The sequence below is a fragment of the Magnolia sinica genome, chromosome 13 (assembly GCF_029962835.1).
Source record: "Magnolia sinica isolate HGM2019 chromosome 13, MsV1, whole genome shotgun sequence".
NCBI lineage: Eukaryota > Viridiplantae > Streptophyta > Magnoliopsida > Magnoliales > Magnoliaceae > Magnolia > Magnolia sinica.
In genome coordinates, this window is record NC_080585.1 from 59,640,156 (window position 1) to 59,712,244 (window position 72,089).

At 40.5% G+C, this 72,089-nt stretch overlaps 2 protein-coding genes across 5 annotated transcripts; one reads left to right on the forward strand and one right to left on the reverse strand.

The window, feature by feature from the left end:
* Positions 1 to 14,110: 14,110 nt before the first annotated feature.
* LOC131223795 (KH domain-containing protein At3g08620-like) lies at positions 14,111 to 40,981 on the forward strand. Of its 4 annotated transcripts, none has more exons than XM_058219306.1 (8): positions 14,111 to 14,372; positions 14,880 to 14,968; positions 30,799 to 30,950; positions 32,670 to 32,789; positions 33,016 to 33,132; positions 37,452 to 37,595; positions 40,503 to 40,645; positions 40,750 to 40,981. In XM_058219306.1, exons 1-8 carry the CDS (start codon positions 14,293 to 14,295, stop codon positions 40,868 to 40,870), a joined length of 966 nt encoding a protein of 321 aa, XP_058075289.1. In that variant the 5' UTR covers positions 14,111 to 14,292; the 3' UTR covers positions 40,871 to 40,981. The 4 variants fall into 4 exon arrangements, with proteins under 4 accessions (XP_058075289.1, XP_058075290.1, XP_058075292.1 ...); XM_058219307.1 differs by having other exon boundaries at positions 32,673 to 32,789; XM_058219309.1 differs by having other exon boundaries at positions 14,884 to 14,968.
* A 3,889-nt stretch (positions 40,982 to 44,870) lies between these two features.
* On the reverse strand, positions 44,871 to 58,541 carry LOC131223797 (hydroxyacylglutathione hydrolase cytoplasmic). Its single transcript, XM_058219310.1, has 7 exons — positions 58,389 to 58,541; positions 58,123 to 58,245; positions 56,562 to 56,723; positions 52,574 to 52,652; positions 52,290 to 52,403; positions 48,764 to 48,940; positions 44,871 to 45,213 (listed from the first exon to the last, which is right to left on the reverse strand). The coding sequence occupies exons 1-7, from the start codon at positions 58,514 to 58,516 to the stop codon at positions 45,139 to 45,141; spliced, it is 858 nt and encodes a 285-aa protein (XP_058075293.1). The 5' UTR covers positions 58,517 to 58,541; the 3' UTR covers positions 44,871 to 45,138.
* Positions 58,542 to 72,089: the final 13,548 nt, after the last annotated feature.

The following is a 72,089-nucleotide window of genomic DNA, read 5'->3' on the forward strand; positions in this document are numbered from 1 at the left end:
AACTATCCTATTGGTGTGTATGATTTCCTACATGTAATTTACATTCTTTGTTATTTAACTTCAAGTACTACTTATGTGTAAATCCATGTTAAGTTGATATTCATCAAATGCTTCTATATTGTATGATTAGAATTGTTGTTCCATTACTGTTCTAAATTATTAATCTGAATATCTGTTATAATTGAATGTGTTTGGGACTATGAAATAGTTTAGGAAATCGGTAACAAACCTTGAGTTTGTGGCCAAGGTTATTTTCGCCACGTAGGACGTGTTTGACGAACCCGAGTCGTATTAGGGTTGTCGGCAGTAGTTTGGCCAAACGGAGTGTTTGCGCACTTTATGTTGTTCAACTCAACGTGTGCTTGTGCTAGTCAAGTTCGTCAAGTAACCCGATTGTCCCGGTGGATGTACACCATGTATGGACGCTATTGTTTGAATCTAGAGTACCAAACTTACCAATGCAATCCCGTTAACCATTGTACCTTAATCTGCTAAGACTCATGAGCCGGGCATGGTGGTATGGGACACCATGGTCGAGCTGTCGGCCTACACTGGGGTGACGAGCCTCCCCGTAGTGACCAGTGAGCACACCAGACTCGTGAGCCGATTATTGTGGTATGAGACACTATATTCGCGCTGTCGGCCTACATTGATTGGTGACGAGCCCTTTGTAGTGACCTCGAGCATACCTTGATACTGCATCAAGGCGACGAGCCTTAGGGTAGAACTAAGGTATGATAGGCATGCATTGATTGGTGACGAGCCCTTTGCAGCGACCTAGAACCATATGATCGTATGAGATTGTCTAGGACTAACGACCCTAGAATGGATCACTGTTTGGGAATTGATATGAGGAAGGTACTTTAGCTTCCCAATCCTGCTATATGAAAATAACTAATAACAACTTGGTAATCATATTCATGCACCGTATTGCATGTGCGTTGGCGTCGTTGGCACTGCGGGAGGTTATCATGCGTACCGTAAGATGAAGACGCTGAGGGAGTGCAGGCGAGGGCATGCATCATTTCTTCATACATCCTTGCATTAACAAGAGTACTTAGGACGTGTTTGATTGTGTTGCCTTATCATTACTGCTTGATTGATTTGATATCATGTTAACTTTTACTGTATAGTTCCACTGAGTTGATCACTCACTCCCACATTCTGGGACGATGTTTCAACACCAACCAGACTCTGTCTTAGATGCAGATGATGACACGACCCCTGAGGCAGAGCAGGAGTATGAGGATGATGAGGACGTGTTTTCTTTTATGCAGTTCTCAGGCGGGTTCATGTGAGCCGTGTCCTGAGCTACGGGGATACAGGGTTTATTTTGTAATGGTTTATTTCATTTGATACTTGCTTTTTCAGACACACATGAATGTAATTATAACCTGGCAGAGTATGCATATCTCAGGGACATATACTGATATCTATACTTCTTTAAGTCTTCCGCTTGCGACTTTCACTTATCACAGAATTATGTTGCAGTTTGGCTTAATCTATTCCCTGTTTTATACACTCATACAGACAACATACATCCATCATTGCATATGTTGCATAAGTGATGTTTTGGAACTCGGGAGCTGAGTTATGCTCGACCCCCGAATTTCAGGGCGTTACATCTGGGCAGTATGGTCACTTAGTGGGCCACATGTTTACATTGGATGGGAAATGTTGTGGGTCAAATTTTCTTGAGCATTCATTTTCTCATGCGTAGTGGCCCACCGGAATCATCTGGATAACCCTTTCCGCAGCTTAAAACACCCCTGTGGGACCCACCATGTTGTATATATAACATCCACTCCGTTGTTCAGATTCTACCCTCGATTCTAAGCTCTCGTGAAAAAAAATAATTCATTTGGGTCCACAGCTTATATGGGCTACACCACGGGGAAAATGGTGACTGGATACCAACCATAGGTTTGTGTGTGGGCCCACAATGTCTTAGATATTTCATCAAATCGGTTTACCAGTGTACCGGTATGAAGTGAATTAACTAAATCAGATCATTTTTAAGCACTCATGCGGGCCACACCACGTGAAATTAGAGGTTTTACATTTTTGCCGTTATTGTCGCTCGGACGTTCTATATGACTGATATTTTTTTATACGGTTCAATATATGGGCTACCACCTGATGGACTGAGTGGATTTACATATATAACATCCTGGTGGGCCCCACCAGAGCTTGGGTGTTTTCTGTGGATTGGGATTGGCTACTCCCCCTGCCACCGGCCAATGGCTGGTGGTCCGTGTTCTGTGGGCCCCACCATGATGTATGTGTTTCATCCATTGCATCCATCCATTTTTCTAGATCATTTTATGGTATAAGACCAAAAATGAGGTACATAAAAGTCTCAACTGGACCACATTACAAGAAATAGTGTTGAATGAACGTTGATCATTAAAAACTTTTTGGGGGCCATAAAAGTTTTGGATCAAGCTGATCTTTGGTTTTTCCCTTCATCTGAGTCCGTATGACCTAATAAACAGGTTGGATGTCAAATAAACAATACAGTGGTCCTTAGGAGGATTTTAATGGTGGATATCCAATCACTATGGTTTTCCTATGGTGTGGTCCACCTGAGATTTATGTCCCTCTCATTTTCTTTTGTATCAATGCATAAAACTATCTGTAAAAATGGATGAAACACATACATCATGGTGGGGCCCATAGAGCACCAACCACCAGCCACGGATTGGCTACTCCCCTGTCACCATCCTGGTGGCTGGTGGTCGGTGCTCTGTGAGCCCCACCATGATGTATGTGTTCCATCCATTCCGTTCATCCATTTTTACAGATCATTTTAGGGATTGATACAAAAAATTATAGGGATATAAATCTTAGGTTGACCACACCACAGGAAAAAAAAATAATGATTGGTATTCACAATTAAAATCCTCCTAAGGCCTAATGTACTGTTTATTTGACATCCAATCTGTTGATTAGGTCATAAAGAACTAGATGAAGGGAAAAAATAAATATCAGCTTGATACAAAACTTTTATGGCCCCTAGAACGTTTTTAATAGTCAACCTTGATTCAACACTGTTTCCTATAATGTGGTCTACTTGAGATTGAGATATATCTAATTTTTTTCTTTTATACCATAAAATGGTCTATAACAATATATGGACGGCATGGATGAATCATATACATCCTGGCGGGGCTCACAGAGCACCAACCACCAGCCAATGGCCGGTGGCAGGGGAGTAGCCAATCCGTTTCCTGTTTGATGCGGACGCGGATTTCCTGCGAAAGACTTTCGTAGGAAGTTCCTGCACTGGGAACCCAAGTGGGGCCCACTGTGATGTTTGTGAGAAATTCTCCCCGTCTAACCGTTTTGTGAGTTCATTTTAGGACATGATGCCAGAAATGAACAGTATCCAAAGCTCAAGTGGGTCAAAAACTTGATAATTGAACATCCATAGTCAAAATATTCGTAGCCCACAGAAGTTTTGAATCATGCTAATATTTGTGATTTTAGTTCATCCCAGTAGGAATGAAGTTATTGACGGTATGGATGACATGTAAATATCATCGTCGAACTCAGGTAAGTTTCAACGACAAGAATTTCCCTAACCACATTTTCCTTTAGTACGGCCCACTTAAGCTTTGGATACGGTTCATTTTTTGCCTCATATCCTGAAATGAACTCACAAAACGGATGGTACGGTTCATTTTTGGCCTCATATCCTGAAATGAACTCACAAAACGGATGGTACGGTTCATTTTTAGCCTCATATCCTGAAATGAACTCACAAAACGGATGGAAGGGAAGTATTTCTCATAAACATCACAGTGCATAGGAACTTCTCGCGAAAGGCTTTAGCAGGAAATCCACGTCTGTCTTATGCGCTACAGCGCTGACCATGGAACTTAGGAAGTAGCGTCGTAGCGCCAACAGATGAAAGCTCTGGGTCTCGGATACACTTGCCACCTTGGGCTGTTACAGGCGCGGATTAAGTGAGTCTGCAGTTACAGCTTAGTGGGTGAGTCCTACTGGGCCCACTTCGATGTACATGTTTATATCTACCCCGTACATCCATTTTTAAAGCTCATTTTATTAGATGGGGTAAAAAAATGAAGCAAATTCAAAACTCAGGTGGACCACATTACAGGAAATAGTGGTTATTGATAGTTAAAAACTTTTTATAGCCAACAAAAGTTTTGAATGAAGCTTATATTTGGGTGTGCCATTCATCTAGTTCTGTGTGACCTAATTAGGAGTTTGATTTGGAAATAAACATTAGTAAGCCCCAGAAAGCTTTTAATGGTGGGCGTTAAATCAACACGGTTCCTGTGGTGTGGTCCACCTAAGATTTGTATATGCTTTATTTTTTGGGACCATGCCATAAAATGACCCTGCGAAATGGATAAATGGCATGGGTATACAACATGTACGTCGAGGTGGGGCCATGGTTAGGGACTCACCCACCAAGTTGTTCCTGCGGACTCCCCTGATCCGCGGCTGGGCTATCACCAGCTTTCTAGGTACGCACACCCACATGTGCCAACCGGGGCACGTGCGGGGGAGATTTGAGCATTGCATAAGTTGGAAGCGAAAGTAAAGACGATCTCAGTCACAGCGGAGACCTGATAGGCGGCGGGCCATGCATCCGCTCACCAACCACGGCGGACACTGCTCGAGTGGGGTCCTGCACATGGTCTGAGTTTCGGAGACTCACCAATAGACGTTTGGATAGTAGTCTTTAGTGATGTAGAGTGCGTGAGTAGACCCTCGAGGTTTGCTAGGATGCATCTGAATGTATTTTAAAAAAAATTAATTATGTATGGTGAGAGCATAGCCTTTGAATTAGGGACATTTTCACAATGTAGATCCTTTTTACCGTGATCACACCTTTTATGGTAGATAGACTGAAAATATCTTAAATGAGTTCTTTCACCTTTTGATATTTCAGCTCTTTTGATTCTTTTCATTCACAAATAGTGACCGGTACATTCACCTCTCTTTCAATTGAAGGATTGAAATTATTCAATTTGCTATTTATTATTATTATATAAAAAAAAAATCTCCTATTTGAGAGGATACCAACATTTGTAATATTTAAAAGTATCCAAATTCAATGTTTAAAATTTGGACGCATTTTATCCTCGTGAATCAAAATGTATTCTAGCAAATCTCTATACTCCGGTAAATCTTGAACTCGTGGCAGCATGACACATGCTGTAAAATGTATGTGAGTGATTGAACGGTTGAATCAGGGCACACCTGCCCACCTCGAACACCCATACAAGATCCTGGCAGTTCATTAAGTGGGCAACCTCAAAAATGGTCTCTTAAATTAATCAAGATAGTCCCATCATCATGCAGCCATAATCCCATATTTATTTTACATGTGGTCCATGAATGATTGAAAATGCTTATATTTATTTAGAAAGATGTTATCTCCGCATTGTTGTTATAACAAATGTCTTAAATCTGTCCGAGATGCTCGACTAGTCGAGGGACTGGCTCAACTAGTCAAAGGTCCCTTCAACTGATTGAAGCCCATTTGACTTAAAGTCCAGCAACAATATATTTGGAATTTTCAGGACGCTCGACTAGTCGAAGCCCTTGCTCGACTAGTTGAAGGTTACGCGGACTACGTAAATTTGAGGCGGTTTCCAAACTGTTCCAAGGTCGGTGAAAAAGTGTAATTTCTTAAACTATAAATAGAAGTCCCTAAGGCCATTCTAAAGTATGTTAAGGCTTTCTAAATGTATTTTAAGGGTTTCTAGAAGGGGTTTTAGGGTTTCAAAGGGTGTAGCAAGGGTGAAATTCGAGATTGTTCGAATTGAGTAAGTCCTTTTCTCTTTGAAATTTATGCTTTCATAGTGGATTTTTGTCGCTTTTGTGCTATGATTTTTTCTCGAAATGGTTTTTCACGTTAAATCTTTGTGTTCTCTTGTGATAGCTTGGTGCTCTTGGATTACTATCCTAGATCCGTATCTGTGTGATTCCGCAGCACAAATCCCAACGAGTGTTATCAAAATAATCATTGGGGCGCAGATCTGAATCTGAGGGATAAACAATAATGGTAAGCACTAGGTATTATATTGAGAAGTACTCAGAGAAAAATAACTTTGAGTTGTGGAAGATCAAGATGATCGGTTCCTTAATCAAGCAACGCAATATGGTGCTCTTGAGGAGCGAAAGTCTACTATGATTGATGATGATTGGAATATTCTTGATAAAAAGGCCTTATTTTCGATCCGTTTATGTCTCACGGATGAGGTTCTCTACAATATCATGAGGGAGAAAACTGCGGTGAAGTTGTGGGCGAAGTTAGAGGATGTTTATGCGAAAAAATCCTCTGAAAATCGCATACACTTGAAGCAGCAGTGGTATGACATTAAGATGACAGAGGGTGGAGATATGGAGGTTCGCATCAACAACTTTAATAAATTGGTTTGCAAATTGCTGGATATAGAAGAAGTGATGGAAGATGAAGAACAAGCATGTATGTTGCTGAATTCTCTTCCGGCGTCATATGAGTCATTCAAGAACACAATGTACACTATAAATAAAATCCCGAGTGTTGACACCGTTATCTTAGCCCGTCAAGGAAAGGCCATGAGAAAGCTTAATGACGACATGAAGACATCTTCTGATGCACTTATTACGAGGGACAAGAATTTTGAGAAAGTATAAGATCTTTAGGATCAAGATCTAGGTTCATGGGCAAAGGCAAAGGTAAGTTAAAGTATTGGAATTATGGGATGGGAGGACATGTGAAGAAGGATTATGCAAATCCTAAATCTATGAGAGAAGATTCTGAGGCTTCATACCGGGAGGCCAACACTGCCACGTCAAATGGATCGAGTGGATGTGATGGTGATGTTTTGTATGTGTCTACGATCAGACACTTTTACGATGATCGTAAGGGCGAGTGGATTCTAGACATAGGGGCATCCTTTCACATGATTCTTCATCGGAGTTGTTTCGCCAGCTACAAGAAGTGCTATGGTGGACAGGTGTTTATGGGCAATGGCATTGCCTGTAATGTTGTGGCTATTGGTACGGTGTGTATCAAGATGTTTGATGGGGTGGAACGTACCTTGATTGATGTCAGGCACATTCCTGATTTGAAGAAGAATCTGATTTCTTTTCGGGTCTGTGAGTACCGGCAAACGTGGGATGCCGGAAGCGCTGAAATCGCTCAAATAGGCCACTGGCACTCATCTTCCCACCAGGGTACATAAGTAATGCAGGCAGAACCACACTCATATTCTGGGCAAGGGCCCCTGCTATGGTGATCCAAATCTGCTACTGTTACTACATAAAGAGCATCATCTGCTCCAACCTATCAGGAGGAGGAGCCACCTGAGGCACATGCGGCGTCGAGATAAACGCGCGGTTCTGCTTTGGAACTGGTAGTGTAAAAGGTGTCGGCCCATTTGTGGGGCCAATAGCCGGCTGAGAATCTGGCATAGTCTCCTGATTCGGGCCCAAACTGGGGTCCGTATGGCTATCACTTAGGGGAGGTATCCCGTCAATCGAGTCGCCAAGTGTAAGACATGTCGTACTTCGTGTGGCCTTAGGTGGTATTCCCTATATACAACATAGGGTGCAACTTACATTAGGTTTAACATACAACACTCAATTTCTTAAGCATTCTATATATTTCATAACAAAAGGAGCTACATGCGTTTCATTTAACCAAAATTGGCACAATACATGAGATGTAGTATTACATGGATTATGACAGAAGATGTATGTGAGTTAATCTAAACAAGCTTTTAAACACTAACACATGCCAACCACTCTACCATATTACTAAGCCTATCAAGGCTATAACATAGAAAATAGGAAAACAAGGAAAACCCAAAGATGACTACAACGTGGGACTAGTCGTCCGAATCTGGTGATGGTGGAGGTGCACCCTTGTCCTGCATACAGCACAGGATAGCCTTCAAGGTGCAAGACACCTTCTTGAATTTCTGTTTCATGAAGGCCTGACCCTCTTCAAGCTTGGCCCGGGTCTCACTGACTTCCTGTCGCAGAGCGACCTGACCCTCCTGAATCTGAGCCAAGCGGGCTTCTATAGCAGCCTGATCACGTTGGGGCTCATGTGTAGCAGGTGTAGAGCCCCCATCAGAGTCTTGGGCCTCCTCTTCTTGCTCTCCCTGCTCTTCCTCTTCCTCACTTTTTTCATTTATCTTATCTCCGCCTTCTCCATCACTCGCTTCCTCTTCACTTCCCGTCTGATCCTTACTCTCATCGAGTCAGGCTTGACGTTGTCGTGGCCCAATACTCATGTTGTTGAGAGTAGTGTCGTTGATGAAATGGATCGGTGCGAGCCTTTCTGAGCCGAGTCTGTAACCGAATTCACGAGCAAGCTTGCATATAAGTCGGCCGAATGGGAGTGAAATGTCTGTCCTAGGAGAGCGTGCGGTCTGAACTATCTGTAGTAGTATATACGTGGGTAGGCACAACTTGTCTCCTTGCTCAGCTCGATATTGGAAGTCCACCATCAAACGCATGTATTCGGAGCGATTGCTCCATCTAGGATACACATTGTGCGTGAATATGTAGTGGGGTAGGCGGAAGTCGTGAGTCATCTTGGTTACTAGGAGGTAGTTGCCTCGACTCTAGTGGACCAGTCGGCCGCAAAGAAATCGCGTACGGCGATCTCTTTCACGCACACTCTTGAGACTCTTTTCGCTAGCATGAACCTCACCAAGTGGCATCCACATGATTCGGGCTATCAAGCCCACATTGACAATGGCTTCCCACCTTCCTACGGGGATAGAGAACTGTAGAGGCTCCAGCGGTGGCTCTCATATATGGGTGTAGAAGGCTCGGACAGTGCTCTCATTCGCACGAGACTTGCCCTCAAATATGGGACCCCACCCGGTGTCCAATGGGAGATCCATCGCCGGATAAAGCCCAAATAGTTTCTCGTCCACATGTGCTTCAAAGAGGACCCTACAGCCTTGAAACCTTCTATGTGTCATATCCACCAGTAGAGCTCTTTCGAGAGGAAGCTGGGGATCGAGATCCCACTTCTTCCTTAGCTCCCAATCGGTGCCTGTGCTAGCCTCGACACCTTTCTACCTCCTTGAACGAGTAGGGCGGCTAGGCCCGGCCTCATCCGTGGGAGCCCTCTTCTTTCCCATGAGAGGAAGAAGGGTGAAAAGGGAAAATATGGCTGCCACGAACTCAAAAAGAGCCATTAGAGAGAGACAAGACGGAGGGATAAAATGGATTGTTGGGCCTTGAGATTTTTGAGACACAAAGTAGGGTTTGAGTGCTCAAATGGGAGGAAATGAGGGAGATGAGAGATGGGTTTGAGGGATATGATGGAGAATGGGTATGTAGTGAAGACGAAGAAGATAGTATGAGAATGGAAGGGGGATTTGAGAGAGAAAAATGAGATCTTTTTAAGGTTTGGAAAGCTTGGAGGGGTGTATAGGGGAGGAATGAAGTAAATGGGAGGGTTAGAGGGGCCCCCACACATTTTCATGGGCCCCACTGGTGTGTACATGTGCAGGCCCAACCGGCCCGCTGCGGCCCGGTTGGCCCGCTGTCGCTGGACTCCGAGGCCTAGCGTTGGGGCGATGCCATCGCGGTCTGCTGGACCTAGGGCGATGGCATCGCCCTAGGGGAGATGGCTCCCCCCCAGGGTGCTGGAAATGTGCGGGCCTCCCCCGGATTCCACTGTTTCATGTGGTTTGGGCCCCGATGTTCGTTCAATGTGGTTTTGGGTCTCATCTCGCTTATATTCACACGTTTCGAGTTGTTTGAGTGTGCAATAGGCCAAATTGTCGCCTAAACCCGTCGATGGAAGGTCTAGAAAAGAATTGGGATCATCTCGCATGATCACAGATGCTTACGGGTCCGATTTCAACGGTCGGTTTTCGCTTCAACGACCATATGATCACCGACGAGTGAAACTTGGGATCCTATAACTATTCCTACGTTTTATCACTCCCTCCTAACTCAAAGTACGTCAGTGTATGTCATGTGACCATAACCCGGGTCTAGTTTAATCCAAACCATTCTCTGATACCAACTTGTAACGCCTTGAAAATAGGGGGTCGAGCAGAAGCTCAACTCCCAAGTTCCAACACATCACTTATGCAATATAGATAATGATGATTAAATGTTGTCCGTATTAGTGCATTAAACATAAGTGAGATTATACCAAATCAACATATCATACTCTAGAGAAAATTAGATTATGCAAGCGGAAGACTGTGATAGATATATAAAGCATATAAGTGGTAAGTCCCCAGAGTATCAACATGTCGCCAGGTTAAATAATTACATGTATAGTTCTAAAATATACAAAATGATAAAGTGTCATGTCATCTAATCCATGTCCCTGTAGCCCCGGTGACGCAACTCCAGATCTACATAGACCCGCCAGAGAGTTGCAGATAGGAGAACTCCTCCTCGTCGTCATAGAAGGCAAGCTCCGTCTCGTAAGCCTCACCGTTATCTGAAACTACAACAGAGTCTGGTTGGTTTTTTAAAACACCGTCCTAGAGTGGGAGTAAGTGTTCAACTCAGTGGAGCTATAAGGCAAAGGTTAACATGTTATCAATTCAATCAAGAAGTAATGATAAAACAGTACAACAATCATGCCCTAAGTACTCTTGTTAATGCAAGGATGAGATGCGATAATGATGTATGCCCTCGCCTGTACTCCCTCTGCGATATCATCTCACGGTCGCACATGCAACACTCCCGTTGTGCTTAACTCCAACGTTAAAGGCACATACAATGCGATGCATGTGCGTGATTAGCCAAGTTCTTAATTAGACATATTCATCCAGCAGATTCAGAAAGTTAAGGTACCTCCCTTTATATCATTTACTCAAACAATGATCCATCTAGGGTCGTCAATCCTAGTCAATCACATATGCAGGCAAGTTCGTGAGTTTACACTATAAGTTGCTACGGGAGGCTCGTCACCTCAGCATGGGCTTAAATCATACTCGATGTCACTACGAGAGGCTTGTCACCTGATCGTAGGCCTACTTTATACTCAAGGTCATTACGGGAAAAGCTCGTTACCTTAGCGTAGACCGACAGCTTGAATACAGTGTCCCATACCACCGTATTCGGCTCACGAGTTTGGGTTGCTCACAGGTCACTACGGGGAGGCTCGTCACCCCAGCGTAGGCCGACAACTCGACCACGGTGTCCCATACCACCTTGCCTGACTCATGAGTCTTAGTAGATCGTGGTACTAAGGTTAAATGGGCTTTTCACTGGTAAGTTGGTACCTTAGATTCAAGTAGTAACATCTATACATGGTGAACATATATTAGGCCAATCGGGTTACTGGACAAGCTCGACTGGTATGAGAGCACGTTGAATTAATCGACATGGAGCACATACATACTCCTTGTAGCCTAACCACCGTCAATAATCATTGTATGACTCGAATTCATCGAACGTGTCCATGGTGGCTAAACTGATTCAGCCACTCGATCGGAAGTCATTACCGATTGCCTGGACTACATCGTAGCCCCAATCACACTCCAAAACAATAGCATTCACATGTGATAGTTAAAGACAGCATGTAACAACCAATTTAAATATAAATCTCATTCGAGCATTTCAACAAACAAATAGTGCACATGTTATTATACATAGGCATTTCATCTATAAAATCACGTAGTAGTAAGATAGGTTACATAAAGGAAACTGTAACGATATATAAGGGGATTGAGAATCCTATCTCAACTCCCTTATTAAATACATTTCAACAAACATTTTCTCATTTAGACATTTTATCAAACACTTACACTATACATATCACATACATGTAATAAATTAGTTAAAACATATATTATAGCAAATCTTTTCACAAGGGAGTTGTCACACGTACAACAATCATGTATTCCCAAACAACAATCATGACAAGCACAAATCAGCACAAATCATAATTTTATATTCATACAAACATTTAAACAAACACATGGAATGCATTATTTTCAACATAATTCATATATGTGTAATACACGGAAAACATCGCATCTAAGCAAATGTGATAGGAATCAAGTCAGTCATAAATCATTAACTGACATTAAAAGCCTTGAAAACCATAACCTAAACGTTTATAGTCCGCACCTTTCGTCGGTAAACTCGTATCGTACTCAGTTTGAACACTATGTCCTTTCTACGGCACAATGACAACCTACAGCATGAAATAGGTTAACTATTTCACCATTTACTCTATTTGGATACCCAACACAGATTAGGGTTAGGATTTCTTACCCAATAACGGAGCCGAAATTACCGGTATAGCGACACAGGTAGGGTGATTCGGCACGTGGAGCGGTGGGAACGAATCCCAACAACTATCTCTTATACACTCTCTCTTCTCCTCACTCTTTCCTTCTCTTTTTCTCTCTTATCTCTCTTAGGGTTTGAAAATTCGTATGCAATGAGAGAGAGGTGGGTTAAGGCCCTTATATAGGCCCAAAAGCGATGTCAATGGCCTAGGGCCATGATATACTTAGGATATAGCCAAAGGGTAGTTGTTTCGGGCCAACGAAGCTCATTTGGAGGCTTATTTTCTGCATACGGTCCAGAGAAAGTTCATTAACAATGGATTTATGTCAAGTTAAGATTTCGGTCCGATCAGATTAGTGGATCGACCGCGGAGGACCAGTTTCAGTTCAACGGCTATTGTCACTCGATCAGGGCCACAGGTACACTGACATGTGTTGAAAAATTTTCCTGATCCAAGGGTATGGTTGGGTCAAAATTTGATGGTTTGAAACTTTAAATTTGGCCTACAAGCGAACGGTCCAATTTACTTAAGTTTGAGTTCATTTTCTAAAGATATTCACGTTTCTCACACACTTCGTTCCAGGCTCAAATTGTGTGTTTCTTGATACTATTGAGACTTGATTTTCGAGATGGTTGTCAAGCCCAGTAAGGTGGTCATAACTGTATAGTTTCGCATTAATCGGACTTTCGACGCGCGGTCCAGGTCCGATACGGAGTTTCAAGATGCTCCCGAGAGCAACTGGGTTTTGAGATGGGTCATAGGTTTTTGGGTAATGTAGAGTCAGCAATTCTAATGGTTTTGGGTCTTACAGATCGTATAGAAAGCGATTCGAACTAATTCACCGATTATTTCAGTTTAGTACTTAATTAATTTTCGTCTAATTTCTACATGATTCGATCCTCAGCGATTTCTGCCTGAAGTGATACTTGGGTCTTTGTATGGATTCTTTCAAGACGTTACATAGTCAAAGCCCTGGCTCGATTAGTCGAAGGTTATGCAGACTGCGTAAATTTGATGCAATTTCTGGACTGTTCCAAGGTCGGTGCAAAAATATGGTTTCTTAAACTATAAATATGAGTCCCTAGGGCCATTTTAAAGTATGCTACGGCTTTCTAAAGGTATTCAAAGGGTTTCTAGAAGGGGTTCTAGGGTTTCAAAGGGTGTAGCAAGGTGAGATTCGAGATTGTTCGAATCAGGTAAGTCCTTTTCCCTTTGTAATTTATGTTTTCATAGTGGATTTCTGTCGCTTTGTGCCGTGGTTTTTTCCCGAAAGCATTTTCCACGTTAAATTTTTGTGTTTTCTTGTGATAGCTTGGTGCTCTTGGATTGCTATCCTATATCCATATTTGTGTGATTTCTCAGCACAAATCTTAACATGCATTTCATATTGCTCTCATCTATTACATGGGCCGGATATTCTATGGCACCAACCATTACGCAATTTAATGTTTCAATCTCTTAATGTGAAGAGTGGTCCACTACCATTTCTCCAACAAATAGTCATAGGAGTATTGAAATAAAATTGTAGTAAGCCAAGCCAACTAATTAGGCTAAATAAATCCTCAAATTGTGAGAATCAATTCAAAAGGTCATCGGCGCTAACCATTCATAAAATTGGATTGAACACAAGACATTGGTCATTTAATAAATTCAACATATGCAATCAATAAATCAATAATATCAAATAATATAGATGGCATGTATCATCCATGGTGTGAAATATTAATTTAACAGTCCATGGCCATGAGTAGGAATATACCAGCCAGCCGAATTGGAATTTCATTTGAGGTAATCCGCGGACTACAGAGTGGTTTTCTCAGTTAAGGCTATTTAACGCCGGAAAATGAGACCAAATGCACCACTCGTTTACACACTCCTCTTACCATTTTTGAGAGGGTGCGCATGTTAAGAAAGAAAACATACACCCTACCGTCTCTCTAACGCCTTTTCTCTCTGCACTTGAACAGACCTTTTGCACACCTTCTCTTTCCTTCTCTTTCTATCTTCTAATAAAAAAGAGGGAGAGGGAAAGAGAGATGTCAGGATTATATAATCACAACTTCTCACCAGCAAGAGCGGTTTCTCCCCAGATTAGAAACGCACCAGACATGGACAGGTATTTCATCCCTTTCCCCTAAAAAAGAAAAAAGAAAAAAAAAATCAGATTTTTGTTGATTTTTTGAACTTTTTAGTTTGTTTGTTTGTTTGCTTTTTTTTTTTTTTTTTTGTTTTTTTTTGTTTTTGTTTTTTCCCTGGTTTTAGTCAGTAGGCACTGAATCAAAAAGAAAAAAGAGAAAAAAGTAAAAAGATGAAAGCAAAAGAAAGCTGAGGTTTTATTTTGTTGGGATTTCTTTGATTTCCATTTTTTTTTTTCGTTTGGGGTTTTTGATTGATTTGGGTGTTTCGAAATCGGGGTTTTTTCTTGTTTTAGTTAGACATTGACAGAAAATGCAAAAATAAATAAATAAATAAAGAAGATGAGAGAGAGTTTATTTTGTTGGGTGTTCTTGTTTTTCTTTTTTCTTTTCATTGTTGTGATGTTCATCGGTTTCTGTACTGGAAAAAAGGGTATATTTTTCATTGGGTGTTTCTGAAATCTGGATTTGCTTATTTCTTGTTTTAGTCAGTACCTGACAGAGCTGTTGGCAGAACACCAGAAAATCGGCCCCTTCATGCAAGTTCTTCCAATATGCAGCCGTCTGTTAAATCAAGGTGAGTGTTATTTGTTGTCTTCTTCTTCTTCTTCTTTCAAGGGAGTGCTTTGATGCATTCTTGTCAGGTTGTCTGGTCTTTGTGATACAAACCTGAAGGGGAAAGCAAATAAATCAATAAGAAAAGAAAGAGATTGTGGAAAAGATCCAACAATCCTCTAGCCGGATGCTAGAGATCACAAATGCAAGACTGTGAGCAAGCTCAACAGTCCTCTAGTCTAGAACTAGAGATCACTCTCCCCCCTTCAACAGCTACCGTAGAAAATAAGAAAATTTCATAAAGAGAATATTAATCAGCTTGTCTTATTCCATAGGACATAGGTCCTATTTATAATCCACCTCACAATCTGTAATAAAAGATATGAAATCTAAAAATCTATGAAATAGGAAAGTACCTAAGTAACAAAGCATTCTATAATTAAGAAAATGCTTAAAATAAGAAGATACTTAGATAAGAAAATATTTAAATTTATTCCCTGCCTAAAAATAAAAATATGAAAGAAAGAGCAGACTTCCTAATTTAGAGATTTGAAAAAAAATAGAAAGTGATGATGGCTAAAAAGGAAAAGTGGGCATTTTCTTGTGCACACGTGCGGAGCGTACTCGCGTGAGATGCGGGCCTTTTCTTCAAATCTTGATCAATCGGCACATGTGGCCATTTGGTTGCATCACTTTGTAGAATTGTTTGATTTTCAGGTCGGTTTTGTACACGGATTTTTGTTGGATTGCATTGCCTGATTTCAAAGTGGTGCTTTTTTTTTGGTTAGAAAGCAAATGATATTTTAATGTGGTAACAAAGTATGCTTGTGCAACCAAAATAATTGGACATTGAAAAGAAGCCTGTGAATAAGCGGTGATTAAGGTTGCGTCTGTGTTGACTCAGGTCCTGTTTTTGAACTGATCAGGCCCATCATAACCTGTCGGGCCTGTTCAAAATTTTAATTTTTCTCAGCCCGGGCTCGGCTCATTGCCAGCATAGTGGTGATTCAGCTTCATCTTCCCCCACTTCATGCACTAAAATTAACTTGAAAGCTGTTTAAAATCACAAAACTGTATGAACCAACCATGAGTTTTGTGGGTAGGGATTGTATGATTCTCACCCAAGAGTATGAATAGTTTCCTCAGGCTAGCAAGTTAGCACAAGTAAGTCCATGTTTTAGTGATCTAGACTGTTGTTCTGTTTGGCTCCCATCATGATAGCCAGTGCTTGACGTATCTTTCCAATGGGACAATACTAGCCATCCAATAGATAGCTTGCAAATAGATGGTAAGTTAAAAATACAAATATGGTCACATTCAACAGAAATGGTTGATGACTGGAGGGCTAAGATCTTCTATTCTGAAATATTCTGGTTCATTAGCTGTCTGTGGTGGGGCCATCAGGTCAACAGTTTGGATCACCAATTTTCAGTTGAGCAAACTCAAGAAGGTCTGAGGATAGTATTTGAATTGGCCTAGGATGATATGATTTCTTTCATCACAGCCCATAGGATTCAAGTCGAACTGTGGATTTTTTTTTTCGATTTGAATTCAATTGCTTGTCTCGGGGTTTTAACAATGTTATTACAATTGGAAAAAAAGAACCAAGAGGAAACTTTTTCTCATTTAAACAGATTGGGACTGGACATCATATATATGTATGGTGTATAATAGAGATGAAGAATGGCCAAAAATATCCTAGTCCAATTAAAAAGAGACTAAAGTGAAATAATCTAGAGAAATAAAAGAAAGCAAAAGCAAAAGCAAAAGCAAAGAGATTATCTTTTTCCTTTAGAATAGTAGGTCGTTATATTGTTTCCAATAAAAAAGATGGTTAGATTGTCAAAGCCAGTGTGTATTTTTAGGCTATTGCTCTCCCATAATAAGGCCCATGTTTTGGACTATCAAGAATAACGTACATGTGCACCACATGTACAAATAAAATGGATGGATCAACGCCATTTGAGTAATGTGGCAAACATATTGTAGCCTACCTCTTCCATTTCAAGGAAATAGTAATATACTACGGGATTCACATCCCTTCTAAATGTGTATATGCCATTGGTACATCCAACATGATTTTAGTGAAACTTGGCATTTGGAGAGCAAGGATACAATTATACATGGATAATTTTCGTTATCTAGCGGGTAGCCATGCATAACTTCAACACTCGAAATCTCTCAAGATCTCAAAAACCTCTAAAAGCCAGGGTTTAGTTACCTCGATTCTCATCATTGTAAATATGTGAATTTTCCTTGTTCTAGTTGAAGTACCTGCATTATATTTGCATGCTTCAAGTATTCTGGTCCTCAATGGATCATTTTTTACTGGTATGAGCAAAAGTTTAATGGATCATTTTTTGCTGGTATGAGCAAAAGTTTAGTTTGCACTTGGTGCATTGAACGTTGATCTTGCTCTCCATATTGATCCACCCCTTGTGCCATCTAACGAAACCTCTGTGGAAGATAAGACACTCTATAAGTTGTGGGAGAGGTCAAATCGGCTAAGTTTAATGTTTATAAAGATGACCATTGCAAATAATATTAGAATGTCTGTGGTGGAATCCTCTAAAGTGAAGACATACCTCAAATTTATCGAGTGTTTCTGCAATGCTGATAAATCATTGGTAGGCACACTAATGGCCCTTCTTACTACTAACCTCAAACATGATGGAATATGTGGTATTCATGGACGCATCCCAGAAATGACAAACATTGCTGCCAAACTGAAATCACTGGATACGAAAGTGGAAGATTCCTTCCTTTTTTAGTTTATCCAATCCTCTCTTTTGTCCTGACCTCTCTACTTATACAATTGGTCCATCCAACATGCATTATAATACCTAGAAGGGATATATGGATTATTATCAGTGAGCTGACCAACATGTGCTTACAAGAGGAGGCAAGATTGAAACAAGAAGGACAACTGTCTGTTCATATGGTAGCTCAAGAGTCTAAAAATAGAAAGAAAAATCATGAGAAAGAAAAGGGCTTTCGCTTACAAGCGAAGAATAAGAGAAATGGAGGTGCGAAGTGTTACTTTTGTAAAAAGAAGGGACACAAAGAATGACTACCTGAAAAGCAAGAAATGGTTGGAAAAGAAATGTACCCCCTTTCTCTAAGTATGTTTTGAAACTAATCTTATTGACGTCCCTTCTAATACTTGGTGGCTTGACTTTGGCGCTACGGTTCATGTTTTTAATTCCATGTGGGGATTCCTTTAAACTCGAAGCCCAAACAAGGCTGAGTAAACTATCATCATGGGAAATGGAATAAAGGCTAGAATGGAAGTTGTAGGGACCTACTGTTTAGTTATAAGCACTAGATATCAATTATATTCTATTGATACTTTTTGGCGGAACTTAATTTCACTTCCCAAACATGATACATAAGGTTATACTTTCAGATTTGGTAACGATAAATTCAAAATGTTTAGGTATGGCCATTGTGTTGGACAATGTTCGAAATATCGGTATTGTGTTACATATTGCATCCTTGGGATACAGATACATATCGGTTATCACACGGGATATATCATTTGTATCGGATAATTTATCATACCTTTTGGGAAACATGGGAAACATTGGAAAAATGGTTGAATTTTTCAATGAAACTTCAAAGATTGTTAAAAAAAACCTTAATACACACTTTTAAATCATAACATCTTAAAAAAGAAGTGCATATGATATGTTTCTTTTGTATAGGGTCCTAAGCTAAGCGTTGTCTGACTGAACTAACACAGCTATATTCAAATTGAATGCATAACATTTAGAGTGTATGTGATGATCTTTTCATCAAATGCTCCTAAATACTTAGAAATTAGTATCAATTGACAGTTGGTTGAAGGAAAATATTGAAAAAAAATTTAATATTTTAATAATTTTTAATTAAAAATGATTTTTATTTTTCGAAAACTAACAAGGACTTAACAAATTAGTAGATCAACCCTCATACATGCTTGATTTCATGTTTAGAGTGCAACATTGCAAGCAATTTGAGAGAAACTGGGGAAATTTCGAATTTTCCTCAATGTTCCCCAAATCGAACCACCTACACACAAAATTTGAAATTAGAGTGTATGTGATGGTCATTTCATCAAATACTCCTAAATACTTCGAAATTAGACAGCCGATTGAAGGAAAATTTCGAAAAAAAATGGAGGACATAAAGAACCAATGGTTATCGAAATCAAAGCTTCGACTCCATGATTTTTTATGTAAAACATGAAGAACCAATGGATTTGTAACAACTTGACACAAATTTAACATGATTTCAAAAAAAAAAAAAGAGGATCGAAAATTGAAAATGATCATAAGATTGAACATGTGGAATATATCGGCACTACCTGTGCGTTTCGTATTGCACAAGTGGGATACAAAATATATCATGGGATATATCGGCCGATATCGTCGATATTTAAAACATTGGTGTTGGATTTGTTGATTGGTGTGATGGTTGGTATATAAGCTAAATATAAACCCCCTGTTTGCTCAGTCCCTCATCACCTTGCATGTGAATAGTGGAATGAAATGTGTCTGGGACATTTCCAAAGAAAGAATGGGGAAGTTAGCGAAGCACGAGATTTTTGAATCTCCGGACTTCACTAATTTCAATGTTTGTGGACTGCATTAAAGAAAAGCAAACCCAAACACACAAAGAAGGGTGCTATAAGGAGTTCAAGACTTCTTAGATAGTAGGAAGTCTACCTCAGGCTTGGTGCTTTTACTATAGTTGGTAGAACAATCTCTTGGAAATGCGTAAAGCAAACGATTACAACTGCTTCAATTAGTTCATGGCATGTTTCGAGGCTATGAGCTATAGTATGTGGCTGCAAAAGTTTATCTTAAGATTTGGCGTGGTCAACTCTGTTGCCAAATCGCTGAGAATTTATTGTGATAATACCACAACAATTTTCTTCTCTTAGAACGACAAGTACTATAGTGGTGCCAAGCACATGGAGGTCAAGTAATATGTCGTAAAGAGAAGGTTCAAAATCATCAAGTGTCCATTGATTACATTAACACAAAGCTCATGATTGCAGATCCCTTAACAACAAGATTGGGGCCAAAGTCCCTATAGGGAGCATGGGTTTTATGAGTTGCTTTTGATGTGTTTTCATTGTAGCCACTTCCAATATATCATTAATGAATGATTGTATTTCTTTGTTGTTTCCACATGTGCAGACACGTATGGGTATGAACAATTTATTAACAGGAAAAACCTTTGCTAAAAGCATTTTAGTGGGCATTATGTGTAAAGAGGCATTGATGTGATTATCCAATGATTTCCTTGATTAGAGAATGAGTTAGGTGAGGTTGCTAGTGTTGTAATGCATGGAAGGGAGTATATTGAGATTGATATACAACCGCCATGATTTGCATTAGTAGTTTCATTTAATGAGATATTATGATTGATTTGTCGCTTTGAATTTTGATTGGGATGTTTTCAAAAGCTTGATCACGTAAAAAGTTTCTTTTGAGATCAAGCCCATGATGAGTCGTTTTCAAAATTCAATTTGTTTTGAATTAAATGGTATTAAAACTATAGTGTTTAGCATATGGGCCAAGTGGGAGAATGTTAGAATCATATCGGTGTGGCCCACATGCTCGTACTTATTATGTTGTTTCTCCCCATTTCTAACACATGGGCATTGCATCTAACTCCCATTGGTTTCACGATCCTTTAGTGGCTAACACTAATGAAATGAGTAGGTTATAAGCTTCGTTTTTTTAAAATTTTTTTATTTTATTTTAAATGGAAAGGAAACCAAGGCCTATAAATTATAGAGGACCTTGGCCCCTCTACCAAGCTTAACATTGTGTGAGGCTTCTCATTTGTTGCACACTCATTGAGACTTGAGAGAGTTTGGGGGAGAAGGTGAACCAAGAGTGATCCACAATGTCGAATGTACAAGTTGCCAATCAAGACCATTCATCTTTAAGACCGATCATACTTAAGAGCTTGTTTGATTTTCAAATTACAAGGTAAAATACATGGTAAATTAGGCATCATCATTATTTACACTTGTAATTACAACTCTTGTCCTAAAGCTGATGTTGACAAGTGTGATGTTTTGGTGCAAAAAAGTGGTGGGAACGGTATCGGTGGGCGTAACGGTGCCCACCGTTACCGATACGGATACGCCCCGTATCGGCCAATATGGGGTGTGTAATGGTGCAAATTTTTTTTATTTTTATTTTTTTTGGTAAAAAAATTATGGAAAAATATCCATTAAATCCGGAATATTCTAAATATTCCAAATATGCATTCATTTATAATTTGGAACATGTTTATGGTGGTGTAACGGTCCACTTTTTGGTGAGAATGCTATATTGTGTTGTCTGATGGATTTATGAACCTGACAACTTAGAATTAATTGCAAACCTTTTATATTTAGTTTTCTAACTATATAATATCTATATAAATTTACTATAATGAATGTAATACCAAAACATCTTATATTTTCAAGTTTTCCTTTTGTTTATAGTGCTAGCGCATTGCATACTTCGTGACTCACATGCATTTTATTTCAATATAATAATATATAGAGTTTAGGGACTTTTGCATCCTATTATGTAATTCATATACCTAATAATTTAATATCATTTTCCCCCATAAATCTTTTAAAAATTAAAAATAAATTGAGGTAAATAGTGTTGTCGATTCGAGGCTGGTTTGGGGACCATTTGATGCCCCAAACTAGCCTCAAATTAATGCAATCTATTGGCACTTATTCCACTAATGGATTGGTGGACATTTATTAGACAATGAAAAATGAAAAATATCAAATGGTCCTATTTCAAAAAACAAGTGTATGCAAACTAATGGTGAAAATTGTAGGAGTTATTTAATTTTGGGATTGTGACTTAGCAACAATGGTCCCAAAATTTAATTGGTTAATTTTGAGTTGATATATACGTCATGTATAAATTTTTAGGGCCATGTACTGGGGTCCACTCGATTATGTATTATATATCCATGTCATCCATCCGTTTTGGCAACTCATTTAAGGGCATTGGAAAAAAATAAGGTAAATCCAGATCTCAGGTGGACCACTAGTGGGCCAGGCGGGCCACCTCGATGTATATTGCCATCAATATGTTGTGCCAACTCATTTTAAGGCATGGTCCAAATCTTCTGGTAGATCTAAATCTTCGGCGGACCACTAATGAGTATCCCTTTAAAAGTGGGGCCCACCTCAATGCATTTGTTGTATATCCATGTGGTCCATCCTTTTTTGCCAACTTATTTTAGGGCATGGTCATAAAAATGAGGCTGATCCAAATCTTAATTGAGCTACAAAATAAGGATTTAATCCCCACCATTAAAAATTTGTTAAGACATTTTTTTTTTTTTTGGACCATGCTATTATTTGTGTTCCCCCTTCATCAAGGTCAATGTCTATGTGACCTTATGAACAAGTTCGACGGAAAATAAACATTATAGTGGACGGCATGGATATACTACACATAAATCAAGGTGGGGCCCACGTAACAAAACAGTGCAAGTGCACCGCAAGTCTGCAGGACATTTTAAAAATGAAATTTGAACACAGCCACGCAGTCCATTTGTTTTTCAAGAATGAAATGAAAAGAAGAGGGAAACCGAAAAGAAAAGAGAGAGAGAGAGAGAGAAGAAGAAGAAGAAGAAGAAGAAGAAGAAGAAGAAGCCGCAGGCCCGCAACAACTGCTGCTGCCGTAGCCGCAGCAGCCCGTGAAGAAGAAGAGGAAGAAGAAGAAAAAAAAAGAAAGAAAAAGGTAAGTTTTTTTTTTTTTTCTTTAGGCCTGTAATAGTTGTTACGGCACTGTAATGGCTGTTACGGGCACAAAAAAGAGGGGGTGGCCGTTACGACCCCGTAACGCGTAACGGTCACGGCCGTTACCATTACGTATCGGCTGTTACGGCCAATACATAACCGTTTTTGAACACCCTTGCGGGAAAGGATTTTGGGCGCGAAAACAGTGGGCCCATCATGATGTATATATCATATCCGTGCCATCCATCCGTTCCGCCAGCCCATTTTAGGGCATGAGCCCAAATATGAGGCAGATCCAAAGCTCAAGTGAACCACACCACAATAAATAGCGGGTATTGAGCGCTTACTGTTAACTTCTTGGGGGCCACAAGTTTTGGATCAAGCTGATTTTTATGTTTTCCCTTTATCCATGTTCGTATGACCTTATGAACATGTTGGATGACAAATAAACATCAGTGTGTGCCCTAGGAAGGTTTTAGCTTTCAATGGTTAAGGTTCATCAGGACCATTGTTTCATGTGGTGTGGTCCACTTGATCTTTGGATTTGCCTCATTTTTGGAATCATGCCCTCAAATGAGCTTATGGAACGGATGGACAGCATGGATATGGCATATTCATCATGGTGGGCCTTGTGCGTGTAGAAACACATGGAAGCTACACAAGATTTACATGGTTTTCGAAACAACAAATCCTCAACCAAACAATGTTGACAAGTAATAATAGTCCGTTGGCAAGCATTTACCGTGTAATTGGAAAAATCAAACATGCCCTAAGCGTTGTTGTGTGCGTCGTCGAATCACACGGTCAAGATACTAGATCTACGATATTGTGGTTTCTATTTGATAAACTTGTTTGCATATGCATTTTGTGATCCTAGATCTAGAACTGTATTGTTGATTGAGTTTCGATTATGGTTTACAGCCTCTACTTGACTGCGTCTTCCTTGTACTTTGTGTTCGATTCTTCTAGCTTCTTCTTCACATCTACATGCATTGCCATGATCCTCTCAACCATGTTTTCTGCAGCTATTATGCTCATTCCTGGCATCTTTGGTAGCAGCACCAAATCTAGTGTATGCTTAGGAACATGACCATGCATACTCTAAAAAGGAGACTTGCTTGTAGACCTATTTGTCATGTTGTTGAAGGTGAACTCTACTTGAGCAAGAGAAAAGTCCCATTTCTTGAGCTTATCACTAGAGAGACACTGTATGATGTTCCCTAGTGTCCTGTTCACCACTTTCGTCTATCCGTCCTGTTGTACTATAATGACATATCAAACTGCCTCTACCGATTCCTCCATAAGTGCCCAAGAAATTTAGTGTCACAATCTCAAGCAATCGTCTTGGGCACCCCATGCAACCATATGACCCATTGAAGAAAAGGTTGGCTACGCTGGTGGCATGCATCGTCTTCTTGCACGAGATGAAATGTGTCTTAGAGAACATGTTAGCCACAACAAACACAAAATTCGTACCTCATTGAGTCTGCAAGAGTCCCAACACAAAGTCCATAGATAGATCTTCCCACGGTATGTCTGATATAGGTAAGGGGGTGTAAAGTCGGTGTTTTGGGGCTGCCCCTTGGCCACTTGGCACACAAGGCATCTCTACACGAAATTTCCCACATCCTTCTTCAATTGCGATTGTCAATATCACTCCATAATGAGAGCAATGCTTTTATCACAACCCAAAGCCTCCCCCATGCAATTCCTTAATAACACACTTTTGAAAGGAGCACTTGGGAATGCAAAAGTGATTCCCTTTGAAGAGGGACGCTTCTTGTATATGCAACTTTGACAGCTGCCCTGCTTGGAACTTGCCCCATTCCTTGTTGAAATCTTCATTTACAATTACAACATACAATTCAAGTAGTGGAACTCTTCAATTTCATTGCTCAGGGTGACTAACAAAGAAGCCCTCTTGCTCGGTGCATTGACTACCTTATTCTGCCAACCCAACTTGTGCTTCAACACAATTTAATTCCTGCAAGAATGATACCCACATGGTATGCATGTGATTCATTTTGATATGGTTGTTAATGAATTTTAAGGCCTAGTGGTATGTGTCTAAATAAATTCCCCTTATACATGTATAGGGTAATGCTTCTAATAGCGGAGAGCTTGGACCAGAACATATAGCTCCAATTCATATATAGACCACTTCTTACGTGTGTCGCTTAACCTTCACAGTAGAAGGCTATTGGCCCGTGCTCGTGGGACAAGACAGCTTTGATCCATACATATGAGGCAACACACTCAATAGGAGTAGTAGATAATTTTTCTTTAATTAATGTGAAGCTTTGCGTGGCCTCCTTTGTGTACCAAAATTGTTCTTTCTCGATTCATGCCATGATGGGTGCCACAATAGAAATGAAATTCCTCACGAATTGATGATAGAAAGTCACCAACCCTTGGAAACTCCTGGCTTCATTGACATTCATAGGAGCAGACCGCTCCCTAGTGGCCCCAACATTCTCTTCATCAACACGAATGCCCATGATAGTATGACACTTACAACATAGCTCAAAAATACTAGGTTATTAGTCATAAAGTTGCACTTTTTAAGATTTATGTAGAGCTTATTAAGGACCGTAGGCATCTCCGCCAACATGTTCGTCTTCATATCAATATGCCGTCAAAATAAACCACAATGAATTGACCTATAAAAGTTTTGAGCACTTGGTTCATCAGCCTCATGAAGGTATTAGGTGTGCTGGAAAGTTGAAACGACATTACTAACCATTCATACGGATCATCTTTAGTCTTAAAGGCCATCTTCCATTCATCACTTGGTCTAATCCTTGACCTAGCGATGCCCACTCCTCATATCTATTTTCAAAACACCTTTGACCCTTCTAACATGTCCAACATATAATCCAGACATGGTATAGGGAATTTGTACCTAATGGTGATTTTGTCGATAGCTCAAGTATGAACACACATATGCTAACTCCCATTCTTCTTAGGCGTTAACATAATTGGTACAACACAAGGGCTCATACTTTTCCAGACCATGCTCTTATGAATCAACTTCACCTTACTTTGTAAGATTTCATTTTCCTTGGAGCTTAAGTGTATCATTTAGTAAATTAGGCAAACTAGTACCTCGAATGAGGTCAATGGATGTTGGATGTCTCTTGTATGGGGCAATCCATCAGGGAGATCTTATGGGATAATCTCCTCGAATTCCCTCATTATAGGAGTTAATTTCTCTAAATCACAACAAGCTCTTTTTCCTCACCTTCCCCTTCACCCTTCACAACGAAGGTATACATCTTTCTCATTTCATTGGATTATTTTATGAAATCCTTTACAAGTAAGAAGGACCACCCCTCCACTCGGAAAGTTTCAGGGCGGTTCTCCCCGTCCATAGGTGCAAGGGTGATGCGGACATCACACCACCACTCCGTACATATCAAAGACGTAGGCGTCGACAGGTTACATCGACACTTTTACTTTGGCTAGGCGACTAATGGTGATCACCAGTGGTCATCAGCGAGCATTAGAACAACATTGATGACATGGATCGGAGATCATCTCACCGTTAATCATGTTCTACATGATTGTCCATCCATTGGATCGTGTAGAGATGTAAAATAGCCAAACATATTCTTAGCCAATTAAAAAGACAATAAAAGTGAAATAATCAAGAGAAATAAAAGCAAAAGATTGACCTTTTCCTTTACAATGCTAATGGTTAGATTATTTATTTATTTATAGATGGCGAGATTGCCAAAACAAGTTTGATTTTTGGGCTATTCCTGTTCCACAGCAAGGCCCATGTTTTTTGATGATTAGGAATGACGCACGTGTGCACACATGTACAACTAAAATGGATGAATCAATTCTGTTTGATAAATTGTGGCAAGTGCACATTGTAGTCTAGCCCTTCGACATACTGATGTTTCTTGGATGGCACGAGTTCCAAATGTCAAAGTGCCTTAAAGTGTTTGGCATGACAAACTCCAAAGATCTAGATAGTGGGATACTTATGCAAATAATATAAATTTAAATAAATTGATAAATAATAATAAAAGAAAAGAAAACAATGAGGACATAAAAGTCATGAAATTTTGAACAAAATTGATGTAATCCTAGTAAAAACCAATCGGTAGTAGTATAAACTAACAGAATCAACTAAGAAACATTGAAAGTCATAGTAATCATACCAAAACTAAAATCTTGTATGTACACTTGCAATGAATGATTGAACATGACTTACTCTCCAAAAAAACTCAGTGAACCACATGCAAAGAATAAAAGCCAAAAGAACATGACTCATGAATTGCCCATGGTACATAGTAAAATATTTTGAAAGTTTTCTGAAGACGGTTGCTCACTTTTTTGAAGTGGAGCATTGTTTTGATGGTTTTTATGTGGGGCTTTGTTGAGTTTGTAAACATTCGATGGACTCTCTATGGAGAGAATGGGCATCAATTGTATTTGGTTTTGGCTGCTCTGGATTGGTGCTCTTTTTTTTTTTCGCTATTTGTTCTTGGTTTTTGTGAGCATTGTTGGGTGATGAGAGGGTCATCTGCGCATCTCAAGTCGCTTTTTGCTTCATATCTTTTTCTAGAGCTTAATTGATGCAGGACATGGAAATTAAACATGATATGTAAGATTTCAGACTTTAGATCATACTAATTTAGAAACATTTACAAAACTTTCACATCCCACATAAAGTCAAGCATTCAATCAAGGGGAATCCACAAGGGTCCAAGCCTACACATGCTAGGGTTGGATCAATTAAATTATAGACCAAACAATGATCAAAGGAGAGTGGATTCATTCACACATGCAAAAGATTATTTCCCCAATCAAAGGGATTCATATGTTTCAATTCGGGAAAACCTAGGGTTTCAAAACTGGAATAGAACTTGGGGATTTGAGATGATCTAGGGTTAGGGTTATGGAAATAAGGTGAAAGAGGAGTTAAATAGAGACAAGAGGGAACCTGTGATCAGCCCGCACGTGTGGACAATAAGCAGGCCTGACGCACATGCATGGATGGCGGCCTGCACGTGTGTGGGGCCCACGAATATGGAATCGGCCAGCTAGGGCCTTGTCGGCCAGGGTTGGGCCACCTTCCCTCCAAATTTCAAGCCAAAGGATGATTGATTGAACACAGTGCTCCACCAAAGTTTCAGCCCTCCTGTAGGGCCAGCTTCTGGAAATCTGCTGTAGGGGAAAGATTAGCTGCAAACGTGGGTGGATTTGATGAGGGGATGGCTATAGGAGATGAAGAATATGGAGGGTAGGAGATGGGGGCGATTTGGGATGGGTGTGGCTTCGCACCACAGTAGTTAGTCCTTCGAAGAAGGGAGGGTTTCGCACCCAATTAGGTTTCCACAATTCAGAGAATTAGAGAAGCAGGAAAATGCAGAATTTTATTAATCATCTTTAATGAAAAAAAACCCTATAAGGGGTTGCCTATTTATAAGAAAAACCTAAACTCCAAAAGCCGCGCCATGTGTGCATACTATTACTTAAAGATGAAGTAATAAAAAATAACAACTAATCAATGCAATCTAAACCGTTCATGATGTTTCTAATAACGGTAATAAGCAAAGATCCAATGATGAGATCCACATAATGATCGGGTCCATCCCAAGGAACTAAAACACAGTCCTCTGACTAGGAGGCCCTCCATGGATGTCGTCATCGATCCAGATCGAAGGTGGGGCCCTCCTCCTTGCGTACGTGCGTGTGCGCGAGATGTTCCCATCATTAATGATATGGTTATCTTCTCAAAAAAGAAAGAAAAAAGACACAATAATAATAAATCCTAGATTAAGTTGGATTCCTTTTAAATAGTTTCTTCAACATCAAGAGAATGGGGTAAAGAGTGAGAATCTTCTCCTTGACAAAAGAAATTTACAAGCAAAACTTTAAGAGAATGTGTCCAATGTTTTGAATATTGACGATATCGGCAGATATATCCCACGATATATCTTGTATCCCACCTATGTGATACGAAACACACAGGTAGTGTCGATATATCCCACATGTTCGATTCGGTGAGCATTTTCAATTTTTGATCCCTTATTCTTTTTTGTTGAAATTATGTTTAATTAGTGTTAAATGGTTATAAATCCATTGGTTATTCATGTTTTGCACGAAAAATCATGAAGTTGGAACTTTGATTTTGATATCCATTGGTTCTTCATGTTCTCCATGTTTTTTTTTTTTTTTTTTTTCAAAAAATTCCTTCAACTAGCTGTCAATTGAGACTAATTTCGAAGTATTTACGAGTATTTGATAAAATGATCATCACATATACTCTAATTTTAATTTTAGAATTTGAGTGTAGGTGGTTTGATTTGGGAAAAATTCAAAATTCCCCAATTTCTCCCAAATTGCTTGCAATGTTGTACTCCAAACATGAAATAAAGCATGTATGAGGGTCAAGTCCTTGATTTTTTAAGTTCTTGTCAATTTTGGAAAAATAAAAAATATTTTTAATTAAAAATTAATTAAAAAACATTAAAATATTATTATTTTTGTAAATTTCCCTTCAACCAGGTGTCAATTAAAACTAATTTCAAAGTATTAGGAGTGTTTGATGAAATGATCATCACATACACTCTAAGGGCCTGTTTGGGAGTGTGGATTCAGAACCCCCTAGATTTGAAATCCTCTTATTGTTTGGCACCCTGGATTCAGAATCAACTTTAATCCAAAAGTATCTATGCATGGTGTATTTACAGGGGTTTGAATCTAATTACTAAATTAACTTTAGTATCTCTAATTAGTGAACGTATGTAATGTTTGACACAGTGGTTGTAATAAGCCCGCTGAAATATATACTTTGCCCGAAAATAATGAAATTCCAAGTCTCGGATGGGCCACAAGCACAAGATCATGTCCGAGTGACTAACCAACGATTTTTTAACCGTTGATTTACATGGACAATGTTTGGATGGCGGTGATCATTATATTAAAGTAATTATAGTGATGCAATTGATAATCTAATTGTTTTGGGATTATCATTAGTGGGCCATGTGCCCAATAGATTAATAGTCTAGTAACGCACATGTTACACATGCAACTCTTAGAAGGATTTTAAATGTACGCCACCCCCCCCCCCCCCCTTTCGAGGGGATTTGAAACCCCGAGTTACTTTATGATGCCAAACAACTAGGGGATTTGAAATCCCCTCAAATCCCCCTAAATCCATGGTGGCAAACGACCCCTAAATGTTATGCATTCAATTTGAATATAGTTGCATTAGTTCAGTTAGACAATGCATAACTTAGAACCCTATACAAAGGAAACCTATTATGTGCACTTCTTTTTTGAGATGTTATGATTTAAAAGTGTGTATTAAGGTCTTTTTTAACAATCCCTGAAGTTCAATTGAAAAATTCAACCATTTTTCCAATGTTTCCCCATTTTTTCAAAAAGTGTGATAAATTACCTAATACAGATGATATATCCCTTGTGATGACTGATACGTATCTGTATCTCAGGGATGCAACACGTAATGTGATACCGATATTTCGAACAGTGAATGTATCTTTTTTTTTTTAAAAATAATATGAGAATGTTTGGAGACTGTGGTCACCTCACTCAAAAGTGTCGAGCATGTGGCCCTTTTCAATGACGTCACTAAGGGCCTGTTTTTTGCGCACATAAAAATGAGTTCATCTCAGCTTAGTTAATCACAATTATGAATTAGAGATGAATTTTTTACGGGGATTGAAAATAATTCTCATAACCAACAACTTGTGTAATTTCTAATACAGAATTACAATTAACTAAACTGAGATGAACTTATTTTTCTGACTACCTAACAAGCCCTAAGATAGTTTTTATCGATCTTGAAGTGGTGCATCCTGTAAGGACTGTCCAAGTGTCCCCAAGTGTTTGGGAAGGCAAAAACCAGAAAGTAGATGTGTCCAGGTAACATTGTATAATATCATTTTTCTTAAATTCTAGTTCTTATTTGAGGTCTTGGAGTTTCTTATGACGCATAACCATGTTGAATCTTTTTTTCTTTTCTTTTTTGCATGGAAAATGGTTCCATTCCTTATTTATGTCCTTTGCATGGAATTATTATAGTAGTTTCTTATATTCTGAACCTTTTCATGTGATAGAGATTATGCGGATCTCGGGCACAGTCTCAAACCAGGGATTTGGAGATTATGACAGGCTGCGTCATAGAAGCCCCAGCCCCATGGCTTCTGGAAACCTTGGCTCGAATCCCGGGGGAATGGGTTTAGGTGGATGGAATGGTCTCCCACAGGAGGTAAACAGCCATGAATGTTGTTAATTTCAACAACCGTCTTGTCTTATGCCTTCCATTTTGTTTTTGCTGGCACTCATATTTGATCTAGAGGTATTATACGATCCTCAGCCCAAGGAGTTTGAGTTTGCGGAAGTGAGGTCCAGAATTTTTGATCAGATTCCAGATCGCTGATTTCATGGATACATGGAATCCAAGGCAAAAGAAAGGAAAAGAGAACAATTACCCAATGATGATTTCCCTGAGAACTATTGAAGCATGGATTCCATTTTCGAGGTCTTGTTTGGACTGCTAGTGGAAATCACATATTCCTCTCACGATACTCACCTAGTTTCTTCTGCCAAGAATTCAAATTATGAAAAAAATGTAATGATTGCTTGGTGGAATCTGCCTTTTTCTTTGCCATTCGGCACCTTCAAGGAAAACCCTTTTTTCTTTACCAGTGTTTTGCATGGAATCCATGGTTTCCAAACATGGCTTAAATATTTCCTAGCAAAATTTTGGCCTTTTTTTTTTTTTCAATCTCTTGAACGGGAACTGTTGCTCTAATAGTTTCTGGAGGCCACTGCTTTAGGATCTCATCAAGGAGATCTTCGTGATGGTCTATACACAGCCAACTGTTTAGATCACAAACTGTGGGCCAAACTTCTACATATTCAATGCCTGAGGATACCATGCATATCCTTTTTGAGTAATTTCTTATTTTCTTCTTTTCCCTTTCAAATTTAATCAGATGCATGTGGGTTCACTTTTGCTTACTGTTAGTGCACCTTGGACTAGATCCTGTGAAAATGCTGAATTGTTGATTTTCCAATCCCCAATGCACTGTAAAATGTGTGGCCTTCTTCATGAGTTGGCTGGCCTGATTCTTCGCTAGGACATCTATACACAGCAGGTGCCACTTGATGAACGACTCAGATGTCCTACTGATACTCCAGGTTGGTATGTTCCTCTGGTGTAGAGCTGTGTCTGACGTTGTGGGCTTAGGCAAACATCTGCTCGTTATGTTGAGCACCCACATTATCTTCAATGTCAAAGCTTCCAATTTAGGGCCACAGAAAAATCTTAGTATCCGTTTTATGCATCATGAATCCCTGCAACATCCAATGTAAAATTCTACAGTCCATATCCCTTGTAGTGGTCTGTAGTTCCGCATGGTCTTGAAGGTGGATAGAACTGTTGTATCTGCCCGACTGCTGCTATATGTTTTGAGTGATTTCAACTTCTGATGTCTTTTCTTGGAAGAAAAGTTATTTAATTATTTTTTATTTTTTATGATTTTCCATTGCTAATGCATTTAAAAGAGTGGTCTTTCTTGTTTTGGAGGAAAATGTGCCATGTGGATCACACATGCAAGATCCGGGCAATTCATCAGGTGGGCCTGCTGCGGTGATTGTCTGGCTCAAAATTCAGGCTGATCTACTTTCAGGTGGCCACCCATGTATGACCAATGGTCTATATTCAATTTCCATCCCACTTGATGAGCAGATTTGCTGGTTTTCTCGGATGGGTCATATTCACAGTGGGCCCCCATTATGATTTGTGCCACGCAAGTGTACTGTGAAAATCCTCTCCGTACTGATTTTCTGTTGAACAGTTCCTTGGTGAATTGTGTTCACCATTCTAAAGAAAGGAGAAGCCTTGCTTCATCTTATGTTTTATTTTCTATTGAAGTTTAGCGAACAACCATTGTTGAAACTAGATGTCCGCTTTGTATTTCAGCAGAGGTTAGGTGTGCCACAGGGAATGACAATGGATTGGCAAGGAGCACCAGCAAGCCCAAGTTCATATATTGTCAAGAAGATCTTACGCTTGGAAATTCCAGTAGATAGTTATCCTCATGTATGTTATTATCAGCTATTCATGTTGGTATTATGCAATACTTAAAGAGTTATCGTAAGCCTTCACACACCTCTTGACAAACACATGCAGATAACATAATGCATGGCTTGGATGTCAACTGGCACATGGCCACATGTGGAGATGCTTGTGGGCTTAGTAAGACTCTACGAGTAATATGCTTGGTGAAAGATTCATATAAAGACTGACTAATTTTATTTATCATCAGTTCAATTTTGTTGGTCGGCTATTGGGTCCAAGGGGCAATTCACTGAAACGGGTGGAAGCTTCTACAGGCTGCCGTGTGTACATTAGAGGAAAAGGTTCAATAAAAGATCCAGGCAAGGTAAATACATTTTCTTTCACTTTGCTTTCACCAGATTATCATCTCAATGAGAATTTGGTGACGTTGTTTTATAGTTTTGACATCTTCTGTTTGTATTGACAAATGGTGTGCTTTGAAGTTGGATTCAGCGCCGCATTATGTGAATGGTTGAATTAAGCAGCAATAGAACATTTTTCTTTTTCCTTTTTTAGCACTTCTAATTGCTCAAAACTTTTATCTTTTTGGCATATTAGAAATATTGGCCAAACCAATTTCTTTAAGCATGACTGTTTAAAACTAAAACCAAGGAACACGTAATAAAATATTTGGAATGTAGCTACATCTTTGTGCTAATGTAAAGGATCATATGACTGTTCAAAACTAAAACCAAGGAACACATAATATAATATTTGGAATGTAGCTACATCATTGTGCTAATGTAAAGGATTATAAGCATTTTTAGAGGTAACTGAAATGTTATTGAGAGGCCGCAAAAGTGGAAAAGAATACAAAGATCAAGAAAACAACCATGAGGACAGATCAGCATTCAAAGCTGATTTAACAAAAAGCGCCCTGTCAGAAACAGCTAATCTGACCAAATGAATGATTTCCGCAACTGAGAAGTCCTTGTTTGAAAACATCGACTGTTTCGAGCCTTCCAAATATACCAAAAGATTCCCATTGCCACCAGTCTCTGAATGACTTTCCGACACACCCCCATGCTAGGCCCACAGAAGCCGATCAACCGACTTCGGCATGACCTAAGAAATATGAAAAATGCGAATGAATTGCTCCCAAACCTTACGGGCTAAGGGACAATGGAGGAAAAGGTGGTCAATAGATTTCATATCCCTCATACACATCAAGCAAGTGTTTGGGGGGATGAGAGATCTCCTTTGAAGATTGTCTATGGTTAGGATTCTTTTCCTTTGTGCAAGCTAGACACAAGCCACAATCCTCGAAGGAGTGCCACAAGACCATTGAAGGTAGGGGAAGGAATGCGTTGAAGAAGGCTTAGCAATCAACTCATAAAACACGTGCAGGGAGAAAACACCGGAACTATGGGTTATCCAAATCAACAAATCTTTGCCTTGAGGCGAAGGCAGATAAGATAAAGCTTCAGATGGTTGAGCAAGGTAAGAAATTCCTCGAATTCCCCATTCGACAGGTTCCGCCTACAAGGAGGAGACCAAACAATGGATCTGCCAATAGACAAGCAACATTTTTCCATTGTGATAGAAAAGGGTCGGGGGCAAGATGGGCCAACCCAGGAAAGCAATCCTGTAAGGATCTATCCCCACACCAAATGTCGATCTAGAAGCGAATATGATTTCCTTTTTCCAAGAGAGAAGGAAATTCCCAAACGGAAGAGATGCTCGAGGTGGCGGCTATAGCTTTCCCTACATAGGACGCATAATAAAGAGAAAAAGGCCTTATGCCCCAACTACCCGATTGAGTACCGTATTTTGGAGACAAGAAGTTCCCTCCACAACTTGCCTGCCTCGGAGCCGAACCTCTAGTTCCATTTTCCTAGAAGAGCTACATTCATAAGATCCAATCTTTTCAAACCTTCTCCTCCCTCATTAGTCGCCTTGCATACTTCTTCCAATTTAAGTAAGTTGAACTCCTTTTTATCTCCGGTCCCCTCACAGAGGAAGTCTCTTCTCAATTTCTCGAGTTTATCCAAAACTGACTTTGGGTTTTGGTTAAAATGAGTTCATTTAGTCCCAAGATGTGATTGAGAATTATGTTCAAACTGCTGCCAAGGATGGCATAACACAGCTTAATGGTGAAATAATCTGTCAGCTGAATTGATTATTTCACCATTAAAAACCTCAAGATATTTAAAACTTAAAAGAGGGTATTATACACTGCTAAGGATATGGTTGTAAAGCACATTTGGGTTCCCAGTTTGTACAAGTAGGCCCTAGGTTCAGTAATCCAAACCGTTGATATTATGGGTTCCGTTGTTTTTGGCCCATACACCAATATCTTCCAGATGGAAAATCTAACTATGAATTGGTGGTCAATTGATAATGGTTAAAAGAAAAAACAGCGGTGGTTCACATTCAACTGAAAGAGAACTGAATATTCTATTCCTAGGATCTTCCAATATGGGGGATTTTTTTGGGGGCGCATCAACTATCTGCCCCATCTTACAATGGTTCAGATCAAGGGACCATAGACCCTACTTGTACACTGAAAATTCGACACTACAATTTCCCAGCCTGTGCATTAAGCTGCACTTGCATGATTCTGGCTTCATGCTTGTATTTTCTGTTTTAGTTTTCCCTCTCTCCAATTGACCGGCCATGCATCATGTGATGGTGCTTCAATTTTGTTTGATGGTGCTTCAATTTTGTTTCCTCTATACCATGGTGTGCCATAATGGCTGTTATGTAAAGCTAACGGTGGCAACCGTTACATGTTTGTAACGACCGTAGGCCGTTACAGAAAAAATGACCCATAACGGCTGGTACAGCCCCCGTAATGGCCCGATATGACCCTCGTAAAGGCTGTAATGGCCCTATAAAGAGGTGTCGGTCGGTCTTAGAAACGGCGGCAGCGGCACGGGGAGTCAATGACCGGACGTGATGTAACCTAGGGATCACCAGGCAGCTCTTTCGGTTGGGTTATATTTCTGGGCCAGGTGAGAGGCAAGGGCCAAAAGAGAAGATTGCCCTCCCGGTAAGGAAGAGGGGAAAAGGTGATGTCATCTATCTCGATCAGTTTCTTGAGACTGTCAGCCGATACATGTTTTTCGGGTTCATAGAAGCCTGAAAAATTAAGATTTGTGGGTGTGCAGTATATTCAACTTAAAGCGAATATTTTATAAACAAAAAAAATGAAAAAAAAAAAAGAAGTTCCCTTCACAGTAGAGGATGGTATATAATTCCTCATTAACAAAATTGACTTCTTTTAATGAGTTATATATAATATCTGGGTCATTTCACATTTGTTGTTCAAAATGGCATGTTGTTCATATTTGAGTGCAGCCGCTACCAATATCTGCCCATTTGTAATCCTTAAGAGTCCTCCAATCAGTGGCTACATAGCCATCACTTGGAGGATTTTTGCATTAACATTGACTGTTGGTTGTTGGACTTTGTTAAGTGTCCATTTTGTTTTCTCTTTAAATCCTCAATAGGCCTCCAATCAATGGCTGGGATCACCCAACCATTGTAGTTTTGGGCATGCCTCGTCCACACTACTCTGAATGATGAAAGGTCTGATCTGGCATAAACATCACATCTACAGATATTGAATGCTTGAAAACTAAGATAATATGATAGTACTGGATCTTCTCTCATCGTACAAATTACCTCAGCTACTGGGCTTTAATTGTGAGGCCCATCCTCTGGTGATTTGTTTATCTGCCGAACCCTGTTGGGATGAGTGACGGACCAAAAACCTCCCCCTCCATCAGACAGTCCCAGCCATCTAAGCAGTGGACTGCTGGCCATTGAATATCGAGTGCTGGGTATATTTTGCAGGCCAGTAATTAGATAGATACTGTTGTCCAGTGGGGAAGTTTTCTTCCGCATCAGCCATCCATGGTGGGGCCCATCAGATGAACAGTATGGATCGCTGAAAGCTTTTCACCTGCACGAGGTTCCCGCCAAAGTGTTAATGCTAGCAATTCAAGCCACGTATTTTATCTCCTTGTATGTTATGTATTGTGATCTTATATTAGCAGTGGTAGTAGTTTCTGCTGTTGTTCTTGTACTTGTAGCTCTTATGTTCCTAGATGGTCCATTTCTAACCCATTTAACAGAAATTTTCTTGATATAATTTGCTTATTTTTGTGGCATTGTTTGGACAATATGTATTTTCTTTTTTCAATGGGAGAACTTAAAGGAGCTCTGTGAAGCACAAATGTGTCTGCAATAAAGCTCATGTACATGCCACACATGTGCCAGCATGGTTTGATAGTTCCGAGATTCAATCTACTCATCAGAACAACACTATGCTGACTCCCTAGCCCAATAATCAGGTTGATCCACTTGTCAGGTGGTCCACAGTTTGCAAAACAAATGTACGGCTCTAAAAAACTTGGATGGAATTTTCTAACCCATCGATCTATTCCCAATATTAGGGTCCACACGACGAGTGAACAGGATTATTTTGGGAAAATATGTACAAGGTCAGACTAACCTGATGGATGCCCCCCCGCGTGCACATGCACAACATTAACAAGCACTTTTCTATGGAATTGGGATTGGTAAAAGCATATTCTCTAGGTTTTCCTCTTTTCTTCTGTTGTTTTTATTTTTTTGAATATTAGGAAAATTTCTAGATGAAGGTGATGCTTACATATTGAAAACTTGACCATGATAAAGGAGGAGAAACTAAGGGGAAGACCAGGCTATGAGCATTTGAGCGATCCGCTGCACATCTTGGTTGAGGCTGAGTTGCCTGTCAACGTTGTTGATGCAAGGCTGAGACAGGCACAGGAAATTATAGAAGAACTGCTTAAACCAGTGGTACGTATCTCACCATTAAAGAAATACATTATTTTTGACATTCTTGACTCGGTAGATTTTTGTATTGGTCAAGTATGTTGTGTATGCTATTAAACAATTGATTGGTGCAATGTATTTAAATTGCACGTGCAGCGTAATGGTGTCAGATCTCAACTGTTGATTTGGATACTTGGCCTCCATTTCTGATTGTTGCCAATATTCTTTTCCACCATCCATCAACGGATTGCAGATTGAATGATTGAGACTCTGGACAATCAGTGAGATTTTGCTGTTGTGCCCAATCCACAGTGGGACCCACCCATGGTTTTAGATAACAGTTTCGGGTTGCAACTCATCTGGTTCAGAAACCATTATGAATCGCTAAAACTAGTACAACTCGTCCAAAATCGGCTGCCGCCGAGCTGATACAAAATAATAATAATAGTAAATATTTAAAATTAAGAAAAAAAAACTAAAAATCTCTTCTTCTTGCTGCTTGGAGCAGGGAAAAAAAAATCATACAGAGAATGAAAAAGCATATCTTCTTGTTCTTCTCTTCTTCTCCACTCTCCTCTGCTCTTCCTTTCTTCTCTCTGCTATTTTCTACAGCTTTGAGAAATATCTATCGCCCCTACATGTCCTGTCAAATCGGTATGGTCAATGGGAACCATTGCCATGCGTCGTATCACATTGGGAATTAGCAAACCTCATACCCTACTTAATCAAAGAAAAAATGTTGATACTTTGGCAGAGTAGGATGGTTGATATGCAGGTGATAGGAAATCATACACATGGCATACATGTAACTCAAATTAAACCATCCATATCTTGGGACATAGATTGATCACATTGATTCAATGTCGTAACTGGCTGATTGGTGGATATTAGATGCATCGCTGAAATAAGTACTAGTAAATAGGTCAAACTCTAGAAATAATGTCTGTTAATCAGAGGCAGAGTTCACTTTATTTGACTTTCTTATAGGGTGATGACCTATCCACAGTGGATTCCACGATTTGAAGGGTTTACATTGTCTTGATGTATGCCATGCGTACAAATTTTGAGTGCATGTGTATCAAGCATCACACTCTCTGCCCAAGTATCAAATAACTCTGCTTACATCATAAATAGCTCTTACTCCCCTGAATCATCATAACTTGCCCTGAGTTGGACTGAGTCAAGGATAATTCCTATATGGGTGTGACCCAGACTTGTTTAGACTGAAATGATGTGATTTGGCCGAAACCGAGGCATATGGGATGATATTTTAGATTGGGGATCCACCTAATGAATGGTCCAGATCATGGGCTTCTATGCCCTGTGTACAGATTGAGTGCAATGCACCAGGTAAGGACTCCGTGTGTAGTGATTACATAGCATATACTATTTTCCCATAACTGCATAGCATATACTATTATATAATTCCAAATCCTTCTTGGTACATTCAAGTAGATTTCTGCCAACCAACGTTTTAGTGCCCGCTAATGGGATTCCTGCAAGTGTAATTGATGAGGCCTGCTGCAAGCATGCCAATGTGGCAAACGCATGCAATATCCTGGTATTCATCAGGTGGGGCCAACCGTGAACATGCTTTGGCCCAAAATATGTTTGTGGTCCATTCACCAGGTGGGCCTGTGTATTTGAGAGCAATGAATGGTTAGAAAGAATTGATCAATGGTCCATGTTGGACATACTCGGGCAGCCCACCTTGCAAGTGAACTGGCATGATATATCCACCATGAAGGGTTTATGGTGGGCTCCAGCTGATGAACTTTCCCTTTTCTCATTCCTAATATTATATAATAAGTGTCTTTCAAATGTTGGCGTTAAATGGGTGATTTTTCAGATGTTGCCATGTCTCTGTGTAACGTCAATATGGAAGTTACACTTAACCTAGCCATTTTTCCTGTCAACCTGTGATGAGTAGAATCTCCAAACTGTGAAAAAGGTGGCCCACACCATGGTGATCACCTGATATCACTCATACAGTGGGCCACACCATTAAACTGAGTCATTCAATTGGCTGTTCGTTGATTTTGATGTTGTGTCCCGCTTGATGAGTGGATCAACCTGATTTTCATGTCAGGTGACAGTCATGGTATGGCTCACCTTCTGCTCGGATTGGATATTCTACATGTGACATGTTGGTGGGAAAAACATTGTATCCGAGCTTCAGATACAGCCCCCGTATTTGATCATTTCTCAAAGAAGAGTTGCTCCTGCTAATTGTTGCCTACCAAAAGGCGAATAAAATGCATTTCTGATACAAAAAATAAAAAATGAAGAAAAAGAAAAACTAGGAAGGTGAAACAAAATCTATGCTGAAATTTGTTTGGAAACCTCACTTATCCAGTATTTTTCAATGACATCACCAGGACACTGTACAAAATTTGAAGTATCGGGTTGTGTTGTGGAGTGTGCAAGTGTCCCCAAGTGTCGGCATGGCAAAATCCTAGAAAGTAGAATTGTCCAGGTAACACTGCCGGGGAGGAACTTTGCACTCCAGATGGACTAAAGTTGTGTGGATGATATGATTTTGGGGTGTAAACCTGCCATTTTGATGGAATCCGATAACAATGCTTATCCTGAATGGGCTGATTATTCTTTTATCCTGTAATTAGCTTGGGTGGTGCTAGCTCTTCTTGTGTATAGCTTCTTGCCTTTTTGGCACTCGTTTATACCAGACTTTCGTTATCTTTCAAAAAAAAAGAAAAAATGCTTATCCTGAATGGAAAACGATGTATTACCGAGTACCTGAGAAATCTAGATCCAATGGTTTTTTGGGGTACATCTAAACATTACCAAAAATAATTTGATTCCAGTTTTGTATATATTTACAAGTTCAATTTCTGCCATGGTTTAAGCTTATTAGGCATGACAAGTTAATCTTCTATAGTTATGTGTGCCTGACTGTCCGTTTGGTTACAGGATGAATCACAGGACTACTACAAGAGGCAACAGCTACGGGAGCTGGCTCTTCTAAATTCCAATTTTAGAGAGGAGAGCCCTCGGCCAAGTGGTAGCGTTTCCCCCTTCAATACAAGTGGAATGAAGCGTGCGAAAACTGGGCGGTAGGGAGTTGTATTCTTCTCCAATGCTTTTTATTTTTTCTTTTCCCGGTTCCCTTTTGGCCCAGATTGACAGCCTGCTTCAGCTCATTGAGCTTCTACTACAGGCGGAGGAGGGGCTATCAGAACTGGCTGCTGGTGAGTTTGCGTTACGGGTGGATTTTTTTTCTTTCAACAAAAAGGGGGGGAAAAAAAACAGAGAGAATGCCTTTTCAATATCTGCTGTAGTTTTTAATTTTATTTTTTATATGCTGTATTTTGAGTTTTGGTGATGTTTGTTATGCTTGTTGTATACTAATAAATTAGAATATCTAATTGGATTTATTACTGTTGCCGTTATGTGTGACTTATGATTAGCTTGCTTGCGTGGAAGGTGCATTGACAGTGAATTGATTCCTAACTGTTTGATAAACTGAAAAATAAACTCTGAAAATTAATATAAGTGCTGAAAACTTAAAAAGTGTTAAATTGTAATTTTGAAATAATAATTTTAGAGATATTTTAGTCAAAAGTGAAAAGAATTTTTAATGCACCATCAAACATTCAGCCTTTAGCATTAAGTGTAGGGAGGGTTGCTGAAAAAAAGACCCATATTTTCAGTGACAATTAATTTAAAGCACTTAATATGTTGGATTTGCCAAACGATATGAATCCGTGAAAATCACAGAAAATATCAACTTTTGAGTGATGCTGAAGGTAAGTTTTATGAAATGGCCATATATGAGACGGTTTTAATAGGATATGGTGCCCTCTACCACAGTACCACACCGGAATGCATTTTCGCCCCCTGGATTGCCTCCCATATAATGATCTGAACCAATTATTCATTATCCTGATTATTGTCTCATTGAAGCAGTGATAGTATAATCATGGTTTCATTTTACTCTTGGATTTGAATATGAGCCACAGATAATTTACTTTTCAATGTTCCTATTTCATCTTCATATACAATCATCCATTTCTGTAAATTTTGCTTAGGATAGCGCTGTGACTCAACTAGTTGGGATCAGAGTTGCCGGGATTCAAGTAGCCTTGCAGCATGTTCACTCTTTTTCTTTCTTTCTTTCTTTCTTTCTTTCTTTCTTTTGTTTTTTTGGTTAGCTTGTTAGTACACACCCCACTTGAGGCCTCGGTGTTGAAATGAGGTTATCTTCACTCAGTCTACCACTTGAGCTATGGATCACTTATTCTGTGACCGGTTTCATGATGGGGCTCTGGGCTGTCAATGGGCTGTGTTGTTGGGTTAGGCTGGATTTTGAACTTTTTTAGTAAGCCCTTTTGCTTGTCTAGGGTCCAGCCCATGACCACTGTGGGCTGATTGTATTTACAGCTCAGATTTGCTATACATGTAACCCAATGACAGGGAAAATAAAAGAAAAGGAAAAAAAGATGACCAGTGTAATATTTAATACCTCTAATTACTCTTTTGTGGTAGTGAAATGAAAGATATTTGGGTGGAATTCATACAAGGGAATTTGTTTCTTTTGCCGGTTGTTCAGTTCAGGGGACGATGATGGACATGCCTGCTGCCCTGATTTTGAAGTAGCTAGGCTAGATCCAGGCTTGGCCGGTCTGAGTCTGTTCGAAATATGGACTTCATGTAATTAATAGGTTAACCTGCAATATTTTAGTCCAGGTCTATGTGACCTTATCACCAGGTTGAATGGCAATTAACCATCACGGTGGGCCCTTGGAAGGTTTCAACAGTGGTGTCATTTTCACCGCTGATTCCTGTGGTGTGGTCCACTTGAGTCTTGGAACCGCCTCATTTTTGGGTATGTACCCTAGAAATGTATGCAAAATGGATGGACGGTGTGGATAAAACCCATACGTCACGGTTGCCACCTCAAGAACCCGTCCATTCCTAGCTAGGGATAGGCGCGTGTAGAATACCCAATCTGCATCCCACCAAAATGGGCCTTAATTAAATTTGGTTCGGCTCATGGCTATTTCTAAGCTTAGGGTTTTTTTTTTTTTCTCTCTTCGGGGAGCCTTGGACTGGGATATGGAAATAGCTAAACAGGTTTTTTTAATTTTATTTTGGGAGATGGTGGCAATTGGATTTGAAACTTGCAAGTTGGCCAGGTCATCGGTTTGTCCGGAGGCCTTTAAAGAAGGTTCAATCCTAGGCTATCTCAGTACTGAGCCCTACAACTTAGGCCAAAGCCCAAAGATGATCCTGAATGTGAGCTAGGCAGAGGTCCGTCCGTAACAGTCAAGTGTGTTTTCAATTCTAAACTCAGCCCAGCTAAAGCCTGTGGTTGTTTGTGTCGGAAGATAGAAATCCGGAGCCTTGGGATGTCAGCATCTTCAAGAGAGGGAATACATACACACGTGTGCTGGAACTGTTCATAACACCGACCCCACCCGCACAAAAGTCTTCTCCATCGTATGATATCCTATTCGACCACTAGGGCCCCAACCCAATTAAGTTGTAACCATCCATTTACAAGCCACCAGATAGCTCCTTAGAAACCAACCTTGTAATAATGAATAATCAGGGCATGGCCCGTCCAATCTAACAGTTTAGATTCACGGGTGCCACCTATAATTATATGACCACGACAGGTGATAAAGCCACACACACACACACATATATATATATATAAATTTTTTTAACAAAAAAAAACGAAAGAGAAGGGGATGCCGCTGAACCATTGCGCTCCCACACATCCCTCTCCAGAAAGTCGTTAAACGCCCATCAACATCAATTGTGGACCAGTTGTAAGGTTTTAACCGTACCCATTCATTTCATACGAGAATGAATGCACCACTGGTGAGCCGAACCGGCTTGCTTCTCATTCAAAATAATGCTTTCACATGCAACCCAGCTCTGCACGTGATCCTGTGGTACGTCCACAGCCTCGGACAGGTCTTGTTGGACCTACTCAACGTGCAATTCAGGGGGTCCATTGATGACCAACCAGTTTGATAAGCGGCTGGGATAAATTTGTGGCCGACGAACATGACACGTGGAGCTTGGTTGCACATCATCATATCACATGCAACGGGTTGTGAGTTAGAATTTGCGTTTGCAATTTCCAATTGCCTGAATATCAACCATCATAACATGCCTGTGTATCTCCTTATAACGTGATCATTCCAAATTATGGTCCTAAAACTGCTGGCTCGAGATTCGAAGCCAGGCAGATTGAACTGGTATAAGCAAGATTTCAAGTCCCGTCTCTGAGAACACGATCACAAGCTTGACAATATCGACAAGATTTCAAGCCCAGTCTCTGAAAACATGGTCACAAGCTTGACAAGACCCACTTGAGTTGGGCTGACTCAGTGTAACTCAACCGAGTTACCAAGTAATGGGCCTTTCAGCCTGTAATAATTAAATAATAATAAGGCAGCCCACAAGATTCGTACCTGCCACAGTGCCTTTGGCAGCCCAACCCTGCTACCAGCCTTTCACAGGCTGAAAAGTATGCATTCTTTCTTTGGATAAATATAATATTTATTCACTCTTATATTTTTTGATTATTAATAATATAACATCGAGTTAAAGACTAATTCAGGTCTCCCAAGTCGGGAGAGTTTTCAGGTTTTTCAACAATATTTCAATATTTCAATGATAAAAATCTTGCAAATATATGATCCATGTTGGGTAATATTGCAAATCAACATTGATGGTGCACCATACCATTTAGCTAGACTGATTATTATTATTGACTGACCCCGTCACAAAAGAGTGAATCAGAACCATATACGATTAAGAGGAAATATAGGGTCCAATGAGCTTCAGAATCGCAAACCGGTGACCCCACTCTCAATGGGCCGAGCTGGAAAATCCTAGCCCTTGCATCTTTACCTCTTCTTTTTCTTGGTAAAGTTTGCCCACTTTTTTCTTGTAAGAGGGCATTGCCTCCTTATAATCGAAATGTTAGGATCTTCGGATCTGAGATTCTGGGGGCAACCCGATCCAGTGAGCCAGCATATCATCTTCTTTCACTATAACTGTAAAATGAATCCAACATGCGACTGAATCCCGCACCTCAGGTTGAATGCAAAGCCTTTTGGGTTCCAACCTGCCACATGCCCGGTCCAAGCCATTCATCCAGTGGGCCTAGCAATGGGCGTTTGTTCAGTAAATGGGCTTAAGAAGAATTTTCCTGCGTGTAGAATCGGTTCATGGTCCACCTGATTTCTGACCACATGCATGGCAGGGCACCCAGATGAATGGCCCAGATCCTGCAAATTGCTTGTCTTGAAGAGTCAAGAATTCAAAGCATTCAAATTTCCACCTGGAGTTTTTGATATCCACTGTTCCATATGGATAGGAGATACCCACCTGGACAGCATCTGACAGCAGTTCTTTTATGCATGGGAGATACGGACCTTGACAGCGTCCAACCACAGTTCTCTATGGATGGGAGACACCCGCCTCGACAGTGTCCGATACAACATGACAGAGTTCAAAATTACATAAACCTGTTGAGCACTCATCGATCAACAAAGGCAGGAGCATACCTTGATGGATCTTTCCACCATCAGCCTCTCCAATTGTCTTTCAGCCTCCGTATTTCCTTCAGTGCTTCAACAGGAGACTGGCAGTTCACTCTTGCCTGGAAAGGGGGGGAAATTTTTTTTTTTTGTGTTAAGATAGAGAAGAAGATGAAGATCAAAGTGAAAAAAGAAATATATTCTCATCCTTTTGTGATATAACAAAACTGAAATCCATAGACATGGAAGTGACCTCATTTTGAGATCCAAAGAAGCACTTCTAGCAAGAACAAAGTCGTAGCATTTTATATTTTTCAGTCTTCCTAAGTACACATGCACGTCTGCATGCAGATGTGGAGGACATTTGAGCACATCATTAGGTGTACCCTACCATGTAGTTGACCATGCCAAAAAATCAAGCTAGTCAGCTCATCAACTGGACCATCTGATTTTTGGCCCAGTTCATCTTCATGTAGGGCCTACCTGATGTGCAGTAGGACGTTCCACACATGCTAGTATGGCATTTGTGGGGATACATAGGGGTGCATCTGGAGGATCTGGAGGCATAGCAAACCCTCAAATCTTCTAAAGGGGAACTATATAATGCTCATCCCAACGTCGTCCGGACCCAGCACCACTCTTCCTTTCATTGTTCTTCATGAGTTAAGAAATGCACCCATAAGTGGAAATTTGCAGAGAACCGACTGCTACTATGTTGTCCTCTTTGACAAACAGTAGCAGTAACTCTGTGATATTCAATTTTGCATCAATGAAGTGACCACTATGAAACAAACATTCAAAGAGGCGTATCAAGATGCATACAGGTGGGGCCACATTTCGGTGACGCTGGGGATCAGCATTCCATATAGGTGAGAGCCATATTTCAATGATTTGTACTGATCTTGTGGGGAATCGCTGGATGGGACATGGGAGATGCTGCAAAAGGCACCCCTTCAGAGAATCCAACCAATCCTATTCTTGGCCCACAAACAGATGGTCAAAAACATATAGGTAATCAACACCAAATGCAGAACAGGAGGAAGCCTACTGGATGCATGGGAAAAGGGATTTGTTTAATGGAGGAGATCTCTTATCAAATGCCCATCCATGAAGGGGCCCGCCAGATGAATGCACTGGACCACCGAAAAGGCAGTCCCAAATGCTAGCCCAAAAAGAAATGCAAAGGGTTCATGTTGAACATTGTACAATCATTTTCAGAATATGTATTCATCACACATATCTGAACTTACTTTTTTGAAGGATGACAATTTATTAAATAAAGCGACAAAGCCAAAAGAATACAAAGACGGAAGAAAGAAAAAGGCAACAAAACACCCCCCGGCGACAAGCCACAAAAAGCCCAACCCCGACCCACGAGCCCTATACTAAGGAGAGACCATCACCCACTGATAAGCAAGAGATCTAGCTGAATAGAAAACCCCCTACGGATTACCACGGGTATCCCGTAAACATTTTCGAAATACAGTACATAATTCATCCTTTTAGGCCCAATATCTTGAATTGATACGTTAGATACAGATGGATTGTACCTCGTAAATCATAGTTCTTTGAGATACCAGGTATTCTATAGTTCATTCCATGTCAATTGCCAATTCTTGGTCATGGCACGATTTGGATTAATAATCCCGTTGGTACTGAAACCATTAAACAAACACCCAATAACTTGTTGGATATTGTGAGGAAATTTCGAAAAATGTGAAAGAAGTACCATTCAGGTAATATTTCCAGAGTTGTAAATGGATCTGCTGGTTCACCAATCATTGACGTTTCTAGAACCACTAGGCCTATGTTGCATGCAATAGTACCTAGAATGACTATTGAAGAAATATATAAACGAGGACAGAAATAAAGCATTGGGTTGAAGTCTTCTTTGGTGTCAAGATAGCTGTATAGTCATCAATTCCTAGGAACAACAATTCCTGTTGGACAAAATGGAGTACCTGGAGATGGATACAAAAGCTTTGTATGTGAATCCAAAAAGCAACAATACAATTGGTCAAAATGCACAATGAAGATCATATCCATATCATTTTGCATTTCTTGACAAATATAATCTGTTTTGCTATTCTAAGTGGTTATTGGAAGTAGCGGCTTCAGCGTCAGCCACTTGAAAGAAAAAGTTCTCCCCGGGAAAAATAAATAAATAAAAATAAAAATACCCATAATATGTGTAAGTATCAACATCGATGTAATTTTGTAGAGAGATCAGAATCTGATGAATCAGCCTGGACCTACTCACTAATGGGATGCCCTAACACATTACTGCCGACCTGTTGATTTGATTGATTTAAAGATCAAATTCAGTCTTTACAGGAATTGTTTTTTTTTTTTTAAAAAAAAATTTATTTAGAGAGAGAGAGAGAGAGAGAGAGAGAGAGAGAGAGAGAGAGAGAGAGCTGAAATTTTATTGAGAAGCTTGCATAAGCGCATAAGCGAGAAAATAATACAGGCCCAAAAAACACTAACAAACAACTTGAGAGGAAGGGCAGTTGAGGCTGCCTTTACATAAACCACCCATTCTGACACTAGCCTTTTAACTTTAGATATAACCTCATTCACCCCCACATCCACATTCCAAAAACAATGACCATTTCTGGAACCCCAAATAACCCATAACACGACCATGATGAGCAACTGCCATAAGACTTTCCAAGCCTTTCCAACACCACCTCCATGCCAAGCCCATCTTCCAGTCTTTGGCATGACCCAGTCCATATGAAATAAAGAAAGGAAATAACCTCAAACTATCTTGACGAAAGGGCAATGAATAAAAAGATGGTTGATCGGTTCCACATTTCCCATGCACATCAGGCAAATATTAGGAAGAACCATCACTCTTATTTGAAGGTTATCAATAGTAAGAATTCTTTTTTCTGGCCCACCATCCAAAAAAAAAAAACAAAACCGCAACTTGGGGAGGGGCCCCATAAAACTAATCAAGTTGCACAGCTGCACATTTCGGAAGAAACGACCTAGGACTAGGAGCAAGATTATTGACAAAGCTAAGCAAGGGTGCATTCTATCATCGTCTCACCGTTGTAGTCTTGTCCCAACTATTTGGGTTGGTTTATCAAATTCTGCTTCACCTATTATTCATATCTATAGCTCTGTCCTCAGTAGCCGAACAAGCCTTCATTAGCCTTCTCACCACCTCAAGTCAAAGTCCTATTAGGCCTTCTCCTTTTTGGCCTTTCAAACTCTGATTGAAGTTCACCTTAATGAGTCCATCTCCAATTTCCATAGCACATGGTCAAACCATTCAATTTGCTTTCCGTCATTAGATCTCCTATTGAGGCTATTCTTAGGCTCCTTTAGATGACAATATTCTTGAATCTACCCTTCTCAGTCTTCCCCCACACATCTCAACATCCCCCTCATCTCTTCAACACACTCAAGTGCATTCGGTATTTAAACAAAATAACCCAGTGGCATGGTCCTTCCCATAATGATCAGTATTCCAATCTATGAAAAAAGAAGGCAAAAAAAAAATAAAAAATAAAAAATTAATTAAATGACCTTATTTCACAAAAGGATGATGGACAGTTTGGTCATCTTTAAAAATTGGTTGGTGTTATGGTCATTCTCATAAGCCTGGTGAGTTCCATACAAATTGACCATGACAACAGGGAACCATGAGAGAAAGCACCCTACCTGTAGTTCCGGAAGATCGACCCGCATGAATGGATTGGTTTCCAATTCTTCCCCTATGGTAGAAGGGATGGTTGGCAAATTCCCCTGTCGCTGGTGCTGGGCCCATGAGAGTTTCTCCCTTGTCTTTCCATTCTCTGGTTCAACTGTCAATGCAAAGCGCAGATTCTTTTCTGTGTACTGAAACAAAAGAAACAGACATCTTATTGTTTTCCCAGCAGCAAAGAGTAGCTAGGGTGCTCAAAAAACCTTTTGAGTCATAAAAGAACAAGCCCCTCCAGATATGGTCATGGAACATAATTGATGTATCTGTTTCAACAATTTTTTGGCTACATCTGTACTTTGTTTTCTGCCATTGTTACATATTACTTATGTTTCTCTTTATATTGGGTACATTTTTCTGTATTTCACACTTTCATGCACTAAGATACATGACTATAGTGATGTGTAGGCATGTCAGGTTCAATAGGGTTCAGTCAAGTCAAAGGTGAGCTAAGATGATGCCCGAGGCATTTTGGGCCACTTGAGCCTCACTCACTCCCTAGGAGAGGCGACATCCCTAGGCATGCACCTAGGCACAATACTCCCTCACCTGCACCTGGGTGCAATTCAGGAAAAATGGAAGTACCAACTATGGCACCCCAAATGAGGGGTATTTCAGACATTAATACCCATTAAGGGCGGAAACACTAAGGGTTTTTCAGCTCTTATCACTGAAATAGGCTATTTTCAGTGATTTTCCCTTGTTCAAACCGTTTGGCAAATCCACGAAATTAAGTGCTTAAATTGGATTTTCACTAAAATTTTTTTTTTTTTTTAAAAGCTTCCCTCTCTTGACTCAACATGAAATGCAGTGAGTGAGTTTGCTTAAAATCTTTGGTCACTTTTGACCAAAAATATCGTTAAATTTTTTTTTTTCTAAATGACAACTTTACCCTTTTGTAAATGACTTCCGTGGAAGCTTTGAAAGGACTCGGATTGCAAAACACTTGGCAAAGTTCTGTGGGCCCCATCATAATGTATGTGCTATATCCACAATGTCCATCCATTTTTCCAAATCATTTTCGGGCACAAGCCCAAAAATGAGGCAAATCCAAAGCTCAAGTGGACCACGCCACAAAAAGTAATGGGTACAATGACGACCACCATTGAAACCTTCCAAGGAGCCACCATGATGTTTATTTTCCATCCAACCTGCTCGTAAGGTCACACAGACCTAGAAGAAGGGAAATCACAAATATAAACTTGAGCCAAAGCTTTTGTGGCCCCCAAGAAGTTTTCAATGGTGGGGCATTCAATCCCAACTGTTTTCTACGGTGTGGTCCACTTGAACTTTGGATCTGCCTCATTTTTGGGCTTATGCCCTAAAATAATCTAACCAAATGGATGGATGGTGTGGATATGACACATACATCATGGTGGGGTACAAAGAACTTTGTGACGTCAACATGGTACCTAGGTGCCCTGTTTGAAAGGGAGCAGATTAGGTGTTACCCAAGTAACATGTTAGTGGGTGTTACCTTGAACCTGGGGCTCACCTTGATGTATGTGTTGTAAATCCACGCCATCCATCAATTTTTCTAGCTCATTTGAGGGCGTGGTCCCAAAAATGAAGCAGATCAAAATCTCCAATGGCCCACATAGTGGGTACTGAATGCCACCATTAAAAACTTCTTGAGGACCACAAAAGTTTTGGACCAGCTGATATTTGTGTTTCCCTTCATCTAGGTCTGTGTGACCTAATCAACAGGTTGGATGGCAAATAAACATTAAGGTGGGCCTTAAGAAGTGTTTATTGGTGAATATTCAATGACCACCATTTCCTGTGGTATGGTCCACTTGAGATTTGGATCTACTTCATTTTTTGGACCATCCCCTAAAATGAGTTGGGAAAACAGATGAGCGATGTGGATGTACAACATATACATCAAGGTGGGCCCCACGGTCGGGGTAGCACCCACTATGGTGTTACCCCTACTCCACCCAAATCGGAGACTCATTCTGTAGTGATCCCTCCAATCGGTGCTAGAAAAGCTCTGTGGGCCCACCACGACGTATGTGTTTTATCTGCATCGTCCATCCATTTTTCCATATCATTTTAGGGCATGAGCCCAAAAAATGAGGTAGATTTAAATCTTAGATGGACCACACCACAGGAAACGGTGGTGATTGAACGGCCACCATTAAAAATTCTTGTGGGCACAAAAGTTTTGGATCAAGCTGGTGTTGGTGTTTTCCCTTCATCCAGGTCTGTGTGACCTATTCAATAGGTTGGATGGAAAATAAACATTATGGTGGGCCCGGGGAAGTTTTTAATGATGGCGTTTAATCACCATTGCTTCCAGTGTTGTGGTCCACCTAAGATCTTGATGTACCTCATCTTTGGGATCATGCACGAAAATGATCTAGCCAAATGGATGGACGGCTTGGATAAAACACAGACAACATGGTGGGGTCCATAAAGCACCAAAGAATGCTTCGTATCACCCACTTAGTGTGCTTGTTCCTTAATGATACCAATCGAAGGGTTATGATTATTCTATTAAGAAGAATAGTGTTTGGTCCATGGTGTGGCCCGTCTCACCACAGAACTAAAGGCCACATCTATATTGTCACCTACTTGCCTCATTACACAATCACTTCATGTCACTGCACGTGGCAAACATGAAAGATCCAAACTATTCATCTGCTCGACTTTATTTGATGGACAAAAGTACTAAAGTTTTATTGGATTGGGCATAGGTGTGCCAAATTTGGAAGCATGGCAATAATAGGCTTTGTCTCATACTCTACAAAAGATATTGGGACAATATGGGCAAATATGACAAATTACCATTTTTCAAACATTTGTAATTTGTGTTTACGAAATAAGACTGTGTAAAAGTGCTTATTTTCAAATATTATGACTTTTTTCATGTATTTTCATACACGGCTAGTCAAATCCAAAATTTATATGTATATATGAATTTTTATAAAATTTGAATAATTTCCATGTTAAAATTGTGATAATTTATCGATAAAATCAAGGAAGATAAGCAGCTGCCAATATTTTGGAAATCTCACCATATTAACACAATCATATGGTTTCGTTAAATTTTCATGAAAATATAGCGAGATTTTCAAAATCCCTTCAATAATTGTCACATGGGTTAGTGGGGCTATATACTATAAACAGCTTTATAAGACCTAGGGACTCATTTGGAAGAAGTGTATTTGCTGACATTAATGCTGCATTTCAATGATATGGTAAATATGGCACTTGCCTTTCACAGCCATTTCGACATTGGACTTTTCCAACAGCATGTTTTTTTAGATACACGATTCGGTGTCCAACTAATTGAATTGAATGCTAATTTTCCCAACTATACAGTAGTTAGTACAAATACATTTTAGCAAACTGAAAAAGTGTGCATTTGATTATTATAATCAGTGTACGTTACTCAATTCTGCAAAATTTAGGAGTTTTTATATCGTTAAATATGGATGTTTCCAAATAAGCCATAGGAAACAAATTCAACAAATGTTTTACCTCATGACCACAAAAAACTCGAGTAGGTTTCGGCAAAGACCCCAATGTGACGCATAGCGACTGATACATCTGTTCTGCTGTACCTTCAAAAAATTTCCCACAACCAGCAACAAACTACAATGGAGAGAATAACAAAAACTTATTTAATGGTAGAGTTGCAGAAATTCACACAACATGACTCACAATCAAATCAAAGTTATAGATCTAGATTTATGTTCCAATTCAACGTTGTATAAAGATGAAATTAATGAAAAGAATATTAGGATACCCTTCTCTCTACTTACCAACGTATCTCCAGTAAACACAGCTGGGTCTTCTTCCTCTTTGCTTGTCACATAGTAACTTATATGACCTTTGGTGTGGCTGATAGAAACATGTCAGTTGAAACCAAAACTAAAGACTAGCATTTCTCCAGATATCCATTTAATAATACATAAATCATTATCATGATAGCCATGCCCCAACAATCTGGGATTGGCATACATTCAAAAAATAGAAATGAGTCCACCTTAATGGTTTCTAGCTTGCATCTAAAAATCTTGGTGGAAATATAAGTGAGCATTCAATGATTTTTTTTAAAGAATCATCATTTTATAAAGGTCACAATTATCTCCAATTTACCTTGTTGATGAAAATCCAACTTATGTATTAATGCAGGAGCATTTTCACACCGGGCTTGAGTGGGGTAGCCTATGGGATACGGGGACACACTCGGGGTGGGCAGCCCATGTGAGGTGGGTGGCTCGTATGAGGCGGGCCCCACCCGTGTGAGGCGGTACCCATGTGATTTGGGGCCCACGAGAGGGGTTTGGCCAAGGTCCTAACCCATGCAATGTGGAGCCTGGACTATGAGATAAATGGATTAATTCGCTATGCTCTAACAGTTCAAGCTTTTAGAACAAGTGGTTAATTGTCCTGTATCAAAGTGGTATCAGAGCGGGAGATCTCATGTTCGAGACTCCTCATCGGGGGTGATTAATGCAGGGGCATTTTCACACTGGGCTCGAGTGAGGGGGTGACCCATGTGAGGCAGGTGCCTCGTGTGAGGCAATAACCATGTGATTTGGGGCCTATGAAGGGGGTTCAGCCAAGGTCCTAACCCATGCGACGTGGGGCCTGGGCTATGAGATAAGGATTAATTCGTCATGCTCTAACAGTTCGAGCTTTTAGAGCAAGTGGTTAATTGTCCAGTCAGTATCAACCGATAACAGTCACAAAAAATATTTAAGGAGGATGCATGGGCACATTCGGAGTGGGCGGCCCATGTGAGGCAGGTGGCTCATATGAGGCGGGTGGCTTGTGTGAGGCGGTACCCATGTGATTTGGCACCCATGATGGGGGGTTCGGCCAAGGTCCTAACCCATGCGATGTGGGGCCTATGCTATAAGATAAGGATTAATTTGTCATGCTCTAACAGTTTGAGCTTTTAGAGCAAGTGGTTAATCGTCCAGTCAGTATCGACCGATAACAGTCACAAAAAATATTCAAGGAAGAAACCGTATCAACCCCATAACAAACCATTATGGGCCCATAACAACTGTTACACGGCCATTAAGGGCCATTTGCTTTCAGAACAAGCGTTGCAGCCCCATATCATGTAACAACTCCCACCATTACCATTACATAACGGCCATTACGGCTGTTATGTAACTGTTCTTTAATACAATGGTGTCCAAGGCTAATTTCAGTATTATTTTACATTAATTGCTTACCTCCTATGCGCCTGGGTGGGGGCAGCATCTCATTGTATTTTTCTTTGTTTTTTATGTTCTTGTTGTTTCCTTTTTGCGGCCTTAGTTTCAGGATGCTTGTTTGGTTGTTTTGCACAATTTCCTATCTTTTAATATATCCTCCTTGATTGCTCATTAAAAAAACAAAAACACTACTACAAGAAATCGACAACAATATCGTCGATCTCAGATACCTGTGATATTTCACATGACCATGCCACCAAACTGATGCAGGAAAAATCATGTGGCCATGGAAATCAGATCTGCACACCAATGTCCACCAGCTAGACTTTATTTTCATGCAAGTTAAAAGACTACATGTTGAATAGGGTGTGAAGGGTATTTTTGTTCTTTTCACTGTATGGTCAGTTTGTTATTAGAGTTAGAACTTATTAGTAAAGGGTTAGTTGTGACTAGCACACAAATAACTAAGACTAGACAGAGGTAAGTTAGGGTTCTATAAATACTGTGTTCGAAAAATTGGAAAAAGCTTTTTAGAATTTTGTAAAGGTTTGTTCCCTTAGAGAAAATCCAAAATATAGAAATGGAAAACCCCTATAGAAATCTTCAAAAAAGGAAAAAAGGGAAAAAAAAGAAGAAGAAAGAGTATAGAATGCTTCAGGAAATGAAAGACTTGAGGAGAATCATGGAATCTAACAGTAATTCTACTGCTTGGTTTAAAAATGGTGTTTTCTGTTAAAATGTTAAAAAATCAACAGTTAAACAATAAGAGTTGTTCCTCGTAACCGTGGAAACATACGCTTAACATTTTTTTAGGGAATGGTTTTGCCTTTTTAAGGAAAAACTAGAAAAAAGAAACCAATTTTCTCCTCCTTTTGGTTTATCAAACAGATAAAACTATCACATCAACAGGATTCATATTCTTTTCCACAATTTTTCAAGGCGTCTCTCTAAACAAACAAACCCTAATGAAATTTTCTTTTTCTTTTCTTTTTTTCCTCTTCTAAGTAGTAGAGAGATACAGAGATTTCAATCTTCCTGTTACCTTATGCCGGTGTGTAATTGTTTATTGGCCACCCTAGGTGGCTCACCATGATCACCAATGATTCTATACACGGCCTAAAATAGGTAAAGTAGACGATCTCGGTTTACCCTAGAAAAAAATAGTGGACCGTTGCTAGCCTGGGAAGGGTTGTTATAGGTGGCATCTGTACAACTGAGCACCATGTAGGAGAGAATGTACATGAGATCCACATCGTCCATCATGTTCACGACCTCATTTTCACCATGGAAACCAAAACCTTGGTTGGATCAAAACTCAGGTAGGCCACACCATGAGGAAGAGTTGGGATGGGACACTTGCCATTAGTTGTGTATGGGCCCATTGTTGTTTCTATATCCCATCCAATCCCTTCATATGACTCTTCTCACCAAGATGAAACTAATCTCTAGAAATCACTCCACTATGAAGCTTAGGTGGACCGCACTGTGCACATTTAAAGGTTTTAGGTAGATTTTAAATTGTTTCCTATGGTGAGGCGCACCTGAATTTTGGATTAGTGTGATTTCAGGATCAAGGCCTAACATGGGGTGGCCCAGCTAATGGACAAACTAGATCTCATCCACAAAGTCGTCTATCCATGTCAGCAAATAGTTTGGGCCCCTACCGTTTTCACAACTTTATTTTAATTTGAAAAGGGTATCTTGGTCTTTTAAATGAAGTTTCTTTGTTGACCATTGACCAAGTGCATGAACAAAAGTCATAAAATTCTTATACTATAACTGCAGTTAGTTAATAGGAGGATAATTGTAATTATGCCATAAATATAGGATTGAAATTATTCCTATTTTAAAACTCAGAAAAACTTTACTCGACTTGGCCTAGTTGATTTGACTCAATCAAATTTCAACAGCACCCGAAATCAAATTTGATTTAGAAAAGACTCGACCAAAACTTGTTGATTCGACTCAGAGAAACTTGAAAAACTCACGATGAAATGCTTCCCTAGCAATAACCCAAGTTGAATTTGTCACCCAAATTGCAAAAAGTTCACCATAAGTTCTAACAAACAACAACTCTAGAGCTCCGTCTGGTTGTATTTGCACCTTTTGAGTTTTTTTCTTTCTTTCTTTTTTTAATAATAAACTTATGATATTCATTAATAAAAACAACAAATCTAGAGTTTTAGAAATCCCAGTAAATCTAGATTTCCAGTTTTGACGAGGGTAATCCCTACTTCACCCATATCCAAGTATTTGACCATAGGACTTGGGTACTCCTGTTTTTTTAGGGTTCCAAGTATTATAGGTGGACACAACTCTTTTTTTGAAGATTACAATATAATTCAGAAACCCAAAAATGAGACTACAAAGGAGAAAGGAGTCTCCAACTACAAAATAATGGAGGGCAAAAGCGACACCTGTGTGCCAGTGAAGCAATTGGACATGAGGAGCTCATGTTTAATTGATCCGGACTGTTCATTTAGTGGTATACATAGCTCAAAGTCTCCACTATGAAAGCAGCCTCAATGTCCAATTGACGCCTCAAAATGAATAGTCAAATAGGATAAGAAGAACATACCAGGGTGTATGGAGGGACAATATATTCACATCAGTTCCTAACACCAGCTTATCACCATTTTCCAACTTATTAGTGCATCCCTTCACATTGTCTATTGACCCCCCAAAAACTTTAATTCCAGGAACCAACTGCTTTATCTTCTCATTCCCGCCAGCATGATCCCTATAAAAATTTGCAAGTAAATATTTAAGAAACAATACATATCCTGAATAGAGCTAATGCATAACCTATAAAAGCCATGGGCTAGGCTCTGTTGCGCATTTGCACACACTGCCTTAAATGGAGGAAACTCATCTATTGTATAGGTGCCACATCACCCTGCCCAGGATGAATGTAGTCCCAAAACCAAGCTGATCATACAGCCTTACCTCTGTTCTTTTTCTTTTTTTTTAGTTGTTTTGATAGGTAAGCTGGGCTGGAACCCAAGGTCTCAATGTTGAAACACACCCTTGTCTACCATTGAGCTACGGGCTCGAACAGAGATGATTTCACCCATTGAATTGGATTTCCGACCATTTGTTTTCTTTAATCATTCATTTGATGGCCAGAAAATGGATGGTAGGATGGTTTGAGATCTATGCTCCATTCAAATTGGGCCCCACAATCTGGATGGTTGATATATATGTATGACATGTGCACGTGGATTAGTCATCACCACTTGAAACAGTGGTGGAAAAAGACAAACCTGAGTAGATGTGCAACAAATCCATATCATACTGTATCCAATACTGCAAGTGTTGAAAAAAATACCCTTCTTGTATTGATGCCATATATGGGTTTAACCAGATCATTATTAAAACCTCAATTATTAAAAGGAAAAAAAATAAAAAATAGCACAGGTGACATTTCAACAGCTAACTAATAGCATAATCATACACAGAAGAAAAGTACTAGTGGCCTAACCATCCCCAATCATGCTCACAGCCCATACGAATCTCCATTTGGTCTTTGTACATTGATCAAAGTTTTCACTCACTGTCGCCAGGCCACAATGGGAAAAATACAGCAGACAGTCAGGACCATCCAATTGGAGAACTTCTGCTGTGAGGTATGTCCACGGTTGGAGTCCACCCAATGAATGGTCCTCTTTCTTAGTTCTGATTCAAATTTCTTGCCTAACATTTTCATTAACAAATAAATTACAAATACAATTAAATGGAACCAATTGATTCATCGTAACTCAACACCTGGGCTTCCATCCAGTGTCATATGGCAAGTGGCCCACCAAACAGAAATGACAGCAATTGGGCAATATTGGTCGTCCGTTATCCAATGGATTGGGATCAAAATTCTAGTCTAACATGCCATGTAATAAAAATCATTGGACCCACTCACCCCGAGCAGCGGGTCCCTTCTCTACATGGTTGGTTCAACCACCCAGCCCAAGTGCGGTTGGGCAATTCTCTCACAATCACCAGACTACGAGCCGAGTAGTAATGAGGACACCGTACATGGGTTTGTGAGGGCGATCTCACATGCTTATTTGAACTAGTAAAAGAGCGTGTTCCCACCTCTTTCACACAAGCCTGTGTGAGCTTAAGAAAACAGGTGTAAAGAATACCAGTGATGATGAGTGGTAAGGACGAGCTTCAGATCAACACCATTCTCTACGGCTGTCTGCAGGATCTTCTCAGGTTCAACGGGATCAACGGCTGCTGCTTCTCTGGAATTCTCATCTATGATTCTGCAATTCCAACAACAGAGAGAGGGAGAGAGAAGAACAAGGAACATCAGATCAAGAAATACAAGGAGCAATAAAACCCTAGCTGGAAATTGGGGTTTCTGAAGATTTTTTTTTTTTTATTTAAAAAAAGAGGAGAATTTTACAGGTATGCATAGTTGTCTTCTAAACAAGCAATTGGAACGATTTTCATCTCTCTCTCACACCCTCTCGGGAAGGAATTTGAAGCTGCCGGCGATGACCAATTAATAGCGGAAATACGCCACGTAAGCATATCCGCGAGGGAAACGGATTGGCTACTCCCCCTGCCACCAGCCCCGTGGCTGATGGTTGGTGCTCTTTGGGCCCCACCATGATGTATGTGTTTCATCCATGCCGTTCATCCAATTTTACGGATCATTTTAGTGCTTGATACCAAAAATTAGAGGTATATAAGTCCCAGGTGGACCACACCACAGGAAAACAATAGTGATTGGATATCCACCATTAAAATCCTCCTAAGGCCCACATTACTGTTTATTTGACATCTAGTCTGTTGATTAGGTCATACAGACCCAGATGAAGGGAAAAAACAAAGAACAGCTTGATCCAAAACTTTTATGGCCCAAAAAGTTTTTAATAGTCAACGTTCATTCGATACACGTTTCCTGTAATGTGGTCCACTTGAGATGGGGACCTACCTCATTTTTTTGTATTATAGCAGAAAATTCGATTGTCTTTTCTGGCAAGTGGGGCGCATGGTGCGGTAATCCAAACCGTTGGTTTGTCGCAGAGTTGAATTTCCTGCAACGGGAGCGCATTCCACTGAACATCAGTGATCCCACCGTGATGTCCGCGTGACATTCACTCAATCCATCACTTTGTATAGGATGGGGTATTGGGCCTCAGTTCGGATGGGGACTGTGCAGGGTGCTATATTTATACTTAAATCTAACGGAATGCCTTCGCCAAACTACTCACCCATCGAAAGGGATAAAGAATAGATTGGTGAAGATAGGGTAGACTACTTAGATAGGGCTAAGTTCTTCCTACCGTGAAAATAAGAACTTTTATAATAATAGTATTTAGCTTGATTTCGGTCATCAATTAAATAAATATTAAAAGAAAAAATAGGAAATAAAAGATTAAGTGCCTATTTTATTAATATAAATATCATTTGATAATCTTTTAGACTTGAACGGCGATGAGATAGTTGTCAAGACCTATACAGTTATTAGAGGACCATAGTTTGGCTAACAAACTATTGTTGTAACCCATTTTTAGCCATTTTGGAAAAGTCAATAAAAAGGAGACATGGCACCGCACGAGAGATGAGATGATGAAAAGATCTTTAGATACTTGAAGTGTGTTTACGGAATTATAATTGACGTAAAATCTAGTGCTACACGTCATTAGATGGTTGATAAAGTAATACAATCGAAATATCTAAAATTTAACAAGCAAAAAGAAAAACACAATCAAGCAGTTTAAGATATGGTAGGCGATCGCAGTGTTTGAGTTGTCGGTATCGCTATAAGTTTCGCTGACTGGAGATAAAGATATATTATTGTTATCGCCAATAACCGGAAATGCAAAAAAAAAAATGGCGAATAATGGAAAAAATGATGGAATTTTTCAGTAAAACTTCAGGGCATGCCTAAATACACATATTTGCATATTTAGGAATAAAAAAATTATAAAAAATGCATTAAATAATAAGTTTTCATTTAATGAGACCCAAAAAGCATACGCTGCCATAAGAAATCGCTCCAATTGTAATCAAAATGAGTTCATATAATACAAATACAGCTAACATATAATAATTAAGACATGTAAAAGTTAATGAACTAAAAAAGTACACCTTTCTTGGGACATGGAATATATATATATTGGTATACTTGGTGATTGATAACTTAGATATGTCAACACTTGTTTGACATATTGACGCATCCATTCAATTTTTCAGATCATCTTATGATATAAGCCCAAAAAATAGATAGATCCAAATCTCAAGTGAACTACATCATAGGATAGTGTTGATTGAATGCACACCATTAAAAACTTCTCAAGGGCCACAAATTTTGTATCAAACTAGTTTGTATAACCTAATCAACAGGTTGGATGTCAAATAAACATTATATTGAACCCTGGGAGGTTTTTAATGGTGGACATTCAATTGCTACTATTTCTTGTGGTGTGGTCCACCTGAGAGTTATATATGCCTGATGTTTTGGATCAAGATCTAAAATGATTTGAAAAAATAGATGGACAGCGTGGATCAAATAAATACATCATGATTAGGCTCACATAGCATCAACCATTGGCCATCTTGACAGTGGCAATGTTACTAGCCAAATCAAGTCCTCTGGGTAGTGTGAGGACTTTATGGTACCCACCGCATGGCATGTGTTTTATCTTATTGTGAATAACGAGGTGGCTATTGGAGAGTGTTCCATGGGCCCACCGTGATATATGCGAGAAATCAACTCCGTTAATCTGTTTCAACATATCATTTTAGTACATGACCCAAAAAATGAAGTAGTTCCAAATCTTAAGTGGACCACATCAAAGGAAACAACAGCGATTAAATCCCACCATTAAATTGGAAGCGAATTCCATTCCCTTAAAACTGGAAGTGGATTGGCTGGTGTACCACGCACCAACTATATTGCTGCTGCAGGTACGTGTCATGCGAAGACGTGCACTGACGCTGCTCGAGCTCCGAGTTGTACGAACGGTTCAAAGGAGATCAAAGTTACATGGGCCCCACAGTGATGTATTTATTATATCTACACCGTTCGTCTTTTTTTAGAGATCATTCTAGAGCATTATCCAAAAAATGAATCATGCCCAAAGATCATCTGGACCACACCACAAATAGCAGCGGAGATAATGATTTTCAACGTTAAAAAATTTGTAGGGCTCACCATAATGTTTATTTTCCATCCAATATGTTCATAAGGTCACAAAGACCTGAATGAAGAAGAAAAACAAATTTCATATTGATCCAAAACTTCGGTGACCCCAAAAAGGGTTTCAATGGTAGACGTTCAATATCCCACTGCTTTTTGCAGTTTGGTCCACTTGATAGTTAGATCTGTCTTATTTTTCGTCTCAAGCCTTAAGAGAGCTCGCCAAATTGATGGACGGTTTTGATATAACAAATACTTTGTGATCAAACCCATAGAACTTTCTTATGTATACAGCAGCTATACAGTTGGTGTGAGAGGACGCGGATTAGATAGATACTGACAAGTTGAGTAGCGAGTCGGCTACTAAAGTGACGTCACCAAGTTCTGTGGCCCCACTATGATGTATATGTTATATCCACACCATCCATCCATTTTTAGATATCATTTTAGGGTATGAACCAAAGAATGAATCAAATAAAAATCTGTTGTGGACCCTACCAAAGAAGAGTGATTCCCACCATTGAAATTATCCTAAGGCCCATCATAATGTTTATTTGAAATCCAACTTATTCAAAAGTTAAAAAAGACATTAAATAAGGGAAAACACAAATTTCAGCTTGATCTAAAACTTTTGTGGCCTTTAGAAGTTTTTAATGGTGGGTGTCACTGTCCCACTGTTTTCTGTGCTCGGGTCCACTGGAGCTTTGGATTTAACTTGTTCTTTGGATATTGCCCTAAAATGATCTCTCCAAATGGATGGAAGGTGTGGATGCAAAACATACATCGTGGTGTGGTCCACGGAACTTGTCGACATCACTTCAGTAGCTAGTCTCGCTACTCAACTTGTGAGTATACTCAACTCGTCAGTAGCTAATCCCCTCCCAGACGTGAGAGAGATTTCGTTTTTATGAAATTCTCTCGTGTTCTCCGGAAAATCACAATCAATCTCATCTTCCGTAAAAAATCTTTCCTGAAATTTATCTTTTTCTTTTTCAAATCTGAACCGAAATCTCCATAAATCTCGATGAAATCAAGTTCTCTTTCAAATCTCTTTCTTTGAAGAAAACAAAAGGGTTTTCTTATCTCAGAAAATTCAGAGCTATCAACAGCGATTGGCCCACTAAATCTAGCCGAAATCCACTTCTGCGGGTAGATCGGGACAAAAAGAAGGCAAGAGAGCTTTTTTGTGTATATTTTTTATATTTATTTCAATTTTTTTCAATAATAAGGAGAACAATAGCTATTTTTTCGATAAAATCGAAATTATCGCCGATATTTCGTCGACATTTGGAAGAGAAACGAAAACTTGGGGTTTCAGTATCCCGGTTCAGCGACATCGATAATATCACCGATAGTATCGATTTCTCGTCAGCAATTCGAACACTGGGCAACCGAGAGACAAAATCTAGCTGATAGAAGATGAATAGTCACAAAAGGAAAACATAACAAGAGAATGATTTAGAGAGAGACTCTTTGACTACCATAACCACTGAAGCAATGAAAGAAGCATCTGGAAGAAATTGTTGTCATCAACCATAGTTCGATGACATCGAAGCCATCGTTCGATGATATCAAATTTTTACATGAAGATCAAGTTGGTTGCTTGACATATTGGATGTAATTGTGAGACCTGTATCCTAGCACGTACCGTTCCGTAGGCTTTTTCGATCCTCCCGGTCGAATTCCGGCAACCCGCGATCTGTTATCGGCGTTTGTGCTCGATCCTGAGATGTGTCCCGTATATCAGATTTCGCTTGACTCAAAACTTATACCCTAGCAATCGTGTCATCGCCACGGTTCCAACGTCGCGTTTTGTGCCTCAATGCGACGCTTAGATCATAAGTTGTGGCCCGCGCATTGTAATGACTATAGACTGCATGTTGCGGGACCCACCTATTGCAATGACACAATTTTCTAAGCCATCATGGGGTGATGTGCTAGGTAATCATTTCCTCTCCTTTTTTCAAAAGTCAACATCCTCCCTTACTAAGAAATTATTGATGACCTTATATCATTATTGCAAGGCATGACCTTTTCCTCTCTCTCTCTCTCTCTCTCTCTCTCTCTCTCTCTCTCTCTCCCTCTTTCCTTTTCATTTTTCCATGGCAAGAGCCATGGAGGTTCAACCCATCCCAAAAATCTAGCCCTCTCCCACCTTAGATCCCCACCAATCCAACCTCTAGATTGTCATCTTCACCATTGAAAGAGCTTCATAGAAGCATTGGAGTATATGGGAAGAAGAAGAAGAGTAAAGTGGGTGCTTTTCTCTCTCTCTCTCTCTCTCTCTCTCTCTCTCTCTCTCTCTCTCCTTTCCCTGTTTGTGGCCCACCTGATATATGAGTTTATCCATGCTGTCTGCAAGTGGGACAACCTTGTTGTCCATCAAACAGGGCCCACCATGTTGATCGTCCAGCAACGCCATTGCTGCCCCTTTTTGGGCAGGCCCTAGATGAAGGGAAGACCCAAATATCAGCTTTGAAACAAGCTGCTGGTGGGCCCACATGAGTGGACCCACTTGGTTCATGTATTTTTTTAGACCGTCCGCGGCCCACCGTGATGTGCGTGTGAATCTACACCGTCCATCCAAGCCAGAAATGAACAGATTCAAGTCTTAGGCGGAGCACACCGCTTGTGTAGGGCACCGCATAATGTATGTGTTTTACATCCACCGTCCATCTGGTGGGGTGTGGACCCCCACACGTGTGGTCCCATTAAGGAGATCCACACCGTCCACTGTTGGGACGGTGAGAACCCACCTGGACGCTGGGCTGTATTGATAATAATAATAATAATAATAATATAATATTATAATGCATGTATTACATACATGTTATGTATATCTGGTGGGCCCCACGTGGAGCCCACCTCTGATGAACAGATTGGATGGTCTACCGCATACCAGCTATATAGCTGCTGTATCGCATTCATGCTGTGTGGGCTTGATCCACACCGTCCGTCTGCATGGACCACCCAACACATGTGGATTTGATCCACACCGCCCATCTGTGGGCCCACACATGAAATATGTGTTTTATCCTCGTTGATGCAGCCGTGGGGTCCACAGCATGTGTTTATTCCCCACCGTCGATCTATTTTCATGGTGGGCCGCTGCCAGCTGCTGTTGCACGCGCAGCAGCAACACGCTGGACTCCACCATGATGTCTGGCCATCCACACCGTCCAGGCCTTGGACAGTGGGACCCACCATGATGCATGTGTTGTATCCATACCGTCCAACCAATTTGAAATATCATTTTACGGCATGGGCAAAACAACGAGTCAGATCTAAAGTTCAAGCGGACCCCACCATTGAAAATTAATGGGGACAGTGATATCCACCGTTCAAAACTTCTAAAGGGCCACGGAAGTTTCCAATCAAGTTGATAGTTTTGTTTTCACTTGATCAATCTCTATGTTAACTTATGAATAGTTGGATCTCAAAAATGCATCTCGGTGAGTCTTATAAATGTTTCACGGTGGGTGTGGCTACTCCCACGGTTTTTTGTAGTGGGACCTATAAGATTTTAACGGTGGAAATCATTATCACTGCTACTATTTGTGGTATGGTTCAGATGATCTTCCAATCATCATCTCTGCTACTATTTGGAGTGCTGTCCAGATGATCTTTCGATGTGACTTATTTTTGGCATGTAGTGCGGCCTGTGGATGCGGCCCACTTGATGTGTATGAGGTCCATTAGTGCGGCCCATTGAGGTAACCCACTTGATGTGTATGAGGCCCGTTAGTGCGGCCTATTGAGGTAGCCCACTTGATGTGTATGAGGCCCATTAGTGCGGCCCATTGAGGTAGCCCACTTGATGTGTATGAGGCCCATTAGTGCGACCCATTGATGTAGCCCACTTAATGTGTCTCATGTGTAGGGCTCACCGATTATGCATTTGAAGCCCATGGGTTGTGGCCCATTGTGATGTACTCGAGGCCCATGAGCGAGGCCCATTGTGATGTATTCGAGGCCGATTGTGATTGTCAAGGCCGCGTATCGAGGCCGATTCCGATTGTCGAGGCCGCGTATCGAGGGCAATTCCGATTTGTTGAGGCCGATTGTATAGGCTGATTCCGATTGTCAAGGACGAGTATTGAGGCCGATTTCGATTTGTCGAGCTAATTATATAGGCCAATTCCAATTGTCGAGGCCGATTCTAATTTGTTGAGGCCGATTGTATAGGCCAATTTCGATTGTCGAGGTCGAGTACCGAGGTCGATTTCGATTTGTCGAGGCTAATTGTATAGGCCAATTCCGATTTATCGAGGCCGATTGTATAGGCCAATTTCGATTGTCAAGGCCACATATCAAGGCCGATTTCGATTTGTCGAGGCCAATTGTATAGGCCGATTCCGATTGTCGAGGCTGCGTATCGAGGTCGATTCCGATTTGTTGAGGCCGATTATATAGACCGATTCCGATTGTCAAGGCCGAGTATTGAGGCCGATTCTGATTTGTCGAGGTTAATTTTATAGGCTAATTTTGATTTGTCAAGGTCGATTGTATAGGCCGATTCCGATTGTCGAGGCCGCGTATCGAGGCCGATTGTATAGGCCGATTCCAATTGTTGAGGGTGAGTATCGAGGCCGGTTCTGATTTGTCGAGGCTAATTGTATAGGCCAATTTTGATTTGTTGAGGTCGATTGTATAGGCCGATTCTGATTTTCGAGGCCACGTATCGAGACCGATTCTGATTTGTCGAGGCCAATTGTATAAGCCAATTCTGATTGTCGAGGTCGCATATCGAGGCTGATTCTAATTTATTGAGGCCGATTGTATAGGCCGATTCTGATTGTCGAGGCCAAGTATCGAGGCCGATTTTGATTTATCGAGGTTGATTATATAAGCCGATCCTGATGTATAGGCTGATTCTGATTGTCGAAGTCGAGTATCGAGGCCGGTTCTGATTTGTCGAGGCCGATTGTATAGGCTGATCCCGATTGTCGAGGCCGAGTATCGAGGCCGATTCTGATTTGTCGAGGCCGAATGTATAAGCCGATCCCGATTGTCGAGGCTGAGTATCAAGGCTGATTTTGATTTGTCGAGGCCGATTGTATAGGCCAATCCCGATTGTCGAGGCCGAGTATCGAGACCGATTCTGATTAATCGAGGCCAAGTGTATAGGCCGAGTCCGATTGTCGAGGCTGAGTATCAAGGCCGATTCTGATTTGTCGAGGCCGATTGTATAGGCCGATCCTGATTGTCAAGGCCGAGTATCGAGGCCGATTCTGATTTGTCGAGGCTGATTGTATAAGCCGATCCCAATTGTCAAGGCTGAGTATTAAGGCCGATTTTGATTTGTTGAGGCCGATTGTATAGGCTGATCCCGATTGTCGAGGCCAATTTGGATTTGTTGAGGTCGATTGTATAGGCCGATCCCTATTGTTGAGGCCGAGTATCGAGGCCGATTCCGATTTGTCGAGGCCGATTGTATAGGCCAATCTCTATTGTCGAGGCCTAGTATTGAGGCTGATTCCGATTTGTCGAGGCCGATTGTATAGGCCGATCCCGATTGTCAAGGCCAAGTATCGAGACCAATTTTGATTTGTCGAGGCCGATTGTATAGGCCGATTCCGAGTGTTGATTCCGATTGTCGAGGCCGATTTAGATTGTCGAGGCCGATTTCAATTGCTAAGGCTGATTGTCGAGACCTATGTAATGTATATGCAGCCCATGTTTAAGGCTTAATGTGATGAGTATGAGGTCTATGTGATGAGGCCCATTGTGATGCATTTGAGGGCTAGGCGATGGAGTCTGTTGTGATGTATATTAGGCCCATGTGAGAAGCCCATCGTGATGTATATTAAGCTCTTGAGTGAGACCCGTGGTGTTGTATATTAGGCCCTTGTGTGAGGCATGGGTCCACTATATGTTAGGCTCTAGGTGGGCCATTCCTTGGGGGCAATGTTGGTTAAATGTCCACATTGTTGAGGCCAATTGTCGATGCCGGTTATTGATATCGATTATGAGTATGTGAAGCATAGCATCATGATACATGCCCATATACATCATCTGCATGTTTATTGTGAGATGTGATTGACCCTTGCATATGCCATAGTACAGACAGTTTATGAGACTCCCTGATAGGTGGAGTTATCCCACATAAGCACACGATATGCGCAGTATTGATGCATGATTGGACTACATGACTCATGCATCTTGCATTGTGTTATTGTGATTACTATACGCCCTAGCAACATCAGGGCTGTGACCTCCATAGGCATGTCGTGGATGGCCAGATGGGACACCGAAAATGTTTGGTTCGAGCATCTGGGCACTTTGGATATTCGTGGGTGAAAGTCCCTAAACCTCTGAGGCCAAGAGACGCCCTAACGTCGAGACCGAGTGGATACATGAGCACCCAAGTGCCGAATACTAGGAGGCCGCGTCTCCCATTGTGTCGTGGTCGGTTGGGAGGGGGTGTGGCCTTACCCGCCCGAGGGTAGGGGGCATAGCTAGGCTGAGTTTGACTCGCTCATGAATGGGTCCACCATTGACGTGCCGGGTAGATATTGACCGACTACTGGCTAGGCGGATAGTGAGGTCTTTTTCACTTACATGGTCGGGTGTCAGTGGGCGGCGATTTGTATGTAAAGTGTATTGGACCCCGGTGATGATCCCAGAGAGGAATCGTATTGATTTGTAGAGCAGGAGTTGCATACTCATTCATTTATTCATTCACTATCCACTCGGGTTGGTGGTGCGCAACTATTTGTTACGTGTACTTTCTTAATGGCCAGGATTTTGGTTGGGGCGCACGACTAACCTGAAATCAGGAGTTTACCATATTGAGTCTGACTATCCAAATTTAGGTATGGGACTGGTTTGCATAGAAGTCCCTTGTGATGAACTCCATAGCCTGTGATACTATGTACTACCATCCCGACTTCACATCGCAGCTTGGTCATTTCATTCGCATCACATATTGTATATTGCATTACATCATCGGCGTATGATATTTGGCTTGCTGTCTCCACATTGCATAGCTGATCTATATTGCTTCATCAGTATATGATATTATTTTTATTATATTTCTGCATTGCATAGCCTGGATAAGGCTCATGGTATTTATGGGCCTATCAGTATATTTTCGCATTACTCTGATATCGTATGATTTATGAACTTGCCAGTATTTCTGATATTATATGATTTATGAGCTTGTCAATATTTCTGCTTACTCTGATTATTCTGATATTGCTTACTTAGCACATACCTTGTGCACACACTTTTACCACCCACTAAGCTTTCTATAAGCTTATGCACGATAGATGCGTGCAGGTGGCGTTAGGTTGTAGCAGCGTTGAGCTTGGAGCATGCAGCGGACCTCTGGAGCTTTGATTTTCGATTCATGTATTTCCCTTTCAGCATTGTATTCAAACGTATTATATTAGTAGATATGTGATGATGATGTTGCCTTTGTAATTTGGGTAAACTTGTGGTTATGCTTGTTGCTAGTTACATATACATTAGAAAAAAAATCTTCCTTGTAGGATTTCAGGATCGAAATCTGGCGTATGGATACTGGGAGCCGAGAATGGGGTACTACGGAGGCTGTCAGCATCGGATTTGGTGATCAAAAATTTTGTGAGCCCAGTTTCTGAGTTTGGAGCGTGACAGTAATTCTCGATGAATTGAAGTCATGTTCGATGACTCGAAGAGATGATCGATAACATTGAAGTCTGTTCGATGGCATTGAATTTATGAAAGAATTTGAAGTAACTCGCTGGATTGTGAGGCCTGTATCCTAGCTCATACTGTTCCGTAGGTTTCCGTGGTCCTCCCGGTTGAATTCCGGCAACCCATGATCTGTTATCTGCAGTTGTGCGCAACCTTGAGTCATGTCCCGTATTCCAGAGTTGGATCAACCCAAGACTTGTACCCTAGCTACCGCGCCGTTGGCACGGTTTCGATGCCGCGTCTCATGCGTCGAGGTAATACTCGGGTTAGAAGATGTGGGCCCGCGTTTTGTTCGAGGAAAACACTGCGCGTTGCAAATCCCAAGAGAATCCATCACATCAAATGTCAAGTACACTTCTATCACTCACTATCACTCACACCCATTCCCAAGTACAACCACCCTCCCTAAAAGTCAACCTTTTTTTACAACAAAGTACCTATTTACATCACTCACCATCCCTCTCTCCCATCACTTCTCTCCCATCACCTCTCTCTCTCTCTCTCTTATTCTCTCTCTCACTCTCCCAAGCAATCCAAGCCCCAACGTCCAAGCTTCTCAAGCTTCCATGGAGAAGCTAGTGTGGCCCACCTTCCTATCTCCTAATTTCACCCTTCAAGCCTCATCTCAACCGTTGGATCACATTCTTTGAAGCTATAGAACGTGTTGATGGAAGAATGAATAAGAGATCTTGAGGTGGGTGCTTTATAGGCTAGATTTTCATGTTTTGATGATGGGTTAAGTGAGGCTTACCGACTGATGGTATGGATCTCACTTTGGACCCTAAGTGTGGCCGATGGCCCACCTTGATTCTCACGATCATTCCATGATGGGGCCATTCTCCATGGACCCCATCATGATGTTTATTTTCTTTGCATGGATAGAGGTCATCTAGACCTTTCATTTTGGTGGAGAAGGAATCTCCACCGTTGATCCTTGATTTGGTGAGCCCACATGTATTGGGACCCACTTGATATATGATTGAATATAAGGGAGGGCCCATAGTGTCGGGGTCCCTCCATCACACGGGTGTGTCTATCTCTCTCTCTCTCTCTCTCTTTCTTTCTTTTATGGTGTGTGATGATGTAGTTGTGTGGCCCATTCGGATGGACCCCACCATGAAGCATGTATTTGATCCAAGCCATTTGTGGGTGGGGCTCACTTTATATGTGTATGTTCCACACCACCAAGCCATGTGGTGGCCCACCTAAGCAGGGCCCACTTTAATGATTTATTTGCATGCCCAAAAAGAGTCTAGCGTCTAGACGTGAGCTTGGAAACACAAATATTAGCTTTAGTTAAAAGCTTTTGGGAAGGGTTGTTCATGCAGGCCCCACCTTGATGCAAGGATCAAATCCATTTTGTCTACCCTATTTCTCAACTCATTTTAGGCGTTGAGCTAAAAAATGAAGCTGATCTGACTAACTGGTGGGTCATACCTTTGAAAATAGTGATTTTCACCGTTTAAATTCACCTTAAATTTTTCTACACGTCGAAACATGTCGAATATTGGATTCGTTTGATCTGTCTTGAGTCGTAGAGTGTAATGGCTGGAGCAGATTCACCAAATGTGGGCCCCGTGCATGAAAAACTGTAAAAAAAACAGATTTAAAAAAAATAAAAAAAATATATGCAGCAGACGCTGCTGCTGCCAGAGGCACGCAGGCAGTGCTTGCTGCGTGTAGGAGGGCGGATAGAGGACCCACGGTCCAGCCGTGGGCCCCACCATGATGTGTGTTATTTATTCACACCATTCATTGGGTGGGCCCCTTCTTGAAGTGGGCCCCCTCAAAAAATCGGTCCTATCTAGAGCTCAGGTGGCCCACATCATAGGAAATAATGGTGATTGAATGGCTGCCATTGAAACCCTTTTGGGTATCACAAAAGTTTTGGATCAGTTATGAAATTTGTTTTTCCTTTCATCTAGGTTAGCGTGACCTTATCAACAGATTGGACAGCATATAAACATTATGGTGGGCCCCACGTGGAACCACAATGATGTATGTGTTTATTCGCACCATCCATAGCAGTGGACGGTGGAACCCATCATGATTTATGTGTTTTATCCACACCGTCCACACCTGGACGGTGGGACCCACCATGATGCATGTGTTGCATCCAAACCGTCCAACCATTTGGCCAGCTTGTCTTACAGGCTTGAGACTAAAAATTAGACAGATCTAGGATCAAGTGGACCACATAGTAAAAAGTAGTGGGGAGTGAGTGTTTGCCATTGAAACCTTTTGTTTCACGTAAGTTTTGGATCATTAGGAAATTTCTTTCCTCTTAATCCAGGTCTGTGTGACCTTATGGCCAGATTGGATAGAAAATAAATGATATAGTGGGCCTTGAGAATTTTTAATGGTGGAAATCATTATTGCCACTTATATTTAGAATACGGTCCAGATAACCTTTCAATATAATTTATTTTCTTTATGCTCTAAATTGATCTTATGCATATAGGTGAATGGTGTGGTTGGTGAGGCTCATTGGTGCGGCCCATTTGATATATACATAAGGCCCATGTGATTAGGCCCACCTTGATGTGTATGAGGCCCGTTGTTGAGGCCTACCTTGATATATACATGAGGCCTATGTGATTAGGCCCACCTTGATGTATTTGTGGCCCGTTGTTGAGGCCCACCTTGATATTTATAAGGCCCATTTGAGGAGGCCCATCTTGATGTAGTTATGGCCCATCCATTGAGGCCCACCTTGATATACATGAGGCCCATGTTGTGAGGCCCATTTGATGTATTGGAGGCCCATGGGTTGAGGCCCAATGGGATGTACATAAGGCCCATTGAATGTGATTCCACCCTGGTTTATGTGTTGACCTTTATGGCGGGCTATACCGTGGGAGCAATGATGGTTTGACGTCTACATTGTAAGAATAATGTTGGTTAAATGTCCGCATTATAACTCTCCCTAGGGCCCATTGATAGGCCCATACTTGTTGGGTATAGGCCACCTAGGCCCATCTTTGTTGTGAGGATAGTTCATCACCTTACTTTGTGTAACTCCATGATTTATGCCCATACATATCATATGTATGCTTGATATGAGTAGTGAATGATCATAGCATATGCCATTGGGTAGACTATTTATGGGACTCTTGATAGGAGTTGCCCACATGAGTTATGTGTTACATCTAAACTGTACATCGGAGGGCCCCACTGGCTATATTACTGTTGTAGTTGACGTCAGCAAGTTCCGTGGGGACCACCAGATATATGTGTTGTATACCCACGCCATTCGTCTAGTTTTGTGGGAACCAC

Bases quoted from the DNA above. Each gene is read 5' to 3' on its own strand.
- LOC131223795 (XM_058219306.1), top strand. From the start codon at position 14,293: ATGTCAGGATTATATAATCACAACTTCTCACCAGCAAGAGCGGTTTCT. The intron at 32,790-33,015 runs GTATGTTATTAT...ATTTATCATCAG, and splicing joins CAGTAGATAGTTATCCTCAT to TTCAATTTTGTTGGTCGGCT. The intron at 37,596-40,502 runs GTACGTATCTCA...GTTTGGTTACAG, and splicing joins AAGAACTGCTTAAACCAGTG to GATGAATCACAGGACTACTA.
- LOC131223797 (XM_058219310.1), bottom strand. From the start codon at position 58,516: ATGCTTACGTGGCGTATTTCCGCTATTAATTGGTCATCGCCGGCAGCT. The intron at 58,246-58,388 runs GTAAAATTCTCC...TTGGAATTGCAG, and splicing joins GAAGACAACTATGCATACCT to AATCATAGATGAGAATTCCA. The intron at 52,404-52,573 runs GTAAGTAGAGAG...TCTCCATTGTAG, and splicing joins TGTTTACTGGAGATACGTTG to TTTGTTGCTGGTTGTGGGAA.